Genomic DNA, 60,948 nt, shown 5'->3' with positions numbered 1-60,948 from the left:
AAACATATAAGTTTCTCCTTTTGGAGGCTTTGAAAATTACTAAACAACCTTTCTTCATCACTCCACTACCCCATTTACCCTGCAAACCCTCTTCTTCTAAAGAGACACAAGAAATCAAATTATGGCATAAATCTGGCACATATCTCACATTTTTCAAAGTCATGACATAACCAGAATCAAATTTCAATGCTATATCACCAACAATTTTACACAATTTCTGGTTAGCCATAGAAACAGATTCATGCACTACTTTTTTATAACTAGAAAACATGTTTTTAAATAGGGACATATGGAAAGTTCTAGCAGAATCTACAAGCCATTCATTTTCACACAAAGCACTTGAATGCACAAAATTTACAGTAGACACATCACATGTTTCAGTCATCATAAAACATCACCCATGTTTTCACTAGAAGAAGCCATGTTGGCATGGTCATCATGCTGATTTTTCAAATCTTGGTTATGGTTTTGCTTAGGCCAAGTACACTCCCTAATAAAATGACCAATTTCACCACAATTATAGCATTTTCTATTATTAGGTCTAGATTCGTATCTTGTCTTACTTTTTACCTCGATTTTCAACAGAAAATTGGTTATGGTTGTTTGAAGATCTTTGAAAATGATTTCTGGACCTTCCTCTCACATGCATAACCTCAACTGAATTATTATCACCCTTATTAGTTTTTAAATCCATCTCTTTACTTTTCAAACCATTCACAATAATTTCTAATGAAATTTTATCTCTACCATACTTAATGGCAGATTTCACATCACTGTAAGAATCTGGAATAGCATTTAAAAGCACAATAGGGGTGTAATCATCAATATGCTCATCTCCAGTTAGCTTAATATCTTGAACAAGTTTGGTAAACACATCCAGATTTTCATCTATATCTTTATTCAAATCAAGTTTGATCCGGAAAAATTTTTCATGTAAAAACAATTTACTAGGCAGTGAAGTCTCAGTATAAAGTTCTTCCAATTTTTCCCAAAGTTCCTTAGCCGATTTTAGTTTACCAACTTTCCTTAACACTGAGTCAGATAAATTCAAGATTATAGAAGAATAAGCAAATTCATGTATTTCAGATTTTTTTCTCAGGAGTTTCATTAGCAGAATATGAAAGATTTATCGATTTAAAAACTTTTTGTTGAATCAAAATTTTTTTCATTTTCTGCTGCCATATTGAAAAATCTGTTTTACCATTAAAAGGAACGAGGTTATGGCCCCATTTGGTTTCAAAAGTCAGGCCAAAAAAGCACTTTTTTAAGTGCTTTTCATTTAATAAAGTGTTTGGTTGACCATAAAAGTGCTTAAATTATTTTTTAAGTCAAAATTAGAGCTTTTTCAAAAACAAAAAATTATAGCTTAAAAATGTGTTTTTTTTAAAAAATGTCTACCAAATCCAAACGGGGCCTATATCTAGTCAAAAACATTTTTCACACAGAAAAAACACGAAGGAAAAAACCAACAAATTTTTCACACAAAAAAACAGTAAACCATAAAAATCAGATTTTCACACAGAAATATGATAAAGCATGACCAGCAGGCGGTAAACACACAAAACTAGCAGGCACAACGGAGGAAACTTAAAACAACCACGGAGAAGAAAACACAGCCAAAGCAGGTAAACACGTAAGTCCTAGGAATCTACTAGCACGTAATCCCAGTACCTAAACTGCGGACAGCGGCTACTACTAAAGAGATAAAAAGTTGTTCAAGGTCAAGCCAAATATACCAGCGCGAAACTCCCTTACTTAGAGTTTCGATCCCACGAATCAACGGCAACGGCGGACGACGGGCTGTTCAGGTGGCGGCGACGGACCAGCGAGCGGCGGCTGACAAACGGCGGTGGAGCGGCGGATAGGCGGCGGCGGACCAGCGGCAACCAACCCGTGGCTCTGATACCACTGTTGGGTATTTGCCGACCACTCTAATCAACATGCCCAGCTTCTTCTTCTTGAGTTCCTCGGCTGTTCCTATGCTGCACAAATCAGGAACAGAGAAACAAACCAATAGCAAGCAAAAGGCAGTAAAAATAAAAGAAGAAAAAGAAACAGAACTGGATTATAGGAACAAGAACGATATTTGCTCTCAATATTCGGGGCTCAGACGCTACAACCTCCGATTCACCAAGAACCAGACGAAGATCACAAAGGTTGTTCCCTAATCCCAACTACACGCCCACTGCCATTAACCCAGTAGAGAGACCCAGCGAGAAACGAAGATGGGGAAAGGACAGCAACACAATAAATAACACAAAGCAAAGAGGAATGGAGAAGACACTAAGTCACCAAGGAAAGAAGCACCGAGCAACTTTCAATCTCCCAGCTCTCACACAGCAGAGCCGCCTCACTCTCAATCATGCAGAAGAAAGAATGGTGTCAGAAGAAAGAATGGTGTCAGAAGAAAGAATGGTGCAGAAGAAAGAATGGTGTCAGAAGAAAGAATGGTGCAGAAGAAAGAATGGTACGCTACCTTCTCTCGTCTCTCACTCTCACTGGCGGCTCGTTCAGTTTAGGGCTAGAGAAAGAATATATATAAGAGGCATTGGACTGGGCTGGGAATTAAGATATTAATTGGGCCAAAGCCCAACACCCATGAACTTTGTCCCAGAAAATCAAACTTATATATAAAAGTCCAAAAAATCTATGATGTGAGGTGTAAAAATTATTATTTTTTCTAAGAGTAGTTACTGTATGTTTTTCGGAAAATTTTTTTTATTTGATATATTTTTATCAAAATGTTTTTTTAGCTCAGACAGATTTAAATTCCTGACTCCGTAATTGGGCGTGCGCTTGCCTCACATTTAATACTACATGTCCGCCTCAATAAAATTTGAAAGTTAATGGGCAAGACAATTACTGGATATTCTGGTGGTGCACCTAGGACTCTAGGAGGAATGGATCTTCCACTCCCATGAACTCTGTCCCAGAAACATCGATGCTAAGCCTCTGTACGTAGACTCGACCAATATCTTATGTGAATTATGTTTTTTTTTTAAAATTTTCTACCATATTTTGCGTAATGGACACATCTATTTCATCGCTGATTTAAACCTCATCCAAAGCATAGAACAAAGGCTCTTTTAAAAAAATCTCTCTTTTTTGTCAATTCCTAGGAGTTCGTAATTTTTTTTTTGTTTTGATGTTCATTAATTAATTGTTTTTTATAGAGGAATAAAAGTAATAAAATTAAACGTGCCAATTTGATTTATTTATAAAAATGATGGAATATTTTACTACTTACGCTAGTGGGCAAAGTTTGGTTATGATTAAATATGCATTAGTTCACTCACGATCTTATCACACACACAAGTCACGACTACTTTATATTATTTAAAGATTGTATTCTGTACAGATAAGATAGTAAAATATCTACAAAAGCAAAAGGCCCCACTCTGATAATGCACATGCCCACCAAACAATATTGGGCAATCGTACAAATAAATATAATTTTAAACTCTTTTTCAATTATTATTAGAAGGTGATTTTATTACACAAAATTTGTATGAAACTTTCTTGTTATTTAATTTTATACGACGAATGTTAAATTTGTCTATTTGGTCAAACTTAATGAATAAATATTATTATTTATGTCAAAAATATTACTCTTTACTCTATCAATGAATTAGATCGATTTATCTCACGGATAAATATCCGTGAAATCGTATCACATGAGACCTATATTTTGTTATTATTAATTAATCAATGGTATATCTTGTGTTGGGGGGGAAAAACAGGGATTGGTAGAATTCAAAATCGTAGGATGTTAGCTAATTGCTAGTGAGTAGTGATATGAATTTGGCATCGTTTTATTATTGTTGGTGGAAGCGCCAGCTACTCTTTTATTGAATTGCATAGTACGTAGCATGTTATTTTAAAATGGGAGAACTAATCCACTTGACGAATCTTACTGCCCTTACAAATAAATAACGAACCACTATTTATTTTAAATTACGACGAGTGTTTGAGTTGATGAATAAATGATTGTTTGGTTAATAATTTTTCAAAATTTTATTTGGCACGTATGTTCATAAAAATTTTCCCATTGAAATTTATTTTGTTAATATTTAATTAAATTTATCGAAAATAAACAGAACCAGTTTTGAGATGGTTGACTTTCCGATCCCGTCAGCCCAGGAGGCGATGGTGTGGTCGCTATTTCAGTTTCGTTTTTGCCTTTTATTATTTTCATATAATAAAAATAATAATTATAAAATTTTACTTGCAAAGTTTCAAAATTATATATATATCCAAATTCACTTTACGAACACCAGCCAAATGCTTAATTTGGAAGTAACTTTTACATTCAACGAATTGATGACTTATGGATATGATTGATGATATTGGACAAACACTATAATCTGCCAAAAAACTATCTGGTTTGATATCGACTGTGGGATGTTAATAATTCACGATTTCTAATTAATCGCATGTGCACTCCAATCATGCCACGAGGATTTGAAAAGTGCAATGATTGTTATGCTAATTAAGAGACTGATCCATGATTCTATACTTTGAAAGTTTTTTTTTTTAAAAAAAGTTTTGTACGATTTAAAAGATTTGAATAACACTGTGATCGTTATTTTCCCATGCTGCCGCCTATACGCCACCCACGCCAATGGTATGCGGTGCAATGTAAATGTTTTAGGCATCGCTTGGTACGTGTGATGAGATAAGTAAGAGATTAACAATTCGAGTGATTAAAAAATGCGAAGTAGGGATAAATAACATGGTGGGATAAAATATATGATGTTTGATACGCTTTTAACATTATGGTTTAATTTTGTGTATTAAAATGAAATGCCCAAAATATCCTCATTGTATGAATATAATTACTTAACCTAAATATAATAAATAAAAATATAAATAAATATCAGAAAATAATAATAAATAAATAAATAAATAATTTTTAAAAAAAATTGATAATAGATTACTGTTCGATAAAAATGATAAATAATTCTAATAAATTAATGTTAAATATATTGATTATAATATTAACAATAATTTTGAAAATAAATTGATAATAATAAGGAAAAGAATAATATCATTGTTAACAACAATAATAGGAATAATTAAACATTATTAAGAACAAAATACTGATATTAATATTAAAAATTAATTTTGTTATTTTGTAAATTAATTTTTTATTATACATTAATCATACATATATTAATTAACGATATTTACTATATATTAATGATTTTGTAAAATAGTGAATTTATTATGCAACATGACGAATTTATAATCTTTTACATTTTTTAAAATGGGTACATTTTGTTATATATTTTCAAGTAAAATCTCTAATTTTTTTAATCTTAAAAAAAAACTATTTTTAGGTATATAAAAAAAAAAATTAGTTGCAATTCATTTGCCGCTTTCTCATTTCAACCCCAAGTTCTTACTGTCTCTAAAAATGTACCTTTATTACTTTTTTAAAAAAAATGTTCACATGAGGGTATAACGGTAAAAACATTTATAATCATGAGATGCACAAATAATCACATCTGTGGAGTGTGACAGAGAATCTCACAAATTGTCTGTACAGTGTGGGCCCAAATGAGGGCCGATCAGATAATTTGGAGCACACTAAAATCGAACCAAACGCATGATTGTGATGGATTACTACTTAATCCATCCCTTATCCAGCAAACCAAACTTGCCCTTAGGCTTTTAGCTACTTGATGAGATTTTCTGAAAGGATACATATACAAGTTAGGTAATTGCATTAATTGATGGAAATAAAAAAACAGGTGGGATTAATGGATTAATGACAAAAAAATAAATAGTTATAAATATCGATGTAGATGTCATGTCAACTGTACCTATATTAATAATTCATTGTTTTTTTTTTTACGAGCTAATTATCCCTTGTTAATCAATCAATATTATATATTTATATTTATATACACATAGATATTTTTATGTACCAAATCCCACGTGAAATATCGAAAATAAAAACTCTTTCTATGTAAAAATTTAATAGACATTATAGCCTTTAATCTTTTTTATATAAATTTGCATGTTTACTTTCGTCATGGCGAGTTGAATACGCACCGCTCAAGTGCCTAAGTAATCAATTTTTTTTTTTGCAATATTATATATATATATATGAATATATATATATATATGTCACACCCCGAGATCGGAACGCAACATCGGCGTTGTTAACAATTTTAAATCGTAAAACAACAAGCCATGTAGTGTATAAATAGCCTTCAACCAGTCTTTTACAAATCCAGAAATGTCTTTACAATATCAAAACATGACAATAGCGGAAGCGAAACGTAAAAGATAATAAAACTAATAAGACTGCTATCATTTCCATAATTTTAGACTTGATCACCAACCCCAGAATGCGTGTTGATCATCGTCATCCAACTGCTCTTCGGTATCTGGGAAGGAAAGTAAGGGGGATGAGTGTTTGGAAAACACTCAGCAAGAGGGGGCCAATCGTACATGCAAATGTCGAATATACATATATATAGGAGTTCAAAGGGAGCATGTTCCAACACATGTCGCAACATAGATCAAGACAAGGCAAAACTTGAAACTGAGCATCAACACATATCATGAATGAAACATAAACTTAGACATAGCACTGTTATTCATCTCGTTAAGCATGGCTACTGATCAGTCCCTAATTTTTACTCCTCTAAGGGGGCGAGACCTTAAACGGCTATTATAACCCACCGCATCAGGGCCGTATCATATATTATCATGTTTTCAGAATTCCTTACCAATTCTTAAGTCGAATTCTAACAGTGCATAACAAGGAGTTTCATGAAATAAACGTGTACATAATTTAAAGAAATATGAACCAGGAGATGTACGATTGAACTTTCACAAATAAGATCATGAACGTTTTTAAAACATATATAGGTATAAGCCCTCTTACCTTAAGTGATTTGTAAGAAAATCGTGCAGAAACTGATGTTAATGGTAAGCCTCAAACGTGAGCAAAATAGAACAGAATGCTTGCTTTGAAACTGGGACAGAAACCTTGCTCAAACTCTGGACAGGAATCTGCTTGAACTGCTGCTATCAAACAGGTGCTGCTTCTGCTATGCTTCGAAAGTGGCAGAAGGTTGGAACTCGAAATTGTGCAGAGTTTTACTCAGTTTTTGTGCTCGAAAATGGTGTGATTTCCCTTCTGAATCTGCCACTATTTATAGGTATAAAAAGCAGCTGAAAGGCCTCCTATTCATGGCCAATAACTCATATTAACAGCCATCATTCTCCATTATTGTGGCTGTTACATTTCTGACTATTATATGCAGCATGATCTTCAAAATTAACAACATAATTCATCAGTTTCAGCAGCCACTACTCTCCATCATTGTGACTGTTACCAATTCTTATTTTCAGGTTGTTCTTGCCCCTTTGTATTTCGAAATTCAACATCATTACACCATCAGTTACATTTGCTTTTATATGACTGATAGGGTTACAGCTTTTGCCTTCAAGTACATGCATATAACCCCGAGATCGGAACGCAGCATCGGCGTTGTTAACAATTTTAAATCGTAAAACAACAAGCCATGTAGTGTATAAATAGCCTTCAACCAGTCTTTTACAAATCCAAAAATGTCTTTACAATATCAAAACATGACAATAGCGGAAGCGAAATGTAAAAGATAATAAAATTAAAAAGACTGCTATCATTTCCATAATTTTAGACTTGATCACCAATCCCAGAATGCGTGTTGCTCATCGTCATCCAACTGCTCTTCGGTATCTGGGAAGGGAAGTAAGGGGATGAGTGTTTTAGAAAACACTCAGCAAGAGGAGGCCAATCGTACATGCAAATGTTGAATATACATATATATATAGGAGTTCAAAGGGAGCATGTTCCAACACATGTCGCAACATAGATCAAGACAAGGCAAAACTTGAAACTGAGCATCAACACATATCATGAATGAAACATAAACTTAGACAAGCACTATTATTCATCTCGTTAAGCATGGCTACTGATCAGTCCCTAATTTTTACTTCTCTAAGGGGGCGAGGCCTTAAACGGTTATTATAACCCACCGCATCAAGGTCATATCATATCTTATCATGTTTTCAGAATTTCTTACCAATTCTTAAGTCGAATTCTAACAGTGCATAACAAGGAGTTTCATGGAATAAACTTGTACATAATTCAAAGAAATATGAACCAGGACATGTACGATTGAACTTTCACAAACAAGATCATGAACGTTTTTAAAACATATATAGGTATAAGCCCTCTTACCTTAAGTGATTTGTAAGAAAATCGTGCAGAAACGGATGTTGATGGTAAGCCTCAAACGTGAGCAAAATATAACAGAATTATTGCTTTGAAACTGCTACAGAAACCTTGCTCAAACTCTGGACAGGAATCTGCTTGAACTGCTGCTATCAAACAGGTGCTGCTTCTGCTATGCTTCGAAAGTGGCAGAAGGTTGGAACTAAAAAATGTGCAGAGTTTTACTCAGTTTTTGTGCTCGAAAATGGTGTGATTTCCCTTTTGAATCTGCCACTATTTATAGGTATAAAAAGCAGCTGAAGGGCCTCCCATTCATGGCCAATAACTCATATTAACAGCCATCATTTTCCATTATTGTGGCTGTTACATTTCTGACTATTATATGCAGCATGAATTTCGAAATTAACAACATAATTCATCAGTTTCAGCAGCCACTACTCTCCATCATTGTGACTGTTACCATTCCTTATGTTCAGTTGGTTCTTGCCCCTTTGTATTTCGAAATTCATCATCATTACACCATCAGTTACATTTTCTTTTATATGACTGATAGGGTTACAGCTTTTGCCTTCAAGTACTTGCATATAACCCCGAGATCGGAACGCAGCATCGGCGTTGTTAACAATTTTAAATCGTAAAACAACAAGCCATGTAGTGTATAAATAGCCTTCAACCAGTCTTTTACAAATCCAAAAATGTCTTTACAATATCAAAACATGACAATAGCGGAAGCGAAACGTAAAAGATAATAAAACTAATAAGACTGCTATCATTTCCATAATTTTAGACTTGATCACCAACCCCAGAATGCGTGTTGCTCATCGTCATCCAAATGCTCTTCGGTATCTGGGAAGGAAAGTAAGGAGGATGAGTGTTTTGGAAAACACTCAGCAAGAGGGGGCCAATTGTACATGCAAATGTCAAATATACATATATATAGGAGTTCAAAGGGAGCATGTTCCAACACATGTCGCAACAAATATCAGGACAAGGCAAAACTTGAAACTGAGCATCAACACATATCATGAATGAAACATAAACTTAGACATAGCACTGTTATTCATCTCGTTAAGCATGGCTACTGATCAGTCCCTAATTTTTACTCCTCTAAGGGGGCGAGGCCTTAAACGGTTATTATAACCCACCGCATCAGGGTCATATCATATCTTATCATGTTTTTAGAATTCCTTACCAATTCTTAAGTCGAATTCTAACAGTGCATAACAAGGAGTTTCATGGAATAAACTTGTACATAATTCAAAAAAATATGAACCAGGAGATGTACGATTGAACTTTCACAAACAAGATCATGAACATTTTAAAACATATATAGGTATAAGCCCTCTTACCTTAAGTGATTTGCAAGAAAATCGTGCATAAACTGATGTTGATGGTAAGCCTCAAACGTGAGCAAAATAGAACAGAATGCTTGCTTTGAAACTGCTACAGAAACCTTGCTCAAACTCTGGGCAGGAATCTGCTTGAACTTCTGCTATCAAACAGGTGCTGCTTTTGCTATGCTTCGAAAGTGGCAGAAGGTTGGAACTCAAAATGTGCAGAGTTTTACTCAGTTTTTGTGCTCGAAAATGGTGTGATTTCCCTTCTGAATCTGCCACTATTTATAGGTATAAAAAGCAGCTGAAGGGCCTCCCATTCATGGACAATAACTCATATTAACAGCCATCATTCTCCATTATTGTGGCTGTTACATTTCTGACTATTATATGCAGCATGAATTTCGAAATTAACAACATAATTCATCAGTTTCAGCAGCCACTACTCTCCATCATTGTGACTGTTACCATTCCTTATGTTGAGTTGGTTCTTGCCCCTTTGTATTTCGAAATTCAACATCATTACACCATCAGTTACATTTTCTTTTATATGACTGATAGGGTTACAACTTTTGTCTTCAAGTACATGCATATAACCGTGGCTTTACAATATATATATATATATAGTACAAAAATGTATGTATATTATTGTAATAATTTGCATAACTAATCAAATAGTATATCATGTGTATTTGTGCAGAAAAATTGTATATTTTGATGTAGGTGATATATTTAACATGAATAGAAATGAAAATTATTACAATAATAAAAGAGCATATATAATTCACAGCATAAGAGAAGTGTGTATTTTCTATATGCACACATATAAAACTCGATACCGGCCAGTTTCGAATTGAAGACTTTGTTACCTAAAACATTCGGACATACCATACCATCAAGGGTATCAAACTCCTCCAAAAGTTGTATATCAAATCAAGAATTTATGTATGTAATTAAGCAACGTAAAACATGCACGATCTACAGACTACACCTCAGTATTATTTTTATAATCTTAGTTTTACTAATCTATTACTCTTATAAATAAATGAGTTCCAATTGTGAATTTTTTAATTTGTCCTTCTTTATCTTACATTCTATTAATTAAATATTTTTGTCATTTTCAATGTTTTTTTAGGTTTTCATTTCATTTTCTAGATTAGTCAAGAGTAATTAATTTTTATCCATTTATTTATTCAAAGTATATTAATTATTAATATTTAATTCATGTCTTAAATTAAAAAAATTATTAATTGAAATTTATCTTAATTTTTTTTCCATTGATTTATTATTCAAAGTAGATTAATCTATTAGTATATTACTCTTATAAATATATGAGTTCCAATTGTGAATTCTCTAATTTACTTTTCTTTATCTTACATACTATTAATTAAATATTGTTGTCATTTCCAATGTTTTTTTAAGTTTTTCATTTAATTTTTTAGATTAGTCAAGAGTAATTAATTTTTGTCTATTTATTTATTCAAGGTATATTAATTATTAATATTCAATTCATGTTTTAAATTAAAAAAATTTATTAATTGAAATTTATCTTAATTTTGTGTTCATTGATTTATTATTCAAAGTAGATTAATTGTTAAATTTAATTCAATAAATAAAAGTGACACTTTATTTATTATCATTTTCATTTAATAATTAATATTTTTTGTAATATCAATATTTTTTTGTCCAAAATAAAAAATTATACTAATTATTTTCCACTTATTTAGGCTTGTGTGTATTTTCACATATATATATTAAGAAAGTTTTTGAAAAAATAAATTTTATAAATAAATTTCTCATTTTACCCTTATTTAATTAAATTTTAATAAAATAAAATAATTATACAAGTAGTTAATAATATGAATTTAATTTAATAGAGATAAATTGGTAAAAGACTATGACTTATGATATTTAATATGAAATAAAAGTGACACTTTAGTTATTATCATTTTTCACTTAATAATTAATATTTTTGTCTAATATTTTTGAAAATTTTAAGGACTACAAATGTAATAAACAACATTAATATTTTCTTGTCCAAGTTAAAAATATACTCATTTCGTCCAACGTGTTTAGACTTGTGTATATTTTTATATATATATTAAGAAAGTGTTTGAAAAAGTAGATTTTGTAAAGAAATTTCTCATTTTTCCCTTATTTAATGAAATTTTAATAAAATAAAATAATTATACATGTTGTTAATAATATGAATTTAATAGGGATAAATTGTTAAAATAGTAGGATATATGATATTTAATATTAAAACTAGACTATATAATTGAGACAGATAAAAAATAAATATAATTTAAATAAGTGAGACATAGAGAGTATGATTATAACTTAATTTTATGTTTATATTTGTATTACAGTATAATATTTGGCTACTAGAATCAATTAATACTAATAAAATAAAATAATTATACAAGTAGTTAATAATATGAATTTAATAGGGATAATTCGGTAAAAGAATATTAAATTTAAAAAAATTAATAAACAACATAAATATTTTCTTGTCCAAGGTAAAAATATATATTAATTTCGTCCCATTTATTTAGGCTTGTGTTTATTTTCATATATATATATATATATATATATATATATATATATATATATATATATATATATATATATTAAGAAAGTGTTTGTAAAAGTAAATTTTGTAAAAGAATTTCTTATTTTGCCCTTATTTAATTAAATTTTAATAAAATAAAATAATTATTCAAGTAGATAATAATATGAATTTAATAGGGATAAATTGTTAAAATAGCAGGACATATGATATTTAATATGAGAACTAAACTATGTAATTGAGACAAATAAAAAATAAATGTAGTTTAAATAAGTGAGACATATAGAGTGTGATTATAACTAAGTTTCATGTTGATATTTGTATTACAGTATAGTACTTGGCTAATAAAATCAATTAATGCTAATTCTTATGAAATCGCAAAAAGTTGCGTGCCAAAAAATAAAAAATCACACTAAATTCAAATTGATTTTAAGTCAGACAAGTTATTCTTATATCTAAGTTACTTAAATACTAGAATGATTGATTATAAAAGTTTTTAAATTGTTTAAAATATGATTGTTCATCCTCTAAAAATATTTTTTCTTCACATTTTTTTGTCTACTCAAATTTTTATTGCAAATAATATATTTAACATACTATTCTTAAAAATTATATATTAATTATCACACTCCCTATAAATATTTTTTTATGGCATGTACAACAACATGTGCTTTATATGCATATCATATTTAAAACAACTCATTTGGATTATTATTGAAGAAAATTAAGAATAAAAACATATTCAAGTCAAAAATTGAGATCGAACATTGTTGAATTATCAAAAATCACGTCAGCAATTGGACTAACAATAGTAAAAAATTAAATGTTAGTGCACCAAAACCAAATTTGACAACTCAATTGACTAAAACTCAAATTTGAACAAGTTAATGAATCTAAAAATTATTTATCTGAAAGAAATTACTGTAGCAAGTCAAGCTACAACAATTGTCTAATGATTAACATGGTTTATCAGAGAAAAAATAATACATGATTTATATTTACTTTATCAATTGAAGATCAAAATTCATCTCTAAATAAAGCTTTTAAATAAAGAAAAAAATAGTTTTTTTGTTCACTAACTTATTTAATATTATGATTTGATCCAGTAAGTTTACAAACTTTATTTGTGATATGCTAAATTTTAATTCGGCTACTCTTGGTCTAATTGAAGACGTGACACTGAAAAATACTGATTTATAATTAAAAAATACTGACACGACGTAAAAAAAAAAAGCTGAAGTGAGATCGAACATTGTTGAATTGTCAAATATCACGTCAGCAATTGGACTAACAATAACTGAAGATTAAATTTTAGTGCACCATAACCAAATTTGACAACTCAATGGACTAAAACTCAAATTTGGACAAGTTAATGAATCAAAAAATCATTTCTCGGAAAGAAATTACTATTTTTTCTTAAAAATCAATAAAAGTAAAATTATCATTTAACATAAATTGTTTATGCTGGGGTGCAATAATAGTCTCTGAGAGCATTAATCGAAACACGACGCTTGAGATTTTGTATTGTTTAAAATTTTGAGTCCTATTGTTACCATCAACAATAAATTTTGGTGAAGCGAGATGTGTTCGATCATACAATTAATATCAGAGTCAATTAAGCTCGTAGTTTCGATTCATATTGATTGAAAGCACAATTCTTGATAAGGTGATTGTTTGGGTACAATAATTGTCTCTTTGGGTTGAACAATTGAAACATGTGTTTGTTTGAACTGCGATACGATCTAAAAGATTTACGTTACACAATTATCACTAACTATAGCTTTTAGTAAAACACAAATCTCTTGATCATATAGTTTGTAACAAATATACATATTTTACGTTTTCAATAAATATATAACATATGTTATTGTTTTAAAATTGTTAGTTAAAAAATAAATCAAACTCAATGCATAAACATATAATATCACTATAAAAAACCATCGATTAAAAACCGACAAATATAACAAAAACTAAAGTTAAATATGTCATATGATCACTTCAGTAGCTAATTAGATACTAAATCTTGGTGACTGAAGTTTGAACTTGCCCGTAAAAAGTACAACACTTGATTTTAATCTAGCTAAACATTCAAAATTTGATAACTTCGGTCTCAATCAAATAAAATTGTTGTTACGTACAACTCACGTACATTTTTATAGTTTATGCCAAATGTTGGAGTTGACATCTATCTGTACTGTATACTAAAGTTAAACTCTCGGTATTAATTATTTTAGTGTATTAGTGAAAACATTTATATATCTCTTATTAATTCTTATTATACGTTCCATTAATTTTCATCACTTTTATTCTCAATAATCTTCTATCTTTAAGTACTTTTTACAAATAAATAAATTAATCAAGAGCATCTGTAATGGGGAGGTTTATAAAACTCCACTTCCATTACTGGGGTGGGGTTTATAAAAATTTTCAAAAATCGGTCCCTAAGATTTTGGGACCGAGTTTAAATTTTTTTAATTATTATTTTATACAATTGTGCGCACTTCCCCATGGAGAGCTGCTGACTTTTTTTTTTAAAAAAAATTATTTTTATTTTAAATTCTTTTTTAATTTATTATCTATACTAATTTAAATTTAAATTTTGTAGTTGTACTTTTGTTTGTATTTGTGTTTGTATTTGTATTTGTGTTTGCATTTAAATATTTTATTTATCTCGTATGTGTATTTGATTTTTCATTTTACCATTTTATGTAATTTTATAATTTTTTAATATATCATAAATTTTTTATTGAACATATTAATTAAAAATATATACAAATTAAATTATTAATAAAAAATAAAATTGGGAATAAAAAAATATAATTGAAGATAGTTAGTTGATAGCGGAACCCATAAAAATATAGTTGAAGAGGTTTATGATAACGGAGATAGGTTTTAAAAATGTGTGAGGTTTGTAACTTTTGATGTGACAGTGACGTGGCAGAACATAAATCCCTTGTACATGTTTAAAAAATTATAATAACACAATATTATTTCATATAACAATTTAATTATTATGCTCACATGCACAAAACTTACAAAGGGCTGCAGTATTAATGACCCACAACCACATGCCTTTGGCTTCCCTATTTAACACTGTATGTCGTTGAATACTTTCCACACCAACAATGGCTGCTCTTCTTCTTCACACTAACAAATCCATACTTTTCTTCCTCCTTTTCATTTGTTGCATTTCATGGCAGCAAACAATCTCCGCATCACCAAAACTTGAAGCACAACACACATGGCAAGAAGCCTTCACAGCCTTGGGGATCTCATGGAATTCAAACGGAACCTTAAACCGAGAGATCCAAATCCCCATGGTTCCCGCTACTCCATCTGCGGATTCATCAAATCCTCCCCCAATCGCCCTTTCCACCGACGTCACTCTCAGCTACAAGTCCGACGCCTACGTCCGCCTCTACATTCCCTTAAATCCACCCAAAAACAAGAAACTGCCCCTCGTCATCTACTTCCACGGCGGTGATTTCGTCCTGTTCAGCCTCAGCACCGTCATCTTCCACAATTTCTGCAACGACATCGCGTCCCAGTTCCCCGCCGTCGTGGTCTCCGTCGAGTACCGTCTCGCGCCGGAGAACCGTCTGCCGGCGGCCTACGACGACGCCCTCAACGCCCTTTTCTGGGTTCAGGACCAGGCGAAGGGTACCGGAGGGCGGGATCCATGGTTGGAGTATGCCGACTTTTCCAGAGTTTTCTTACTCGGAAGCAGCTCTGGCGCCAACATAGCCTACCATTTAGCTCTCCGTGCCCTGGATTTCGATCTCCGGCCATTAAAAATAAAAGGGTTGCTTCTGAATCAAGCATTCTTCAGCGGAGTGCAGAAAACTCAATCAGAAGCGAGGCTGGAAGACGACCCCTACGTGGCACTATACGTGAATTACGTGCTTTGGTCGTTGGCCTTGCCAACTAACGTGAACCGTGATCACGAGTTCTGCAACCCGATTTCTGGGGGGACGTACCTGGGGAGAGTCTTCCGGCTGCCCAAAGTTTACATCAAAGGCGATTACGGGGACCCGTTAGTGGACCGGTCGGTTCAGTTGGCGCAGTTCTTGAAGTCATGCGGGGTCCAAGTAACGTCTCGTTTCAATCCGGGAGGATTCCATGGAATAGAGCTTAATAACAGGACTGTTGCTCAAGAGCTATACGATGATATGAAGAAGTTCGTGAATTCCATCTCCGAAATCGAGCCTGAGAATTCTTATGCTTCATCTTGAAAGCAGCAGTAGTACTGGTCTTGATTTTTCGCAATAATAATTTCTGCTGATCGATGTAGCCTACGCTTTCACCATGTTTCTTTATTATCATGGAGTACGCCCTCAAGATTTAATAAATGTATCAGTTCACTGATAATTGCAAAATATTTTTACTTTTCTCTTCTTGTTTGAAATTAATTAGATGTATGACCTCCTAGTGGCCTTCGAAATAAAAGCGCATATCTATTATCATTGAAAGGATTTAATTAACATTAGTATGGTGACTAAGTCTTTTTCAAATGGGATAATGTTACATGATCTGTTACACGTTGGATTACACATGACACTTAAAATTATATGATTATCCTTGCATTTTATTTGGTAAAAATCTTTCAAAAATGCATATAAGATATATAATCATATAATTTTAAGTGTTATGTGTAATCCAACGTGTAAGAGTCCGTGTACAATGTACAAACACGATGCGTGCACCAATACGCTAATAATAATAATATATAAATATGCTCTCTTTTTTCCTAGTCATATATATATATATAGCTAGTTTCACATAATTTCCTGGCTTTGCATGCGTATTGGCTTTTTCTGATCTTATCGAATCAATCGATATCTTGTTATTAGCTTTATTATTTCTTATTATTTTCAAAATAATAATAATAATAACAACTAGTTAGCTATACGACAAATATTTTTATTTATAGGATGATTTAATATTTGATTAAAATCAATATCTATTCTATTTTATTAAGGAAGACACCTATATAAATTATTTTGGTCTCTTTGGTTTGCCCACATGTATGAAAATTCAACTGTAACTTCCAACAAGTTTCCCATCTCACTTTCTCTTTGTAGTGCAGCAGTTCTCTTTTTGTTCCAATTTTTTTTTTTTGAGGGCTTTGATTAAAACATTTTTGCTCATAATTAAGTCGTACACAGTAATTCCCTTAATTTCTTCTCGTTTTAGGACGCATTTGGTATTCCCTCTCCCTTTCTTGTCACAACTGATCACACGTACTTCTTTGTCTGGCAATTATCTATTCGTAATAAATGCATGCATGTGAGATAATCGATAATAATACATGACAAGCAAATGATAATTGATTAATTAGTTGAAGTGATCAAGTTATGCTCGCCCAGTTGCGCGCTATCTTTTGATAGAATTATAGAATAATTGACGTATAATATTTACATATTACAAGCAGACGAGGCAAAGTATTATATTACATTCGTACAAGGCATCCGCGTACTAGTTTATATATATAATAATAATAATTTTTATTATTATTATTTTTAATCATGCGTAATCAATTTCACTTGAATGAAATGAAAAATGAAAATCTAAAAATAAAGCATTTAATTACAATTTGTAGAAAAAGGATGAAAAGAGTAATTATGGATAATAAAAATAGTATACTTTGTCAACACACCAAAAAATTTAATACAAATAATTTAACTTCAATATAATACATACATATATATATATATATATGTATGTATTACATGATGCTCAATATGTCAGCATCTTCTCGACCAATGAACATCAATAATCAATAAGTAAATATATGTATAATTGCGTAGATGTAACGATACGATGGAGCTGTAATAAATTAATAATGTTGGGGTTGGTGATTATGTCGGAATGGAGGGTCCTTTAATTTAAACGAGTACTCGATCGCTCTTTAATTATCAAAGATGCACTTGCAGATAAGTTATTGATACTTTTAACCTAACTCTATAAAAGCTAATTTATTTATTATTTGTATATGAACAAAATAATACGAGCTTTTTTTTTTCTGGATTTGTTCGGATTAATTTGAATATCACGCATAGCCCTTCTAAATTAATGAAAATTTGAATTTGAATTCAATTTTGGTGTCTAATTATCACGAGGACAGTTTTGCCAGCTGTATGAATTATATCATTGAATTTTCAAGGTACGAGGATAGTTACGTTGTTGATTGGAGAACGAAATAAAGTTGGGGTTAAAATTAATCAAGACTTTATATTATATTATTGGGAAGATTCATAAGATCATAAAAATGTGCTGTTATATAGGAAATTAAGGATTCTTACTAAAAGTCAGAGGTAATGTTAAAGAAAAAATCAGGACCACGTTTATTATAAAGTCCAAAATTCATGAATGTGAAATAACGTGGTGTTCCTAATCGTTATCCACAGACCACAAGGGCCCCCAAATTCTCCCTTCATCGAATATTTCGGTTACTTTATAATATAAAATAATATAATTTATATTTTGATCGAACCATTAGATACATAAATGCGACGTTTTTAAAAGAATCAAACAATGGGTGTTGATAATAATAATAATAATAATAATAATAATAATAATACAATCCATTCATGGGATCACATGCAATGTCTCCGGATTTTGATCCATAGTTGGCCATAGAAAATTAAAAGGGGTGCCTCAAAATAGAAGATGGTTTGGAGTGAAAAAACTGAAGCACATATTGTAAGGCGAAATAGAAGTTACGTGAAATGTAAATAATCAAATACAAGAATAAATGAAACAAATATGAAAATACTGTTAAGTGTAAGTGCTTCGAAGGTACAACAATACTGCTATTATATATAGGCACCAGAAAAAAATAAAATGGCAAAAGATGGCTAACATTAGGTAGCTAGGCGATTTTGCCTTGATCGGTCCGACACATTCAACGCGTTCAGGTCGCGCAAATCGGGTCCTTGATTTGCACCAACTGCGCAAACGCGCTCGAGAGAAAACCTCTTGATCAATCATTCTTACATCTTCGTAAAGTGTAACTGATCAATGTAAACACACACATTCCAAGTTAATATTCCAATGTGGGACACTTAATATTTTACACAACCATCTACATAACAAACCCACTTATTCACTTGTCCAATTTTCATTCACATAAATGGAAAAAGCCCAATACCTTATATAGTCTAACAATCTCTCACATTAATGGAAATTGATAGGTAAACAAAGATATCAGTGATTGAGTTCAACAGTTGAATTTACATAAGATATGTAGGTGTTACCTTTTGAACATTTCCTTGTGAAAGCATAGTAATTCACTGGTTGACAGTAGACCCCACCTTCTTTATTGAATCACAATCAGAATGTTTACAGATTACATAGCTTTGATCTTCAGAAAGTAAAATACAATCCAAGCTACTTCAATTCCACAACACTTGTCTCTTATATTTCTTGATCTCCTCTCCTTCCTCTGGTTTCTGATATGATCAGCCTCAAGAACAAGATCAGGAAGATCGATGTGTATGTGTTTCTGTTTTCTGTTCTATCTATCTTTAGATCCCTTACTTCCCCTTTAACTGACTAACTTCCTTGCCGTTAGAATAAGTTAAATGGGCTTCTTAGTTTAAGCCCAAAGATAATAGTTGGCCAATCCAATATCTATAGCCCAAACTGCAAGGTCGTCGAGGGATGGATCAGCCTTTTAGTTTAAGACACATGTTCACAGTAACAATCCCAATGGTGCCAGCTACCCCATCTGTAAATTCCACCAATTAATCCTCCCCCGACAGCCCTTTCCACAGACATTACATTAAACTACGAATCCAAAGTTTATGTCCGACTCTATATCCCCCTACATCCACCCAAACACAAGAAATTACCCGTCATATATATATATATATAAATGATACCCTGCACACCTGTAGGCGTCTGCCAACGTGGCACGCCCACAATCACACAAATTTTTTTTTTTTTTTTTTTTACAAAAAACGGCTGACCAATCATGGACCGCCATGTAGGCGGTGCCCATGTTACCCTGCACCCCTAGGGTGCAGGGTATCAAAATTATATATATATATATATATATAGTCATGATCCACTGCACACCAGTGTACAGGGATTTTGTGTGCACCGCGGGATGTTCGCGCGAACATCTAAAAAAAATCAGATGTTCGCGAGAACATCTCAGATGTTCGCGAGAACATCTCAGATATTCACGCGAACATCACAGGGTGTACACAAAATCTCTGCACACTGGTGTGCAGGGGAACAAAATTATATATATATATATATATATATATATATATATATATATATATATATATATAGGGGCGGATCTTCACAGGGGCTGTGGTGGGCTATAGCCCAGCCCAAAAAAAAAATTAGTTACTATATATATTTTATATATTACACAAAAAGCCCACAAAAAAATCCTATTTCATTTAGCAGCCCACGGCCCATCATACCACTTAATTCTCATTATACAATTTACTTCCCATTGTTCCAAATTTTTTGTTGACTGTTGACCTAAATCTCTCGCTTTCGTCAAACGGGCTTCCCCTCCAACCAAAGCAGTTTTATAATACGAATCCAAGTAATGTTCTCGATTCTTTTAATTTTTTTTTAATTCAATATTATTTTGATTCAAACAAGGATTTATTGTCTATTTTTTTTAATATTGTTTTAGTTTTTCTTGTTGCAGTAACACTTTAATAGTTTAATTCACATCCTGATTCTGTTTATTTTGTTCAAAATTATAAAGACTTGTGTTTATCATAATTAAACAATTATAGGATTTAGGAGACTTTCAATTTTATTATTCTGTGAGTTATGAGTACTATGATATAATTAAACAATTATTCTGTTTATTTTGTCCAATCAATATTATAAAGCTATTAGGATTTAGGAGACTTTCAATTTTATAAAGCAATTAGGATTTACGAGATTCAATTTTGTCAGTGACTTATGAGTACTATGCTATCCTATTCCTTGTAAAAATGGGAAAACAAAAAAAAAAAATCGTGTAACTTTTGTCTTGTTTTAGTTTTTTTGTTATATTCTGTTTTTTTTCCTTTAGAGAATAAAAATTAAACCTATTTATTGTATTTCATATTTGGTGTATTTTAATTTGGAGTGTAAGTGTGTAACACTCAACATTAATGATATACAAATTCTGAAAAAAAATGGAATATCAACCTACTGCAAAGAAAGGAAAGACATTGATATCATCTTTTTTTAAGAAGAGAGATCGTCAAAATAGTGAAAGTTCTTCACCTACAGTCCCTCCAATGCAACATCATTCAAGTGAAGGTCTTTCCATTCCCAGTGTCCAACTTCCTTCAATTTCCTCTTCTAGCAAAGAACATCATTCATCCTCTATTTGTATTGAACGAGATCCAGGAAAAAGAAAACAGATATATGAATATCATGTTAATGAATGAGATGAGATAAGACGTTCATATCTAAAGATGGGGCCTTATCAACCAGATATGTTGGAGTATCCGGGAACAAATTTTGAAGTCAGAATCGTCGATTTCAAAAAAAATGGTTCCAGAAATTTCATTGGTTGGAGTATTCGCCTTAAATAAATAAGGCATATTGTTTTTTATTGTTTTCTTTTTATGAATGATGTTAATTCCTCTAATATTTCAGCATTGGTTAATGGAGGATTTGACAATTGAAAAAGGGTAAACCAAGGAAAAACATGTGCATTTCTTGCCTATATTGGTTCTGTAGCTTCTTCGCCCCATACTATGTGTGAGAGAAGGCCAAAAATTTGATGAGACCCTCACAACATATTGATAATGTGATGCATGCTCAATCTAGAGAGGAAAAAGAGAAAAATCGTTTGCGTTTGAAGACCTCAATTGTCATTGTTCGGTGGCTAGCACTTCAAGGTTGTGCCTTTAGAGGTAACGATGAATCTCTATATTCGTCTAATCGTGGGAATTTTCTTGAATTGGTGAAGGCTTTTGCAAAAATGAGTACAGAAATTGATAAAGTTGTACTTGAGAATGCTCCAAAAAATGCCCAATATATTGCTCCAGAGATTCAAAAAGAGATTTTACATATTATGGCCAATAGAGTACGTCTGATGATTTGTGAAGAAGTTGGAGATAAATGCTTTTGTATTCTTGTTGATGAAGCACGAGATATATCAAAACGGGAGCAAATGGCCATTATCTTAAGGTTTGTGAACAATCATGGGATTTTGACAAAAAGATTTTTTGCCATCAAAAGTGTTAGCGACACTACCTCATTAAATCTGAAAAAAGAGATATCAAATTTTCTTGTTCATCATGATCTCCAGGTTAAGAAAATCAGAGGCCAAGGATATGATGGTGCTAGCAATATGCGTGGTGAATGGAATGGACTTCAAGCATTATTTCTCAGAGATTGTCCATATGCATATTATGTTCATTGTTTTGCTCATCGATTACAACTAACATTGGTTTCTGCAGCTAAGGATGTCAGTATTATTTGGGAATTCTTTTCTCATCTCGATAGTGTTGTCAACATTGTCACTTCTTCTACTAAACGCATTGCTGAGTTACATACTGCACAAAGAAATGAAATCGAACATTTGTTGGCAACTAGAGAACGTGATTCTGAAAGTGGGCCAAATCAGATTGGTAATTTGCAACGAGCAGGAGCCACTCGTTGGAGTTCTCATTATGACTCAATAAAAAGCTTGATAGGTATGTACACTGCAACTTATAAAGTTTTTGAAGTTCTTAGTGAACATTCTCCAAATGAAAGAGCCAAGGCTAAAGTTCGGGGGATTTACAGAAACATGGCAAGCTTTGAATTTGTTTTCATTTTGCACCTAATGCACAAAATTATGAGAACAACAAATGCTCTTTGTCAAATTCTTCAAAGAAAAACTCAAGACATTTTGGCTGCTATTTCATTTGTCTCTACTACCAAGACTATCCTTCAAGAATTTCGAGAATTCGGGTGGGAAGAATTTTTTCATGAAGTAAAAATGTTTTGTTCATGAAGAAATGAAATCGAAGTTCGTGACCTTGATTCTCCATATAAGCTCGGTCGTTCCCGTCAGCAAACTACAGTCGAGCATCATTACCACTTTGATGTTTTTAATGCAGCAATAGATTTCATCTTGATGGAGTTGAATACTCGATTCAATGAGTCATCGGTGGAACTTCTTTCTCTTAGTACAGCTTTAGATCCAAAAAATTCATTTGCCTCATTTTGTAGTGATGATATATGCAAGCTTGCAACAAAGTTTTATCCTGAAGATTTCACAGATCAAGACATCATTGCTTTAGAGTATGAGTTGATACATTTTAAGCTTGATGTGATGCAGAATTTGAAGGTTTTCACACTTGTTGAGTTGTGTCAGCAATTGACTGAGAGCGAACGGTCAAATATTTACGTTATGTTGACTAGATTGATTCATCTTGTTTTGACGTTACCTGTTTCTACTACCACTACTGAGCGAGCCTTTTCAGCAATGAAGCATGTGAAAACGTCACTTCGCAATAAAATGGAGGATGACTTTCTTGCCGACTGTTTGACACTCTATATTGAACGAGATCTAGCTAAAGATATAGGTGTAAATTCTATTATAGATGAATTTTATGTTTCAAAAGCTCGCAGGGCACAACTTTGTTGAACAATATAATATAATGACTTTTTTGTTACAATTTCACTACAAGAAAAACGCAAAAAGACAACGGATTTTATCCGTTGTCGTAGGGGGTTAAAAACTGTTGTAACTGATGGCGTTGTTAAAAGTACGCCCCTACGACAACGGATAAAATCCGTTGTCGTTTCCCTCTACGACAAGGGATAAAATCCGTTGTCTTTGCCCACAAAGACAACAGATTTTATCCGTTGTCGTAGGCACGAATCCGTTGTCTTTGAGGGAAATGACAACAAATTTTATCTGTTGTCGTAGGGACGTGTTTTTAACAACACCATCAGTTACAACAGTTTTAAATCTCCTACGACAACGGATTTTATCCGTTGTCGTTTTTCATATAAAAAACAAAAAAAAATATATACAAATTTCGATATTATAAATAAATCAAGATTTAAAATTTTTAAAATAAAATTTAATATACAATTTTTCAGTATTACAAATCGCTCAAACTTGGAACGTTTATCTACAAAATTCAATGCATACTAAAATTCGAATTCTAATTCTAATTCTAATTTAACTACAAAATCAATCGTCACCGAGAAGCTACATCCGCTTCAACTTCGAGATCTACTTTTATGGCATGGCTTGACATATATTCCTGTATCCAAAATACAAGAAACCATAACTACATCAATTAACACTTCAATGAAATAAAAAATTTTAAAAGACAGAGATATAACCATAACTACCTCAATGAAAGTATGCACTCATTGAATAACCAAGCAACACGAAACAAGACTATCAGGTGGACAAATAAATAAATATGAAACCTATTGGACAATGAATAAAAGTATATTCTTCTTCAAAAATAAGGTACTCAATAAAGAAGACCTATGCTCTCCTTCAATTTTGACATTTGTGTTCATATGCTGCATGTAGTAGCTTTAAGAGAATTCCAGGGACCAAAGTTGCCATTTTTTCACAAACTAGTCATCACGTCACTTAAAAGTCGAACCCATGCGCAAAATCTCAATATCTTTCAAAGGGAAACGTACATTCTTGAACAAAATACCGAATCTGGTGAGAATGGACCCAAGCATCAAAGCACTTAGGTCTCTTTAAAAGATAGCAAACATTTATGAAGGGGAATAAACAAACAGATCTAAAGAAGAAACAGGCGCCGAAAGTTTCAAGCTTTGGGCAAATAACAATCTGAATAAGGATGGCTGAGTTTATAAGATGCGACAATGCTCGTGTTTCTCAATAGTTTTACACAAAAAACCAGATCGGAAGAGTTATTTTCCATCTCTTTTCTCCTCTCATCATCATCATACTATGCAATGCAATGAATATCGGGTAAAAATTAAATTTATTTCAAAAATAATGAAGAACTTGGAAAATCATATGCAACATGCAACATTAAAAAAAGATGAATGTCTTATTTAAATACCACACCCTCTTGCTTTGCTGCTTATAATGATTGCAAGCCTGATGTAAGAACAAATATGGAGTACAAAAGTTGAGCAGAAGAATTATATTAGTTGGATTCACCTGGTCAATCCTGCCAACTTTGTCCGAAACTCATTGAAGTCTTTCGGTGGACCCTCAGAATTCAGGTAGCCCTGAAATTTCTTCTCTGCACATTGATGAAGCTGTTCCAAACCAGAACCTGCCTCACCTAAAGAATACAGAGAGATAAAGGGGTAAAATACAAATGAAAAGAACAAACCAAAATATACAAATTAGGATAAATTGCAGACCTTGTAGATACTCAAAAAACTGCTTCTTAGCAAGTTCATCCCAAGGTAGATAAAATCCATACACATATGTCCATTTCAAAACTCGTCTATATTCAACAATCTGTAATAGGCCAATGCAAGAAAATAAGCAAAAAAAACTAGCATACTTTAATAGCTTGTACGAGTTAGCTATATTTGTATATATATAAATGAGCTAAGCTAATGATCAGTGGAGATTTGATGTGGCTGGATATATGACTAATTGTAAATGTGAGCGAGAATCTAGACATTCTACGTACCTTGTAATATATTCCATCATGTTTTAATGCACTTTTAACAATGCGTGTACCTAGCTATTGCATAAAAAATAAAATGAAATAGTATTTTAAAATAGAAGTTTCCAAGTTAGGCAAGTACTCTTCCATGAAAACAATATCGGACGCACATGTTAGAAAATTATATTCGAAATGAATGAACTTTGTCATCATCGTGGTTTACATTCTATAAAAATGGAAGATACTGAAATTGAAATAATGTATATGAATTAAGTTCTCGAATTGAACGATTCAGTTTCATTTTTCAAGTCACGTTATATTTTTATATAAGGAAATCACATTCCAATATTTTTATTTACACTTCACACCACTTATTATCCATTTTAAAATCTGTACATTCAAAAAAAAATAATTTTGTTTCAGTATTTAACAATCTGTACGTTAAAAAAAAGGGGTAGATCTGAAACTATGACACAATGCCATACAAAATAAGTCGACCTTCAAACTAAAGACATGCCACCACACAAATACATACACACATTATCTATAGCTATATCAGATCTATTTACACATAAAGAGGCAAGAACACAGAAAAAGAAAGAGCGAATTGGGTTACATTTTCCACACAGATAGGATGAAGATGGAAGCATATAGCAGTCTTTCAAGAAAAGAAAAGAAACCCATCTTTCACATAAACGAAGATGTAAACCAAACAATAATAAAGGAAAAAAAACAGGACATTGAATGGATAAGATGTAACCGAGCATAAACAAAGATATCTCTTAAAAAAAAGGACCTCTTTGGAACGAAGTAGAGCTTACTTCGCTCCAGGAAGAGCAAAGTCCCCTTTGAAAGTGGGAGCAAGGCACTTCACAAGATCCTCATCCACACCACCAGCCGTCGTTACCACTAATTCTCGTGGTGGATGGTGTCGGCGGCGGTGACTTGTAGTCTTGAAAAATAACTAAGTTACTGAATCCAATCCCTAACGCTTTCAAAAATTGCAGTGTTTATAAGACAACAATCCTCGGCCCTTCATTACATATCATGTGAATGAATAAATTGTAAATTCAAGGTGTACCTAACTTAGTTCCAACGAGTACAATTGGAACATTTGGTGCGAATCGACGAAGTTCAGGCATCCACTATAATGAGAAACAAAACAAAATGTTACCAATCAATCAAGAGAAATGAAGACGCAACTTGCCAGATCGTTCTATTATAATGAGATACAAGTACAAACAACTTTGTTCTCGAAATGAGTTAACCCTTCTTCCTTTAAGTGTTGGTTAAAACTAAAGTAGTATTCCACTTTATAACGTGGATGAGATAAAGTTAAAGGAAAAGACAGAGCACAGCCAAAATGGTAGAAGAATAATTCAAAACAGTAACAAAATTATTTACCTTCTTGAGGACATTTTCATAGCTCGCCGTACTGATTAAAGAGAATGCTAATACAAATATGTCAGCACTCAGCACCTCAATAACTCAACGGCCTCAGCCTGCTGTAATCTTCTTGACCTTTAATTTAAAGAAACCAAAACAAATAAAATTATTACACTTGGAATTATAAACTAAAAAGAGGACAATCTCTCTACTCAACCCTTAGAATCTTGCATTTGCTATGGGAAAACAATATCTGCAGTATCCCACAGCCCTAAGTTGACTATGCTGCCATCTACAGCCACATTAGCACTAAAATTGTCAAACACTAAAGAAATTAAAACTGACACAGCTTAAACGATGTAGAGTTAAAGAAACTAAATAACTACAATCCATTGCTCAAAAAATGCAGAAATGGAGAACTAAAAATTACACATTACTGAGAGTTTAGAAAAAATTTTATACAAAAAAGCAAATGGATTGAAAATTTACGGTGAGAGCCGCATTCCTACTCGCTAAAACAGTCGAAACAAAAAATTTATGTAAACAACAAAAAATAAGCTAATCTGCACACTCATATACACGTAATAAATTGGCATTATTCATGGCTAGGACAAAGTTACCTGCAAACAACAGTGAAAACCACAAAACCACGGGTACCCACACTGAATAAATGCCAATCTACAGTCTACATACATATTAACGAAGTCCAAAAATTCCATACAAAATATATAGCAATAAAGTTCAACAAATATAAATATAGACACATCTAGACACGCTAAAAATAATAAGCAACAAAAATTAAGAGGCTCAAAGATTCACCAGCGCTGCAAGAAGTAGGTGGATCTTTCTGCAAATCTTTGAGCTCCTTCAAGATCCGCTTGGAAGCCATCGACCCAAAACTTGTCCGATCTAAGGAAAAAATTACGAAGACAAAAGAGAGCCCGTAAACGTTGATAACAAAAAAATTTGTTGATTACATATAGTTCATATGTTTTGAAACTTTTGATAAACTTTGAAGCACTCATTTTCCTTAAATCTTGGGCAACTATGGTCGAACAGGGGTGACGGCTTCGAAGCTTCAGGTTGCCAATATTGGCATCAACAAAATGAAGCTTAGGACGATCACTAACCGAATTCTAGCTCCAAACACATATTTCCGAAGCGGTGGCAGTGAATCGACGACAAGAAGTTGCGGCTAGGGTTTGGGAGAGTCTTGAGAGGAAGAGAGCGAGAAGAAGGAAGAATGAGGTTGATAAAATTAAAGACGAAAGCCAGATCTCGCATTATTATATTTATTTAATTTTTTATTTTTTATTATTTATTTTTTAAAAAGGAAAAAAATATGACAACTGTTTAACATAATCTGTTGTCTGTGACTCCATAAAACAACATAAAAACACAACGGTTTTAAAAACCGTTGTCGTAGACAAAAAACGCACATAGACAACGGTTAATTAAAACCGTTGTCGTAGGCCTAAAAAAACCCGCTCATAGACAACGGTTTTTAAAACCGTTGTCTTTGACATATAAAAGACAACGGTTTTTTAAAAACGGTTGTCTTTTTTTAAAAAAATATGGCCAACAACAACGGTTTTTACTAAAACCGTTGTTAAAAGCCAAGATACAACAGTTTTTGAAAAAAACCGTTGTCTTTTAGGTGTTGTTGATACTAAAATTTGTTGTAGTGTTTTTTGGGTAATGATATATAGTTTATCAAATTAAGTTCAAGCCCACCCCAATTCATATTCCTGGATCCGTCCCTGTATATATATATATATATATTCAACCTACACGGAGGTGATTTTATCCTGTTTAGAGTTGCCACCGTCATTTACCACAAGAAGTGCGAAGATGGGATTGAGCTGGAGAATCCTGAGGCTGCGCAGGAAGTACTCTACGATGATATGAAGAAGTTTGTTGCTTCCATTTCAGAAACTCAACTTGCGTATTCTTACGGCGCTTAATTCATCTTGAAATTAACTTTACGTACTTTAATGGTCGTACGTGTTTTTCATCAGTTCATGACATGGGATAATATATAGTCATATAGAAAAACAATGGCAATTAAAATGATCTCCTTGGTTTTGTTCTTGTTTCCAAAGTCGTACGTACGACTCCTTGGTAACTTCAAATGAAATTAATAAAATCGCAAATCTGTACCCTTGCTACTTTATTTTATCAAAACTCTTATTTTCACTCAATTAATGTATTATTTTTGCTCCTATACATTTGTCTTTTTTGTAATTTAATTCTCTATTTTGTCAAATTGCATGCCATCTTTGAACTACGATTTCATCGATCATCTCTGCTACCCGTCAATGATTTACAGTTCGGTGTGTTTTGTTACGAAAGCCAACCGAAAAAAAAATGATTTTCTTGAAAACTTATTAAGCGTTTGGTCACAACAAAAGTGTGTTTTTTTTATAAGCCAAAGAATTTGGATTTTTGGCTTCTGCAATTCTGCTTCTACTTCACTTCAATTTATTTTTTTTAAAAAAAATCAACATTTATCTAAATGCGTCGTGTTTTTTTTATAAAAATAATTTAAAAAACTGAACTTATTTAAATTTTTTTTTAAACACAAACTTTTGTAGTCAAACGCACTATTTGTATATAATAATATTATAATATATATTATATTGATGCATGTAAAAGCCACTCAATCTCTGTTGCCATCCGCAGCATGGGTGATGTTATGACTTATGATCAAATATTTTTGGCTAGACTATAAAATCTGAAGTAGATTGTTAGGGGAGTGTAATTTGCAAACATTAAAAAAAGTGATTGTTAGATTTTTTGGCTTAAAAAAATCATTTTTGTGTGTTTTTTAAACCCAAATTATGTGTTAGTTTATGCTTAACTTAATTGAAATTCAAAAGCTAGTCATATACACTAAAAAAAAAATTTGGCTTTAACCACGGCAAAAACCGTGGTTAAAAACGTGGTTAAGTAGAATTAGCAACGGTTTTAACCACGGTTTGTGAAACCGTGGTTAAAATCGCCGTTGTTAACGCTACCAACAGATTTAAACCGTAGCTAAAATATTACCACGGTTTTTTATAAAATCGTGGTTATATTTACCACGGTTTAATTAAAAACCGTGGTTATATTTACCACGGTTTTATTAAAAACAGTGGTAAAAATAACAACGGTTTAATTAAAAACCGTGGTAAATATAACCACGATTTTTAGTTAAATCGTGGTAAAACTAACCACGGTTTTTAATAAAACCGTGGTAAATATAATTATGGTTTTTAATAAAACCGTGGTTATTTTAACCACGATTTTATTAAAAACCGTGGTTATTTTTACCACGGTATTTAATAAAACCGTGGTTATTTAACCACGGTTTTATTAAAAACCGTAATTATATTTACCACGGTTTTTAATAAAACCGTGGTAAATTTAACAACATTTTTTTTAAAACCGTTGTTAAACTTTACAACGGCTTCATAAAAACAGTGGTAAAATTAATACGATTTTTTAAAACCGTGGTTAAATCGGCTATGGTTTTATTATTATTATTTTATAATAAAACTGTAGCCAATTTAACCACGTTTTAATTTAAGCTTATTATTTGCGTTCTACGTATTTATACTTGAAATGTTCCAAACATACAACTACTCGATCAATACTTTAATATATATACACAAATTTTAATGTTCCAAACATACAACTACTCGAGCAATACTTTAATATATACACAAATGTAGTTAACGTGGTAACTATAATATTCAAGTCAAAATACAACCACGAACACATATATAATACATGCCAAAATAAGATGTCTAAACTTCATCATGAAGTAACAACCACGATAATACATGCCAAAATAAGATGTCTAAACTTCATCAAGTAACAACCACGAACACATATATAATACATGCCAAAATGAGATGTCTAAACTTCATCAAGTAATACATATCGGTTACTAACCTACGCATCATGGCTGAGTCTCATATATAGATAGGACGAAGTTACTAACTTACGCATCATGGCTGAGTCTCATCATCATCATCATCTTCTGAAGCAAGGAGCGCGTTAATTTGAAAAGATGAAGTACGTCTTTGGGATGAAATTCGATGTATGGAACCCCTTCCTGTTGGTGTACCTATTCCTCTCCCTGCTGAAAGGCTGGCTACTGGTGAACCTCGACTCCCATCTCTGCTCCCCTGTGACGACCTACCGGTATGTACTGAGAGTCCAAGTTGCATTGGTCCTCGACCCTTAGCGGAATTGCCGCTGCCTGAAGATGCGCGATCAACATATAGGCGAAACGACTCCTCCAATGACGACAAACATTGCCTCAAACCTTCACACTCTCTCGATGCATCGATAGCTCTCTGGTCTGCTTCGTTTGCCCTTTGCGTTGCTATTAGTGCCCTCTCGTCTGCCTTGGATGCCCTTTGCGTAGCAGCACGTGCCTCTTCATGAAAAGCTGCAATATTCTGGCCCGCATTGGCTAAGCCTCGCTGACGTGGAGCCATGGCTGCTGGATACATCGTCGTTTCCACGATCGACAAGCCATACATCCTACCCTTTTTCGCTCCACCGTTGACGATCTGAAACTGTTGATTAATGTCAATGTTTTTTGGCTCAGAAGGTAGAGTCCCATCCTCCAACGGAGTCATGGCTTCCAACATATATTCTTCCATTTTTTCCTGTAAAAAATATAGTTATGATGTGTTAGTATACTATTGATTATATATATATATATATATATATATATATATATAATTAATAGATCTTGCTTGACTATGAGTATATGACGCATACATGAAGCAGTCTAGAACGCTCGTCAACGAATTTTCCATCACTTGTCCTATGCGTGTGCAGAAATAACTCCCACGCGTTCGGCTCTTGCTTGTTTTTCTTGCGCTGTAATAAATACATAAACATATATATATATATATGCCTATTAGTTGTAAATGAAATAAAATTGACTACAACATTTATAATTACATAGTCCATATTAAATGCAATAGATAGTGAAATAATTACCAGATATGTTCTTGATGTTTCCGTACGTGATACACTTAAATGAAGGTTGTCTTTGATTTTTTTCTAAATAATTTATATTATTTAGAAGCATTAGTTTACATATGTTTTAGAGTAGCCATATTATGTATTGAAGTAAAAATTGAATTATAAGGTGTAGTAATGACCAATAATTACTTACCATGTCAACGACATCATCGCATAAGACTTGGATCCACCTCTATGTTTGGTTTGGCCTGTCCCAGGACCAGCAGGCTCGGACCGCTTGTTCGTCTTGTATTTCATAGCCGCTTCCTTCCAAGCTTCAGTAGACCACACCTCCTTCCATTTGCCCCATGTCTCTTCCGTAATCGTATCAGGATGTCTCTCCTTCGAACGCCATTTGTGGATAGTTTGTCGGTACAATTCTTTCGTGTTAATATACCATATCCTCTTGATATCATCGTCAATAGCTTCTTCCCATCTGTATTTCTTCTGTTCAATGTATCATAACAAAGTAACAATTAATTGTTTAAATATATTAATAAGGCATACTCTACTGTCATGTAATATATTATGTTCTTACCACGAACTCATCCCAGTACCATTCTCTTTGCGCACGTGTCACAAATTTCCAAGAGTATCCCTCCACGCATGTTTGTGTGTGGAATAAAGAAGTTATGTAAGAGGAGACTTTGTGATTATCTGGACCGAACCTTAAAAATAAATTTATCAAATTGAATAAGTTTATTTCAATTATATAGACGAAATAATGATCTTCAACCGTTATCATAAACATGTAAAACTTACTTATCATATTCCAACCATATGAACTCTCGTGGATCTTGTTCATTATCTTCTTCGTGGTAAGATTCTGCCATGTCCTAATACCACCAATATGCTACAACCAAATATGAATACCAAAATATTTGCGCATATAATATTACACATTGGGACGGTTTATTATTATTATGATAACATTAACCATTCGAATATGCACAAAAATATTCGATAGCCTGCATATAACCAAAATCCGACTAAATATTTTTTTGTATATTTATAAATAAGTTCCAAAAATGGTCTTAGCGATGAAGATATAGGTTCATATATAAAGCTATGAACATGAATAAAATAGAAAATAAAAATTAAACAGGATACTAATTAAAAATATAAAGTTTGTCCAAAAAAATACATGAAAATTGTAAATATCTTCAATACGTGTGACTGTATAGTAACTGCAACCAATACATATTGAAATATTAATCATTGGAATGTAAAATAAAATATATCCCCAAAATACGAAACCCTAGGATTTAATTATACCTAAAATACTTCATATTCATGCTCCAATTCGCTTAATACAACTGGATAATACAAGGGTCGGCCCGATTTAACATGTATTTGGTGATGAAAGAAAAATTTACAAAAGCAATACCTGTAAGTAGATCGAATGTAATTGATGTCCTTACTTCTTTGTAAAAAACGACCAAGAATGAAGGATTTGTAACATTTTTTGGTGATCGTGTTTAATGAAGATTTGAAGATGAAGGCGATGAAAAAAAACCAGAAGGCCAAGATCGAAGAAAAGGAGGGAAGAATGGAGCGCGGGTGGGGAGTGAGAGGCTAGGGCAGGAATCGGTGGAAATAATAATATATTATGTTCGTGTAAAAAGAAAATTTGAAATTAAAAGAATATTAATATCATACGGACGCGCACGTGGGCGCGTTGGATACTCTGCGCGCGCGCGTATTCATGTATTTCTCAGGAAATGTTCTCTGCGCGCGCGCGGGACATGAGCTCGCCCGCGCGCGCTTTGCCTTCTATCCACTGCTTTTTCCTTCTGCGCACGCGCGATGCACGATCTCGCCCGCGCACGCTTCTTATCGCCGCCTCTGTTTTTATTTTCTGCGCGCGCGCGCGATTTATACCTTGAGAATTCCAATTCAAGTAGTTGTCTATATTGGGTCGGGTGGATCGGGTTTCGGATTAACCCGTGAATTTTTTTTTTTTCAATTTTTAAACCATTATCCATTCAGAACCCGAAGCAACCTGAAAACCCCGAACACGAACACGAACTCGTCTAACCCAAAATTTATTTTTTTTTATCAAAAATTAATGAAATTAATTCGAAAAATAAAAAATAATGATAATATTTTAATTTGAAGACATAATTACAAAATCTCCAATTTAAATTTGAAAGTTTAATTGTAAAAATTTAAAAGTATATTTACTAAAGTAAATGAACAATTTTTTAAAAATTAAAAATTTACAAAATAAATATTAAATCATAAAAATTTATCATATAAATATACAAAAAAAATTTTTTCAAACATATAATATATACAAATATATTATATATTTTAAAAATGCAAAAAATTTTGGTTAACCAACGGGTCGTGTTGCATTTTAACACACCTACATGTAAGCTTAATTTCCTACAAATTCAACCATGAAAGTCTAATGCAAACACATAACATAAAACAATACTAAAACTCAATAAAATAAAATAAATGCATGCAATCTAAATATAAAATTATATAACTCTGTGCATACTAAACACGCTTATCAACATGCTTCTACTTAAATCTTGATCGCCCTCGAGCAAGACTAAACAAACAAGCAACAAGAATCAAGAAAAATAGTAGGTGCGTGTTTGAATTAAAAATACATATTCGTCAATAGTGTTTATGAAGAATCCAAATGCTAAATTCTCTTCAACCCCTGGTGACTAATCATCCTCGTCGTGTGGAATAGAAGGATCTTGCGGTGCATCAGGAGCATACATGGGTGGGACGGTAGACTGGAATGGAAATGGAGGTGGATAATGCGGAGCTGCTCGAAAGGCCGAAGTGTCAAGCCCTAACTGCGTTGCCATGCGGCGCATCATGTCTTCCACATTATGAAGATGAGTGGAAGTCGCCTGAAAGTAATCCATGGCATAGTGGTCGAAAGCGGTGCTCTCAACGGCCATGTCGTGATCGATGCATCGAGCAGGAGAGGGCTGAGGCGGTGGTCGACTGCTAGAGGAGCTACCTACATGGTGCTGACCGCTACAGAATTCCAAATTGCGCTTCGCTTGCTTTTTAACCGCAAGCTTCTCATCGACGGTCTTGAAAGGCGGAAGGAACTCCTCATCTGGATTAATCTGCACGCCCGCCTGGAGACATAAGGCTGTGATGGTGTGTGGAAAGTAGAGGCCCACCGTCGGAGTCCGCATTGAATATAAAATGGAGTCGTGGACAAGAGTGCCCACATTAACTGCCCACATTATCGGCTTGCACGTCAACGGTGTGGAGCACGGGTGAAAGTCGTCGGGCAATGAAAGCATACCACAACGCCGGCTCAAGCTTCAGAAATCTCTCCTGAAAATGACTGAACCGGAGAGGATCGTGCCAATGAACTCCCCCATAACACATATCTCTCAACATCAAAGAATAGTCCGGATTAGCCTTAAAACTCCTAAGTTGACTATCATCCACAACAGGAGTATCAAACAACTTATTCAATGTGTTGTCATCAAAAGATATAAGTTTTCCTCGGACAAAAGCTTTCGAATCCTCTCGGGAAGGGGCATTGGCATAAAATTCCCGAACCATCGGAATAATAGCGGGTTCGGGCACTTTGCAAAACACTGTCCATTTCCTCTTAATAATTCCTAACCCAACCAATTCATTACAATCTGTAGTTATGCCTCGCTCAGCAATAGGATTTCGAGTAAGGCGAGCAAGTTCGTACCTTTCTTGGGCTTCCCGAGAGACGAACTTGTTAGAGATTTCTTCGGAGAATAAGGAGCTAGGCACGATAGGGCCGGACGAACGGAAGCGCTTGGCTGGCATGGTAGTGGTCGGCCGGAATATAGGCGGCACTCGGCGGTGATTGACGGTGGTTTGTGGTAGAGATGCGGTGAGGAACCAAGCTTCGACTTTTTCCTACAGAAATTGACGGACCCGAAGTTGAAGCGCGAAGAAATACTCCACAAATCTGCAATTTAAAAAAAAAAAATTCAAGATTGAATGGAGAAATTGGAGGGAAAATATTTGGGGATTTAGGGTTTAAGGCAAGAATGAGAAGAGAAAGGGAAGAGAATGGGAGAAAATAAGGGAAATGCTCGATTTATGCATTGAATCTGCGTTCCTCGCGCGCGCGCGAGGAGTTAATCAACACCCTCTGGAATATTGTATTGCGCGCGCGCGACAAAGTTTCTTGCGCATGCGCGTTTCTCGGCGTAAGTCCCTTTGGACTTACCTCATAAGCGCGCGCGAGGCATGATCTCGCCCGCGCGCGCTTGGTCTTGGGGTGCAGGCAGCCCGGGAGTGTCCCGGGCGGCCCGCGAAAAATTATTTTTAATTTTTAAATTAAAATTTTAATATGTTAAAATTCTATTTTTGGTCCGATCGAAAATTATTTTTGATTGGTCCACGAGGCGTCAGATTGAATTGTTCGAGTCCGAAAATTTTAAAATTGATTTTTGGATAAATTTGAATTTTTGGAAAATTTAAATATTTTATCCGTTAAATTGAATTTTGAAATTAATTATTTTTGGTACAATTGATGATAAGATATGATCTTATGGATATATTGAGTAAAATATGATTTTATGTATAAAATTGGATTTTATAGATAAAATATGATTTTATTTGATAAAAAGATAAAATATGATTTTGTATGTAAAATAAGATTTTATATATGGAATATGATTTTATCCTTTTAAATTTAAATTGCCATTGCATGTTATTCAATAAATTAATTTTGAATTAAATATTATTGGATAAGGATGATCGATTGCCATGACCAATTTTGTATGTGTATGTTAGAATTTACATTTGTTTTTATTGTTGTTGGATTTATTAATGGGCCTGGTTTATGGCCCAATATGAATTGTCATATGTAATAAAAGTGGGCTTGGTTTATGGCCCGTTCCCACCCCTTAAAAATGTATCCCCTACTTGTCATTGTTATTTATTGTAAATACATTAGACTTAGTGGGAGATGAAGATTTGAAGATGGAGGTGGGCCCAGCAGACAATAAAGACAGAAGAAATGTAAATTGGAAGCTCAATGTAATAGGATTGCATTGCATACTGCATATTACCTAGGATTGGACTAAGACTCGTGATTGGCAACCACGGGTCGATTAGAAATGGAATCGATCATCCTATATAATATGTGATATTATTGTTGTATGCATGTTTTAGACAAAATTGTGTGAATCCGGCAAGCATACAAAATTTTAAAATGATGAGACAAATTTTCAAAATTAAAATCCCTCATTTTAAATATGATTTAAAATTGATATCAAGATAAATAAAGGAAATTTAAAATTGTTTAAATGTTCCTACCTTCCATCAACGATCAATGTATGAGATGCTACCCGCGGATACGGTCCGGCTCATATTATTGGGGGGGGGCCCGTTCGTCGGAAAGCTGTACATTGGATCGACACATGTTGTAAGTTGGGTGGAACTCCCATGAGATCGGCTCATATTATTGGGGGATTCACATGGCGACCGTCCATTACAACTTAATATTGATGGGTCATCTTGACATGTCACAATAAACGGCGTCATATTATTGGGCCCTTATTGGACATGAGGTAAAAACGTGGAGGTTGCTTTGGAAGCAATTGGGCTCTACCTTTTGAAAATTATGGTTGGCTGATATTATTCGGGACCATAGTTTGTCAATTGGACTCCATGTTCTCACTAAGGAAAACAGTTTCCCGTTTTCACTAGAGGGTAGTGAAATCGTTAAAATAGTGGGAGTGAGATTCATAAAATAAATTTCGCCTATTTTATGTCTTAGTAAATTAATTAAACAATCACTGATATTTGTCTGTTTCTTTTCAGTATTTCATAAAGATGAATTCGCGTAATCCACTTTTCTCGATCCTCGAACAAAATAAATTGACGGGCGCAAACTATACGGAATGGTTCCGTAAGTTGAAGATTGTCTTGACTTCGGAGAAGATGCTCTACGTGTTAGAAAAATCTCCTCCGAAGGAAGCACCAGCTGACATAAGTCCGGAAGAGTTAGCCAAACTTGATACATGGTGGGACCATGATATCAAGGCCAAATGCTATATGCAAGCCTCGATGTTTGATGAACTCCAGAGGCGATTTGAGGACACCGTGAATGCTGCTGACATTCACGTACAACTCAAGGAACTTTTTGGGGCTCAATCGAGAGCTGAAAGGTTCGCTACTGTAAAGGAGCTAATGACATGTCGCATGCGTGAAGGGACTTCGGTCCGTGATCATGGGGTACGAGTGATTTGGCTCATACAGAAGTTGGTAACGCTTGATTTGGTGTTGGAGCATGAACTCAACGTGGACTTACTACTTCTATCTCTTCCTTCTTCATTTGACGGATTTGTGGTGAATTTCAATATGAACAAGATAGAGGCCTCCCTTGAAGAGATGGTCAATATGCTTGTGACATATGAATCCACTTTAAAGAAGGATAAACCGGCTTTCTTGGTGGGCTCCTCTTCTTCTGCTAAGAAGGGGCCAAGTAAAAAGGGTAAGAAACGTTCTGCCCCACCCAAGAAAATCGAACCCGAGAAGAAGTACAAGACAAAGGCTTCAAACATGGAAAAGTCCAAGGATGTTTGCCATTACTGCAAGAAGCCCGGTCATTGGAAGCGTAACTGCAAGGAATATCTAGAGCAGTTGCGAACTGCGAAGGGTATGTTCTATATTGAAATAAATGTTTCACTTAATACTACTTCTTGGGTATTGGATACCAGATGTGGATCTCACATTTGCAATGATTTGCAGGTGATGACAAGAAGTCGCAGGCTTAGAATGGGTGAGACCCAGCTGAGGCTCGGAAATGGTTCCAGAGTTGAAGCTAAAGCTGTGGGAGATGTTTATTTATTTTTGCAGAATGGTTTTAAGTTACTTTTGAGAGATGTTTTATTTGTTCCAGATTTGATTAAAAACATTATTTCTGTTTCTATGCTTGATAGAGATGGTTATTCTTGCAATTTTGTGAATGAGATTTGCAATATTTACAAGAATGAATGTTTGATTGGAAATGGACAACTTGAAAATGATCTATATAACTTAAAACTAAAAGACGTTCCAATAAATTATGTTGATAAACCGGCAACAACAAACAAAAAGAAAATCGATAGCCAAAACCCGGCAAACCTTAGGCATGCTAGGTTAGGTCATATTTCCTTAAGGAGGATGAACAAGCTAGTGGGAGAGGGCATGTTTGATATGTCTGATATTAACTCTCTACCTACTTGTGAATCCTGCCTGAAAGGAAAAATGACTAAATCTCCTTTTAAGGGGAAACCTGAGCGTAGTCAAAATCTGTTGGATTTTATCCATACAGATGTTTGTGGTCCATTTAGAGTTGGTACTCAATATGGCCACACCTACTTAATTACCTTTACTGATGATTATTCTAGGTATGGGTATTTATATTTAATGAAATATAAGTCTGAAGCATTTGAAAAGTTCAAAGAATTCAAGGCTGAAGTAGAAAACAAGCTAGGTAAAAGTATTAAAGCACTTCGATCAGATCGAGGTGGAGAATACTTGAGTACCGAGTTTTTGGACTATCTGAAAGAGAATGGGATTCTCTCTCAGTGGACTCCTCCTATGACACCTCAGCTGAATGGTGTATCGGAGCGTCGTAATCGAACTTTGTTGGACATGGTTCGATCCATGATGAGCTTCACTGAGCTTCCACCTTCGTTTTGGGGCTATGCGCTTGAAACGGCGGTATTGTTGTTGAACAACGTCCACACTAAAGCAGTGGACAAAACACCATACGAGTTATGGAATGGCAAAGCTCCTAAGTATTCGTACTTGAGGATTTGGGGATGTCCTGCTTACGTGAAGCAGACAGTGGGAGATAAGTTGGATAGTCGATCCACCTTATGTTATTTTGTAGGGTATCCGAAGAATTCAATCGGATATTATTTCTATCATCCTGCTGAAACAAAGGTGTTTGTTTCAAGGAATGACACCTTCTTGGAGAAGGAGTTCTTATTGGATAAGAAAGGCGAGATGATGGAACTCGAAGAAATTCGAAAAGAACCCGAAATACAAAATAACGATCCTACACCTCAGGAACCATTGATAGACACGCCTATACCTAGAAGATCCGAGAGGACTTCTAGACCTCCTATTCGATATGGTCTTCTTCTTGAAGGGGATCAAGATGAACCCGATGTTGGATGTGATCCAAGAAACTTCAAGGAAGTAATTTCTGATGCGGATTCAAATTTATGGCTTGAAGCTATGCAGTCGGAAATAGATTCGATGCATACAAACCAAGTTTGGTCTTTAGTAGAGCCTCCCGATGGAATTGTTCCAATAGGGTGTAAATGGATCTACAAGAGAAAGCTTGGGCCTGATGGTAAGGTATTGACCTACAAGGCGCGATTGGTGGCGAAAGGTTATACTCAAAGACAAGGAATTGACTATGATGAAACCTTTTCACCAGTTGCAATGTTCAAGTCCATAAGAATCCTTATTGCCATAGCTGCTTGGTATGACTATGAGATATGGCAAATGGATGTGAAGACTGCTTTTCTTAATGGAGACATTAAGGAAGAAATCTATATGACGCAGCCTGAGGGATACACATCCATGGGAAGCGAGCATAAGGTATGCAAGCTTCAGAGATCAATCTATGGTCTAAAACAAGCATCAAGAAGTTGGAACCAGAAATTTGATGAAACAATAAAGGATTTTGGTTTAATCAAGAACCCGGAGGAACCATGCGTGTACAAGAAAGTAGTTAAGGATGCTGTGACATTCTTAGTACTTTATGTTGATGACATCCTACTCATTGGGAATGACGTAGGGATGTTGCAGTCAACAAAGATATGGTTATCAGGTAGATTCTCGATGAAGGATTTGGGTGAGGCATCCTATATTCTAGGGATACAGATCTATAGAGATAGATCTAAGAGAATGATAGGACTCACTCAATCAACCTACATAGACACCATATTGAAACGGTTTTCAATGGATGGGTCCAAGAGAGGACATCTACCCATGTGTCATGGAGTTTCTCTATCCAGGTCTATGTGTCTCAAGACTGATGAAGAGATAGAGAAAATGACACATGTACCATATGCGTCAGCCATAGGTAGTATCATGTATAGGATGATATCTACCAGACCGGATGTAGCATTTGCTCTGAGTGTCACGAGCAGATATCAAGCTAATCCCGGTCAAATGCATTGGAAAGCCGTGAAGGACATTCTTAAGTACTTACGAAGGACTAAGAATATGTTCATGGTATATGGAGGAAGAGAACTAAAATTGGAAGGCTATACCGAATCTAGCTTCCAAAGTGACGTGGATGACTCGAAGTCAACCTCTGGATTTGTGTTCATGCTCAATGGCGGTGCTGTCTCTTGGAAGAGTTCCAAGCAGGACACCACAGCGGATTTCACCACTGAGGCAGAATACATTGCAGCATCAACTGCTGCTAAAGAGGCCGTTTGGATGAGGAATTTCGTCCAAGAGTTGGGCGTCATTCCTGAAGTTGTTGGTCCAGTCCCGATGTACTGTGACAACACGAGTGCCATTGCTCAGGCAAAGGAACCAAGGTCTCATCAAAGATCCAAACACGTACTGAGGAAATACCACATCATCCGGGAGATTGTGGAAAGAGGAGACATCACTGTCGAAAGAATGGCCTCTGCAGACAATATCGCTGATCCACTTACTAAGCCCTTGCCAGGACCATTATTTGACAAACATCGCGAAGCAATGGGTCTACGTAGTATGACTAGTTGGCTTTAGGGCAAGTGGGAGATTGAAAGAGTGGGTGCCCGGTGAGCCAACTTGTGGCTAAGGGCTTTGATGACTCTTTGTATAAACAATATTTTATTTAATATAATTTACACTTTTATTAATGGCAATGACTTTATCTTTCTTCATATTGTTATATTGTGATATACTATTGTTGTTTTGATAAAGACCTTGAATATACTATAGTGTATGTAAGATGTGGTAGAACATGGGGATGTCTATCATGAAACACATCTTATAGTCACTGTATATTCTAAACTGTTCCTAGTCGATTGAGCCGTCCGATAATAAGGATAAGGATCGCTCGAGTTTGAGACTAGCATTTGCGATGCAGAGTACCACGTTTCATTGGTAAGGAACATAGAGATGTTCGAAGCATGCAAATGGATATTCATACGATGAATGATCGAACTACCCTATCCGGACTTTCCAAGTGGTTATCACTTATCGAGTGGATAAAGTCCGCGGTTTTGGTTGTACACCATTAGTCCTTACTACTTGAAACATCATTGAGACTCTATATGCTAGTACTGTGCTTTGACTCGTTTACCGACTCTATTGGGGTCATCAGGTGTCGGGATTGGGTACAGTTACAACACATATAGGAGTCGATGCTTTGTTGTCAAGGATTCACCACATACTTGCGAGTGTGGATATTCTATGCAATCTGAGGAGATATTAGTGTGACGAATCTCTGGCCAGAGTACATGATGTGTTTTAAGAAATGGTTTCTTAGTAGCACATGCGATGTCACTATTTGATCTTCAAGATGCATTGCATAGTTATCGAATCTCGAACGACTCTCGATATACCAATGGTTGTTGATTCGATCGGGATATATGGATGAAGGGACCGTACTGTACGCTAACCAAAATCTATTGGTTCTTGCAGGCACTATCAGTGATACCTAGGGAATCATGGGGCGATGTTGCTAGGCGCTCTTACCATGATTCGATGGGCAAGTCGGAAATTGTTGTTCCGAGTCACAAGGAGTTGTGAGCCCACGGCTAGCTGTATCCCTGAACCATTGAGGGTCACACAGAGTAATGGATTTTTAATCCCCGTTGAGATAGTTAAATTTAAAGAGTTAAATTTAATGAATAAAGAAGTTGGACTTCTTATTTAAGAGTAGAGGAGTAAGATTTCCTAAAATGACATAGGGATGGGCATTTTTGGAAATCACTGAATTCGGATTCAGAAAAATTTATCTTGACTTTAAAAGGTGCAGAAATGGTTTCTGTGCACATTGGTGAAATCGGTTTATCAATCGGAGTCATGATGAATTTTATATTATTTTCTGAACATGCGGGCTTTGCTTGTCGGGCTTGAACTTATGACTAATGGGCCCTAAGCTGTTAGCGGCCTACATTATAAATAAGTTATTGCAGTACAGAAATTACACACAACAGGTCATAATTTTTCGAAAACCCTAGTATTTTTCTCTAACAGTGGCCGCCCTCCTCCCCTCTGCTCGGAAAAATCCAGCCTGTGAATTTTGAATTACAGTCTGGTTTAACGGATCAAATTCGTTAATTCTCTTCGTAGAAACTTCTGATAGATTTTCTAGTGCAATCTATCAGAGGGATTAATTATCCGTTCGTGGACCTGATTGAAGAACAGTTCGTCCATCAGTTCCAGGGAGATACAACAAGAGCAGAGCAATCTGTTGGTGTCCATAATCTCGATTCGAGATTGGAGGTAAAAATTTATAATTGTTATTTAATTTTTACACACACAATTTAATCGTAAAAGTTTTGATACCCATTATGGAATCGTTCCATATAAAATTTTAAACTTTCGCTGCACCGGGTATCAATTCTGATTGATCTGATCGCCCCGTTCACCAACATTCTCTGCGTCGACATCGTAGGACAGTAGAAAACCATAATTATCTAACTCGTTAATCAATTCGGTACCTGTCCTAATGGCAGGAGCTGGATGGTGAACACTTCTTCCACGTATGAACATGTTTTTCTTGCGCCGTAGTGGGTGATCAGAAGGCAAAAACTTCCTGTGGTTGTCGAACCATGAAGTCTTTCCACTGTGAACCAATGTAAATGCTTCCGAATCAGACATGCAGTGAGGACATGCTTGTTTCCCAGCTGTGCTCCATCCTGAAAGCATCGCGTACACTGGAAAATCACTTACGGTCCACATCAAAGCTGCTCTCATAGAAAAGTTAGACTGCGAGTGTATGTCGTATGTGGCAGCACCATCGTACCAAAGTTTTTGAAGCTCGGCGATCAATGGTTGCAAGAAAACATCAAGCTTATCCTTTGGGTTACTCGGTCCAGGTGCGATGACAGAAAGAAACATTACCTCGTCTTTCATACACATCCAGGGTGGCAGATTATATGGGGTGACAATGACAGGCCACATTGAGTATTGTTGTCCGGTTTGACCAAATGGTTGGAACCCATCTGTTGAAATTCCTAACCTGACATTCCGGATTTCATCCGCAAACCCCGGGTGGTTTTCATCAAAATGATGCCATGCCGGAGAATCTGATGGGTGTGTCATTGTGTCCCCATAGAAATAGTGGTCGTGATGCCATCGCATATGTGAAGCAGTCGCGGTAGATGCATATAACCGTTGGAGACGAGGAGTGATAGGAAAATAGTACATCCTCTTGTACGGAGTTTGTTTACTACGATTATGGTTTCCCCGCCGACGATCAGGTTTGTAACGAGGATGTTCACATATCTTACATTCAGTTAAATCGGAATCTGTACCCCAGTAAATCATGCAATTATTTTTACATGAATCGATTTTCTCGACGGGAAGACCTAGATCTTTGATAAATTTCTTCGTCGAATTGAAACTGGAAGGCATGTGGTTTTTCGCAGGACATAACTCTGACATTAGTTTGCACATGTCGTCGAAGTTTCGTTCGGACATATTGTGATCTTGCTTCATCTTTAATAACCTTGCAAGTACAGACAACAAAGAGTGGCCGTGCGGATTTCCTTCCCAGATTGCTTTCTCCGATGATTTTATGAGGTCATATAGACCTTTGATGTAGGTGTTCGGTATTTCTACATGCGCGCTATTGGGGTCTACATATTGCGAACCTTCTCCATGATAATGTAATGGTATTTCAAAACCTAGATCATTGGGAGTATTGAAGAAATTTGCTTCATCGTAAATATTAAAACTGTTAGTCAAATGTATGTGCTCAGTCCCCGTACTCCGGTTAGGAGCCCTCGAAGAAGATGGAACATCTTGATTTGTATTTGAAAAATTTGGACGAATATAAACTTCTCCGTGTAGATGCCAATTGTGATAGTTCGGTACAAAACCATTTCGGCCTAAGTGAACTTTCACTGTGACCGGATCTAAGAACACCTTGTTCTGGCACTTTTTGTCGTTACAAGAACACCGTATTTTACCCGATGATAAACATTCAGCATGTGTAAGAGCAAAGACTATGAAATCTTCTACACCATTAATATAATCATCATTAACATATCCGTTATCAAATCTACGATACATCTACCGTCTGTCAGTGTTATCCATGTTCTGCTACAAAAAAAATAAAGAAGAATTTAAATACTTAAAGGATTATTTATATTTAATATTTTGCATATATATGCTCTATATAAATATGTATAGAAAAATATTTTCATAATTGGTAGCAATATATACACGGTTAAAGCAATTATCATTTAGAATATTTATATATGACATATTTCAGATAGATATAATTTAATATAGCATTACAATCCATATACACAAAGGATAAGTTAGAAACAAAGAAATCACCAAAATGGGAAAAATCAAATATATCAATAATTAAATGAACAACAAGATCCAACTTTATACTTACTTACAGGGTTCAGTAATTTGCAATAAGCTTAATGCATAAATATTCGATGGACAACGCGCTGCTGCCGCGAGATTATAATGGGTTCCACCTTACAAAATTAAAATTTAAACGGCTTGTACTAGTACAATGCTTAAAACAAACACGGTTTCAGAACTCTTCTCCGATGTAAATTACGAAATCCGACGAAGAAGAAATTGCCGGTCAAAGGTTAACAAGTTTGAGAGAAGATTTTGGAAGAGGGAGGTAGAATTAAAGATAGCTGAACACGGGATGGGAGAATTGTAGTGGAGCCGGGGAATATAAAATATCTCAAATAACCACGGTTTTAAAAAAAACCGTGGTTAATTGAGCAACCCTTCTACAATAGCATGGCTAAATTAGCCACGGTTATTTAAAACCGTTGGTAATTAACCACGGTTTTATAAAAACCGTGGCTAAAATAACCACGGTTGTTTAAAAACCGTGGTTAAATAACCACGGTTCATTAAAAACCGTGGTTAGTTACCTACGGTTTAAAAAAACCGTGGTTAATTAGCCACGGTTTTTTAATCCACGGTTTAAAAAAACTGTGGTAAATTTCCACACGGTTTTTATAAAACCGTGGTTGAATAACCACTATTTTTAAAAACCGTGGCTAAATTTAAAAACCGTGGGTAATTAACCACGGTTTTATAAAAACCGTGGTAAAAATCACCACGGTTTTGAAAAAACCGTAGGTAAACAACTTGTTTTTTTGTAGTGATAGTGATTATGATTCTCTATAAGTGATTCTAATAAAAAAGTTAATGTTAAAATCACTTTAATCACTTATTTATCAAACATTAGCCAACTTTGATTTTTAAATTTTCACATTTGTTTCCTAACACTACCAACTTTTGATTTTTCTTATTTTTTTTATGATCTATAAATTTTAATCATTTCTATAAAAACATATTTTTTTGCAAACAATCCATAAGTTTGTTTGGATTTGAAACAAATGTTTCGAAGCCCAAACAAGCTTCTTCTTGGGTTAATTCGCGAGCATATATAGGTAGTGTTTTGGAAATGTTTTTGGTTTGGGTTCGGAACTATATTATATTTTATTATTTGCTTGGGCTTAACTCGATACAATTGGGAATTATCGCTTGGACTTTGGGCACACTAAGAACTCAATACAAATTGGATTATTGGATGGCGCGGCCAACCCATTATGATTATCCAGTTTTATAATGGGGTATGACTCATTATATTTGTTGGTTATGCCTGTATATGGGAGTGGGACTGATTAGTGTATGAAACTGCACAAAGAACAAGGTTTATTTTGGTTTAGAAACAAGAAAAAATTAACATTTTTTATTCCATGGCTCATTGTACGAAACTAAAATGACTTCTATGTTATCAAAATTTAGTCTTATATAATTCCATGTCTTTAATTTTCGGTATTTTTGTTTTTTTTTTTCAATTGAGAGTGTTGAAGTGACATTATAGAATTCAATTTGACTTAAAAAAACAAAAATTGTAATATATTCATATATACATTTATCAAAACCGAAATTTGATAACATAAATGACAAAAATCGCAAAAAAAAAAACCAACACAGAAGGCCAAAAACGATTTTCTCTCGAAAAACATTAGATAAGAGACTAAAAGTGATGATTAGGACAATAATGTCTTGCGCATGGGCATTGCCTTTACTGAAGAAACACAAATTAAAGTAACTCAAAGATGTGAAGTATAGAGGGGGGCCCTTCTCTTTTAGCACTAACAAGAATTGTCGAAAGTCGCATTTCAACAGAGTACGCTTACAATTAAAATCTGATGCATTGGAACAGTAAATTTGGACCAGTCTTTTTTGTACGGAAGTCGCCAAATTGTACATGCTCATTGCTAAAAAGGCCATCAGTTCCAAGAAATGCTTTCGGCTTTGCTTTAACCATTATGACAGATTTAATTTATATTATATAATATTATTGTAGCTATATTCTTCATTGAATTTAAGCAAAAGGAGTTATACTATATGATATAGTTCAACCTACATACTATATGATACCGCTTATTTAACTTTGCAAAACGAAAAGAAAACATGGGGCACGAAAAAAAAAACGACATGCTATCTATAGGAACAACAAGCACGCACGTACGTTACGTCGTAGTAAATAACATGTAATCTATAATATAAAATTTAAAACTAACCTTAAATATACTCACATTCATTAAATTTTCATATCACTTTCATGCAGATTCAGATTACTTTAGGAGGAATTTATTTTATTTTTTTGAATATTTTTGGGAGGAAATTTTTTTATCTTAGTTTTCTTGGTTTAAGTTGTTTATAACTCCATGCACCTTTGGTCAATTAAGGATATCATACATACTCACAACTGATCAAACCCATGTAAAATTGGTCCCCATGCCATCAAATTAAAATTAAAATTTTTTAAATTGAAAAAAAAAATAAAAAATCAACGAGTGGTACCATAAGGGCATCTCTCGAAGAAGGGTGAAAGCTCAGGTGATAAAGAAGGGTTGGTGTAAAATAGAAAAAAGGGCAATAAAAATTCCCACTTAGCCATCAAAAACTTTCTTTATATAGAAGGTTTTGACCACCACCACAGCCTAGCAATGCCCCACCATACATCATTCAGTACACTACTACCCCTTCCCACCCTTCAAACCCCACTATTTTTATCCATCACAAAATTATTATTCAAATCAAATATATATATATACACATATATATATATATATGTATATATAATCACGTTAATGTGCCACTTTTTAATGCCATTAATTCCTTTTCTTAACTCTTTACTGTTTTCCTATTTGCACCTCTTTGTGGTAAGTTTTTTTTTTTTTTTTTTTTTTTGTTTTTTTGAATTGGGGAGGAGATTGTTACAATTGAGTCTCGAATTCGAGACCTCGTCCCATATTTGAGACATGGATGCCAGACTACACGTCATTGGCGATGTGAGATGATTGCTATTTTAAAATGGTAAGTGGTAAGTTTTGTTTGAAGCTTATATATATATAATTTATTTAGAGTTTCATAAAAAACTTCAGAGACGGGGATAATATTACGATTGACAGTATATATATCTTCGTTGTTTTTTTTTTTCAAGCGGTAAAAGAATATATATACATTATACAATAGCTAGTACGTAGAACTATATATATGTGTACATACAGGGGTTGATAGTAAGTAATCATACAAATTGCTAAGTTAGTGATATGCATGTTCAGCATTATTGTATGCAGCATGTGATTGTACTCCAAAATGTAGCCCAAGTAAATTTGGCAAGACTAGAGTTATTGCATTTGGGGTGTTGGACAAAATAAATATGTGCAGGTGAAGTTGCATGTGGTGTCATTTTTTTTCTTTTTATACGTACCTTGTTGAAAAGTGTTCCATTGATATGTGAGATATATGATAAGTTTGGTAAAAAGGTTCCCTCGGTCATTTATTTCTAGTATTCTAACTCATTTTCTACATTTGCTTTCCGTACATTAATTTATATGTTTCGTTGTTCTTTGATATTATTAGATCTGATCAAGATATTATATATATGACTCGTGATATATCAAACTAGAGCTAGCTATAGGTTCCAATTATGAAAACATAAATTGATCATAAATGTATATATGGTCTATCTTTTGGGAGCTAACCAAATCCTTGATGACCGGTTAAAACGGTTTGTGAATCCAATATCTTTTAAGATCGGTTTCTAAAGTGTTTTTACACGGTTCTTATATTTCTATCCCTAACAATGTTTTGAAAGTTCTCCTATATTGATGTCATGTACGTAGGAGCGATTTGAAACCGCTCCAAAATTACTATTATCAACATTAACGTTTGAAAATCACTCTTAAATCTATATAGTGTGAGAGAACGGTCTAAGACCGTTCGTTCTGAGATCAATGGTTTCTGAAGAGGTCTGCCATCATTATTATATATGGCTAGCTCCAACAATATTTTTAAAGCGCTCCTAACGTCGCCCCCCCTCAAATTTTCCAAATTTTTTTTGTATATATTATATATATCATATATATAATTAATTAAATTAAATTTAAAAACTCTTTTTATATTTGTGAGATCAATGTATATTTTTCATTAATTTCGTAAGAATAAACTCTAATACAAAAATTCAAATAATATGAATCACATTTAATTGCAAAGATTTTGAAACAAATGTATTCAATGGTTTAACAAATAAAAAACAGTTACCTTTAAATAAGTATTTATATTTTTTAATCTGATTTCTTGTACAATCATCAATTTTTGAATGTATCAAACTACTAAAATTATAATCAATATTCTAAAAAACTGAAAAATAATATAAATGTTAGTATGTCATAGATATATTAATTAGATTAATTTAACTATTTCAATAAGATTTATGTGTTTAACATTTATTCATTGATATTACACTTATACATATTTTGTTCAAAATTTCATAATAAATTTAATCATTACTTAGTTTGAAATTATATATAAAAAAAATTGAGTATAATAATTTATCTAAATATAATATACATGTAAATAAAAAAATTACATATTGTTTTAATTTTTAATCTGCATGTTAAATATTTTCTTTACAGTTATTAAAATTTTAATTTTAGTATTTTAATTATTGAAAAACTTTGAAATAGTTGTTTTTAACTTTTACATAATTTAATATGAAACACATATTTAATTTTTATTTTAAATTTCTTTATAAGAAATTCAAATTATTATTTTCAAACTTTTAATAAACTTTTTCAATGATATGAGTCAAAATTATTATTTTTATATTATTATGTATATATATATTTTTAAATTTTTTAAGAATAAATAATTACATAATACTAAATTCGCCCCCCTCACTTAAAAATCCTAGCTCCGTCCCTGATGTTACCAAATCTCTCTTATATATCAGTCGCGTGTAGGGGCGGTTTATAATCGTTCTTACACCTTATAACTTTTAAAGTGCTTTGAAACTGCTGATAAATGCACAATTATAGAAGCGATTCAAAATTGTTGTTATTTTCAAGTCATATAAGCTACTCAAACTGTATGTGCAACGATCAATAGAAGGGTTTTTTCAACTTGTATCACCAACATAAGAGCCCCAACAAGAGGAGCGATCTTGTAACTGGTGGTAAAAGTGTTGAATGGTCGAAAACCATTTTTAAAAGTAAAAACAAAAACAAAAAGAAAAACCTTTCTATGAGAGGGTATTATTTGTAGTGATAGTTTGCGGGGGAAAATTATAATTTTTATCATGTAATTTATGTTTGTTTTTTTTTTTTAAGTTTTGGTCATGTTATAGGGTAGTTTGATGTCTTAGTTCACTAATTTTCACATTCTTACAAATTTAATTCTACTTTACCAAAATTAGGGATGAAAATTCTTCGGGTTCGCTAGAATTTTATGCCTCTGTTCCCATCTCCATTTATTGTATTACCCCATATATACACATCCTCTTACTATCGGGTATCTAAATTGCATATCCATCCTCACACCCGTCGAAAGATCGGATATTCATATCTTACCCAAATATCATATTACCACCTACAATTATATATTTTAAAATTTTTGAATTATTTCAATAAAACCATGTTTATCTACTAATTTCTTAAGAAACAATATGAAAAAATTAATATAAACAAATAACAAACTAAATAACAAATTATTATAAACTATTTATTCCAATATCATTATCCTATAAAAAAAAATATTAGCTTTATATTAAAATTTTCTTCGTTTCACCTAACTTACCATCAATAAACAAAAGTAACTTATAATTAATATTTTTAATATAAATAAATACATAAATATATATATATATATGCATATAATTAGGTATTCGAGTCGGATATGAGTAAGATGTTACTACATCCGTCTCTACCCCCAAACCCGACAATTTCCATACCCGAATACTCATTTATTTAATCGGGTCCAAAAAGTCTCTCATACTCTCCTCCATTCGGGTTGGATATATCGAATTCTCCATCAGGTTTGAAAAAATTGTCATCCCTAACCAAAACATAACGTGACACTAGAAAATTATGTGTGACATTAGAAAAACGATGACATGCTATGGATGATTGTATATATATCACTGACGCGTGCCTTGAGACAACTCGCACTGTCTTGGGATTTCAGTAGAGACGAGACGAGAACGTGCCACATTTTCATACTTGAGTTTACATATCGATCGTATATTAATTACAAGCTAGCTAAGTGTACAGTAGACAAAAATAAAAATTGAAGCCAGATTGGACATGATATTTCTTATACAAACATGGCCCGGACACAGTTGCGAACAATTTAAACAGGCATACGACATGCCAAGTCAAATTATACAAACCCATAAAATACTACTGGACCCTGCGCCTGACATGATTGGTTAGCAAAAAATTTGAATAGTATCTCAAAAATGGAGATTCTATGCTACACCGGGAGAAATACTCTCTCCTTAAGTGTTTTTTTTATATGTTCGCGCGAACATCACGAAAAAAAAACTAAATGTTCGCGTGAATATCTTATTGGAAAAAAAAAACGTAGATCACATCAATAATTTTTGTGAATTTTTAACGTGATGTTCATACGAATTGAAGAAAAAAGGGGTCGTGTATGTCTCCTGGTATAACATAGACTAATCCCTCAAAAAATGCGTACAACAACAAGAAATGCATTCGGCTTTCACAATGAATTTAGATTTCCTGTTTTCTGAATTTCGCTCGAATTTCCCAGGTAAAAGATATATAAGGGATGGAAAGAAAAATAAAATTGTGTTTGGATCGATGAATTTCAAATTATATTCAAATGTAATTTTTTTTTTTGTTTAAATAAGTAATACAATAAACTTCAATTCACCCTTTGCATTTTCATTGTATTTCCTGTTAATTAGGATGGTTTCATGAGGTTTATCCAATAATTTTGTCATTTGAAATTTATTCTTATTTGTAAAATATAGACTTATGATTTAATTTATTTTTTCATTATAATAATAAAACTATAATCCGAATCTATAGAATCTGAAATCCATTAATGTTCCAAACACAACCTCATTGAATTATGTGACTATACGTAGGTGTAGTCATTTCAAAGAACAAATGGAGGATGAATAGGAGCATTGTGCTGGCCTTGATTATATATTTGAAATTGATCGATTTGAGTGATCGTGGTATTGAATTAACGAGTATTTCATCTCCATATGTAAAGCAAACAATTTTTTCCTTCCCCCCCCCCCCCCCCCCCCCCCCCCCCTATGAGATATTGATATTTAATTATTATCTCCAATACGTCATGAATCTCCTCTGTGTTGGTCCATATTTTTTTAGATTCGTCTTTCAAGAATTCCATTCTTAATCCACTAATTTGTATATTTTTTAAAAAAAAATTAGCCATTTTCACCAATTTTACCTGATATTTAGCAATGACCGATGTCGTGTCACTGATTTTTGATGTCACGTTATTATTTACATGTTGTAGTAACTCAACCAGACCAGATCCACTATTAATCAGAAGTTAAAGTTTAATCAGGCAAGTAATTTGCAATAATAAGAGATAACTGTGGAAAACTTAATACAACCTAACAGCTAACCTTGTTGTTCCTCTCTGGTCCCCGACTACTCCAAGTCTCTGGGTGAACTTCCTGCACCTGCACCTGTCCCTTCGAATGAGATGTCCAGACAACACAGAAAATACTGGATGTGAGCATAAAGTTCAGTACGCTAGTACGAATATACATATATCATGCATGCACATGTTGTGACACCCCGGATTTTTTAAGGGTTACTAGATATTAAAATATTGATTTTTTTGATTATCTTGAATGTGATTGTACCAAGATAAATTAATATCAAGAATATTGGATTTTGGAGGTTTTAATATCAAATATTTAGTTTACAAAAATAAGATAAATAATCAAGATATAAATGAAGTAAAATCTCGAGAGATATAATTTTCATTCAAATTAAACTTTGATTATCGGTATCTTAGTCAATCTTAAACGTTATTTTGGTGACTATAAATAGAAGAGCAAACCTTGTGAAAATTCACACTCAAACATTCTCTATTTCCTTTTCATATTTTTTAGAAGCAGCTAGCCATTAGAGTCAAACCTTTGTCCACTATTCCTTTTTTATTTTCGAAATTTAGTGTCCCAACTTGTGTCAGAGCAATTCGAGAATTGTGAATAGAATTAGGAGAAGAAAAAGTTCTCAAGTTGTGTCATAAGGTTTCGTGGTTTTGGAATAAAAGAAATAAGAAAAACATTTGCTTAAAAATTGGACCAAGGATCAGCTTTTTGTTCAAGAGATAAAGAAAAAAATTTCGAGAATTTCATTCCAATTTTTCAGTTCAAGTCTCGTCTGTTAGTTGTTGATACACGTACCAATATATTTTGTAAGTGGGCTTATGTTCTAAAATATTATGTATGTTTTAAAATTTCGATCGTTCATGTTAATCGTTGGAATATTGCTATTTGATATTATTCATGATGAAATTTTGTTAAAAGTATGTTTTGACACTCTTATGACTCAAACTAAGAGTGAAAAAAAAAATTTCGAACCATGTTATGTTATGGCCCTGATGCGGTAGATAATAATAACTATTCCATGACCTCACCCCTTAGAGGGATTACATATAGGGGACTGATCAGTTAGCCACGATTAATGAGAGGAATTTTAGTGTCCGGCCAAAATTATGTTATGTAATGTCAATTATGTTATGATGATGTTCATGCTATGCTATGTTGAGACATAATATGAAATATTTATGCTTTGAATTATGCTATAAGTTTTTGAAATGAATATATATATATATGTATATATTTTGGTATGATCGAACGGCCCCCACTTGCTGAGTATTTTCCAAAACACACACCCCTTACTTTTCCCTCCCAGATGATACCGAAGATGAGTTAGAGAACCAAGAGCAAAATCAGTTTTGGAGATGGTGATAAGAAGACCTTGATTTTTGTTATTCCTTGTTTTGGGATTATTTCAATTTAATATTTTGGTTATTTAAGTTGTAAGACGCTTCCGCAAATTTATTTCGTTGTTTTGGGAATTTTTAGTTGTACAGAATATTTATTATGAAATTTATTAATGAAATAGACTGGTTTTAATTAAATTATGTACTAAGAGGCAGGTTGTTTTTGAATTTTATTTGAAAGCAACGCCGATGTCACCCGACCCCGGGAGCGGAGCATGACACATGCAATATGACGGGATACTGAAAAAACCTATCCAGAAAACTGTTCGGTCAAGACGCCATAGTATGTAGTACACTGGGCCGTTGCATCAGGTGGCTCCCATACCATAAAACTGTGGATATATCTTTATCCAAATCCATGGAATCCATCCACTAAAAATAACGGGGCTGAGCGACCCCTACTACGACTATGCAAATCAAGGCATAAATCTCAACATATTCATGCGTGCAACATAATATCAATGCATATACAAATGCCACATAAAACTTGCAAACATAATACATGTATATTCAACCTGGTATTTCAGATAATACGTTCGTACCTCTATCCAAAAAATCAAGCACCCTAGCAATCTAGCAGTCCAGGTACTCCAAGTCCAAGCCTATAAGCAATAATTACCATATCATGACATATAATACTCTAAAAGTCTTAACTAAGCTATTACATACTCTTTAATCTCTATAGGGATCCAAATCTATACATGCGTCCGTTGTCAGTCCGCTGATGGCGACTTCCCACAACTTGGGCACAGCTCCGCTACGACTCTGGAACGCCTCTCTATCGCTTGACCCTCGATGACTAAGGCTAAAAAACCTAAAAAAAACCCTCAAAAGGAGAAGGTAAAGAATTGGAATGAGCAAGAAATTAGACCCCTCGACCCCATATTTATAGGTCGAGATCGGAACGTCCGATTCCTGCGATCGGAGCTTTTGATCCCCTCCATTTGCCACGTATCATGCATTTTCGACAAATGTCCCTGCCAGCAGATCGGAACGTCCGATCCCTACTTCGAAACGTCCGATCTCCCCCATAACGTTATCATGCTGACCTCACACTTGGACACCTGGATGGGTACGTTCGGAACGTCCGAACTCTCGATCGGAGCTTCCGATTTTATCTGTGCTTCCGATCAACGTTGTTCCGAACTCCATGCAGTTCGGACCATCCGAACTGTGGTTCGAAGCTTCCGATCTGCCCGAATTCTTGGGACCCTCTGGCTATTTTCGAGTGTTCTGAATCCATTTTTGAATCCTTGGATCCATCTGAAATTTCTTTAATCATGTTTTGCCCACTCTAAACATGATTACTTGATTAGTCACCACTTAATCACTAATTCTGGATTCGAGTCACTACACATGCACCATATTAACATTTTGGTGAAAATGAAGCAAAAAAGAAAAAAAAAACTAGAAATTAGTATACTAAGACTGTTAATTACATAAATAATGTAATTTTCTTTATTCCAGACCTATTCTTTGCATTCGGACTTTCCTCTTCATTACACTCTTCTCCTTGTAGCATTTGTGTGGGAAAAATTATATTTTTGTTCTTATGTTTTTTATTTTTTCTTTTTTTTTTATCAAATTCGATTTTTTATGTTGTCAAATTTCAGTCATACGCCGTTATTTTTTATTAATGTTTAAAATTTTAGTCTTTTTCCAATACGACCAGTGACAATAATGGCGGCAGCGAATAATGCAGTACCACATCAGTACTTTCAATTAAAAATGAGTAAAATCGTAAAAATAAAAAAAACATGATATTGAAATGTATAGGACTAGTACAAAAAATTTACAATATATAAGACTAAACTCACAAAATTGTAAATATATATGACTAAAAATGTAATTTTCTCTATTATGGGAGTATTAGTCAAAATACTGGATATGCAATCAAACATTAAGCAAATAATTTTTTATTAAATGTTTGACGATAAATAAATCTAGGTCTGGCAAAATTCCTTGAAATCCCGACCCTTCCCGAATCCTAACCCATTTGTTGGAAACTTCAAATTTTGGTGTTTGCAAACTAATACTAAGCGGATATATTCATAGCTCAAATCGCAGCGCTAAACTGATCACAAAAGAAGAAACACTAAGCTGATCAAAACGCTAAACCGATAGCATAAAGAAAAACACTAAACTGATAAAAAAGAATCGTAAACTAATCGATCGCAATATCAGTTTAGTTCATTACAACAGTTGTACTGATCAATGTATTGGGAAGTAAACTGATTGCCCAAACATTCTACATATTACATCAGTTTACTATCATTCATCTAAGTGGATAAAGTCTTCTGTACCTTGACACACCTGCAACATAACGCCACGATTTCAGATTATACTTTTTGCAGAGACTGTTGGCAAAAGCAAACAAAGCAACGGGAATAATTCAAATGATTTATGATGCAATTCAAAATTATTATCGTTGGAATTCGAGCCTATAAATAGGTATATTGATAAGTTGGAGAATCTCTTTTTGCTCGCTCACTTCTTCGCATTCAAGAACATCAATAGAGTCTCGAAGTTTTACAAGCTAAACTGATCAAGAAACTCGAAGTACACATTTATAGTTGTTATTCTGATCATTCAAAGGATCACATTGTGCAAGTGAAAACGAGTTGTAATACGTTTTTATTTTATCAGTCGAGGACTGTCATTGTGTTGTAACTAGGAGTTCTAAGATAGAAAATTGTGTATAATTCCTAGTCTTGGAGTGAGGTTTTGCAAGTTGATTGTAAATGTGAAGACTCAAATTTTAGCATCTCAATCAGCTGATTTGGGAGAGGATGTAACCGCCTTAGTAATAGCCATAGTAATGGGAAATGATGGAGAATTGTAACAGCCATGGTAATAGAGATTAATGGATATTATGGAGGATAAATAGCTGTTAATGGGAGGCTTTTCAGTAGCTACTTAAAGCCTATAAATTGTGGATTAAGCTGATGGGAAACACACCATTTCGAGCACCACAATCCCACACAATTATCTTCCATTTTCGATCACCATTTTCTTCCATTTTCAAGTGAGCAAGGGACTGCTGAAGTTGAGAAATTTGAGCAGGATTTTGAAGCCAAATTCGATCAATATATCAGAGGTATTATATAGCCTGATTTCCTCCCAAGTTCGAAGCACCACAGCAGCAATTTGAAGCATTAAGTTGCTGCCCATAAATCTCAAAGAACTCGGCATCGTATTGAAAATAGCTTCTGGCCATTTTCAAAAACAGTGAGAAACATTCTGAGATCAAGTTTCTGTCCAGCTTTGAAGCCGTTGAATCTATCTAAGCTTCGAATCCAACACCTGCAGTAGCCATCGAAGAGTTAGCAACGATCAAGGTCCAGAAATCTGTCCGAAGTTGCGCCAAAACGTGATCGAGGAGCTGGACTTTCTCTGTCCAAAAAATCGAACAGTTAACTCCCTTAAGATCGAGCATATTTGTAAGGCCCGAGATTATTTAATTTTAATTCGAGAATATTTAATTTGGGAATATTTAGAGTTTAGAATTAAATTATACTATTCTTAAATGAATAAGGATTGAAATTGAATTAAATCGCTTTTTCGGGGATTGAATTGCAAATAGCCAAAAGTTCAGGGACTAAGCTGCAATTTGGCTAATATATATCTAAACTTACCTTTAATATATATCTTTTCAATGTGAAAACCCAGCAGACTTAAGGGAAAGAAAGAACAGAGACGGCTGAAACCCTTTTGGACGCCATTTTTGTCCGTAAAAGCTTCGATATCTTGTGATCCGGCCATCAGAAATTCGAGATAAATATATATATGCGATCACCGCTCCGAGAGCTTCGTTTGGTACAACTTTTATTGAGTTCTTTCATACTTTATTTTTATGTTGAAGATGGGCTGTTCTTATTTCTGATTATATATGTGATATGAGCTGTACCGATTGTATATTCGCAGACGGTTCGAAAAAAAAAAACTGTCGTTTGAATTTGATATGATTTATTGAAGCAAATTCGAAAACCTTCCAATTCTGAATTGATGTTTGGACGTGTATATACATACTGATATATGTTGGTTTGAGTTGGGAAATGATTGATATGTTGTTATATTTGAGTTTGGATCGCCGGTTTGTAGCCGTTACGCCGCCGATTTGCAAAAATATCAAGACTTTGATCTTGTTACTAGAAAGAAGTATGGTTTGAATGTCAATCTGATCTTGTTAGAATGTATACATATTATTTCAGATTTTATCAAAAGTTTTCCGAACTCGAGATCTCCGATTCGAACCGAGAAGGATTTGAAGCAAGGTTTGCTAGCATTTGCACTTGAGATTGAGTTGAGAAGTTGAGCAGCCTTTTGATATGAATTATCATTGATGTAATTGCAGATTTGAAGTACTTTCAGACGTGATATTGAAAGGTATAAATGAAAGCTAATCCAGAGGGGATAGAACGCTCGAAATAGCTATTATTCTCGAGTATTCCCTTGTTAATCACATACTTGTTTGATTATGTGCTTTATGTGATTAGATGCTTTTGTTGCTTTGCTTGTTTATTTGATTAAGTGTTCAAGGTGTTTTATAGTATTTAATGCATACAGATTATGTTGCATGCATCTTGAACTCCAGCCTGAAAAGCACAGAGGGTTGAAAGGCCTAGAGTGCATATGACGTTTGGAGGGCTGTAGTTGAGTGACACGGAATGTAGAGTTACTTCCAGAGCCATAAGACTCACTATAGTTGCACCAAAGTCAGGGGATATAAAATACTTGACGTCACCTCGATTGGGTGAGTTGGTGATTCGTTTGAGAATTTTATTCTCCGGGATCCCAAGAACCAATATTCGATTGATATAAGACTTGATAGCTTTCATTTGAAACATGCATTGCATTCATGTTTATTATATTGCATGTTTTGTTATTTATACTGGGATTTATTCTCACCGGAGTTTTCCGGCTATTGCTCTGTTTTTGTATGTGTGCATGGCAATAGGTGGGGCAGGAGCTGGTCAGACTCGACGTGGATAGCTCGAGATAGAGTTTTAGCATGTGAGGACTCAGGTTTTAAGCAAGAGAACGTGTCTTTTGAGTTGTTAAACATGTTAGAACACAAACAATAACCTTTGTATATATGTTTGCGAGTACTCGTTTATAGTTGATGTCGCGTATCCTAGAAGAAGGGCTTAATGTAGCTTACATGTTTATGACTGTGTAGTTGAATAAGAATGCATGTAAATGAGGTTTGGAATTGAGTAAGAGTTGTATATCTCATGTTTACAGCCTTGTAATGTTTAATTCTGAATTTTTAGTACAGGGCACGGACCCCGTGCCAAGGTCCGTGCAGGGGTCTGGGTGCACTCTGCCTTGAAATCCATATTTTTTCGAATTTTGCCTTGGGCACGGACCCCGTGCCTTTGGTCCGTGCAGGGTCCGTACCGAGGTCCGTGTGTGGTCTGCGCGAAAAAAAAAAAAATTTATTCCTTTCGCGACGTGTTTTCGCGTCGCCAAAGGTAAGGTTTTGCGTCGCCAAATGTCCTGTATTATTTATTTGATTATTAAGCGGACTAATATTCAGATTGAATATTTCTAGTTATAAATTTCCCTGTAAGATTAGATTAGCACCCGAGGTCCCCACAATATTTCTGTCCAATTTTGAGGGATTATTATGCTCAAATTGCAAGCCATCACCTATAGTCATTAAGGTCCAGAAATATACCTGAAGCAGCGCCGAAGTTGATCAAGAAGCTTAAATATTTTTCTATCCAAAGTTCAAACAAAAGCCTTATGTCCTTCACTTGGGTTTGAGGTTTGCTTAAGTACGAGATCTTTCAACAACACCTACTCCTACATGATTTTCTTGGAAATCAATACGGTAAGTGAGCTTTTAAAATTCTATTGCGTGATATAAGTTTCTACACTTGTATACAAATCTTGTGTGAGTTTAAGATTTTATAAAATAAATTACTTATGCTTTTGAAAATTTGATCAACATGATACGTATATTCGTTTCACTTTGATATGTTATTTTTTGGCTATTCGTAATATTATTTGAAGCATATTAGAGTTATTTGAAAATATTTGAGATTCACTGTTAAGAGTCGATTTAAAAATGGTTAAGGAATTTCCGATAATTTGATTTGATATGGCCCTGATGCGGTGGGTTATAATAACCGTTCTTTTAGCCTCGCCCCTTAGAGAAGTAACATATAGGGGACTGATCAGTAAACCAAGGTAAATGAGATAATTATCAGTGCAATGTTTGCTTCGTATTTGTATCAGATTCAGCATGCTTAAATTTTTGAGATTATAATATATATACAT

General features: G+C 33.9%; 3 protein-coding genes and 1 long non-coding RNA gene across 7 annotated transcripts; 2 read left to right on the top strand and 2 right to left on the bottom strand.

Moving 5' to 3' along the window:
- The first annotated feature begins 15,207 nt into the window (after positions 1–15,207).
- Positions 15,208–16,529, top strand: LOC140865275 (probable carboxylesterase 8). The gene has a single exon (XM_073269867.1). The coding sequence runs from the start codon at positions 15,265–15,267 to the stop codon at positions 16,369–16,371; it is 1,107 nt and encodes a 368-aa protein (XP_073125968.1). The 5' UTR covers positions 15,208–15,264; the 3' UTR covers positions 16,372–16,529.
- Positions 16,530–21,920: 5,391 nt separating this feature from the next.
- On the top strand, positions 21,921–23,747 carry LOC140860490 (uncharacterized). The gene is made up of 2 exons (XM_073263501.1): positions 21,921–23,068; positions 23,114–23,747. Exons 1-2 carry the CDS (start codon positions 21,921–21,923, stop codon positions 23,745–23,747), a joined length of 1,782 nt encoding a protein of 593 aa, XP_073119602.1.
- Positions 23,748–24,234: 487 nt separating this feature from the next.
- On the bottom strand, positions 24,235–28,355 carry LOC140865276 (uncharacterized). Of its 4 annotated transcripts, none has more exons than XR_012144533.1 (5): positions 28,248–28,355; positions 27,937–28,026; positions 25,478–27,252; positions 25,269–25,395; positions 24,235–24,375 (listed from the first exon to the last, which is right to left on the bottom strand). It is a non-coding gene; the product is annotated as an uncharacterized lncRNA (long non-coding RNA). The 4 variants fall into 4 exon arrangements; XR_012144534.1 differs by having other exon boundaries at positions 25,478–25,577; positions 25,756–27,252; positions 27,937–28,345; XR_012144532.1 differs by having other exon boundaries at positions 25,478–26,876; positions 27,136–27,252; positions 27,937–28,345.
- A 15,334-nt stretch (positions 28,356–43,689) lies between these two features.
- Positions 43,690–45,369, bottom strand: LOC140860489 (uncharacterized). The gene has a single exon (XM_073263500.1). It carries the CDS (start codon positions 45,367–45,369, stop codon positions 43,690–43,692), a length of 1,680 nt encoding a protein of 559 aa, XP_073119601.1.
- Positions 45,370–60,948: the final 15,579 nt, after the last annotated feature.

The sequence above is a fragment of the Henckelia pumila genome, chromosome 4 (genome assembly GCF_033568475.1).
Source record: "Henckelia pumila isolate YLH828 chromosome 4, ASM3356847v2, whole genome shotgun sequence".
Lineage (NCBI taxonomy): Eukaryota > Viridiplantae > Streptophyta > Magnoliopsida > Lamiales > Gesneriaceae > Henckelia > Henckelia pumila.
The sequence above is the reverse complement of the archived record's forward strand: the minus strand, read 5'-3'. Positions and strand labels throughout refer to the sequence as shown.

Coding starts and splice junctions, on each gene's coding strand:
- LOC140860490 (XM_073263501.1), top strand. CDS start 21,921: ATGCATGCTCAATCTAGAGAGGAAAAAGAGAAAAATCGTTTGCGTTTG. Junction 23,069..23,113: donor CAAGAATTTCGAGAATTCGG/GTGGGAAGAATT, acceptor TTGTTCATGAAG/AAATGAAATCGAAGTTCGTG.
- LOC140860489 (XM_073263500.1), bottom strand. CDS start 45,369: ATGTATCGTAGATTTGATAACGGATATGTTAATGATGATTATATTAAT.
- LOC140865275 (XM_073269867.1), top strand. CDS start 15,265: ATGGCTGCTCTTCTTCTTCACACTAACAAATCCATACTTTTCTTCCTC.